This window comes from Zingiber officinale, chromosome 2A, assembly GCF_018446385.1.
Source record: "Zingiber officinale cultivar Zhangliang chromosome 2A, Zo_v1.1, whole genome shotgun sequence".
NCBI lineage: Eukaryota > Viridiplantae > Streptophyta > Magnoliopsida > Zingiberales > Zingiberaceae > Zingiber > Zingiber officinale.
Genome location: NC_055988.1, coordinates 82,736,561 through 82,808,649, shown reverse-complemented (window position 1 = coordinate 82,808,649; position 72,089 = coordinate 82,736,561). Strand labels below are relative to the sequence as shown.

The 72,089-nt window shown below is 36.9% G+C and overlaps 1 protein-coding gene, 1 long non-coding RNA gene and 1 pseudogene across 3 annotated transcripts; all 3 read right to left on the bottom strand.

Annotated features, from left to right (window-relative positions):
• Positions 1 to 17,671: 17,671 nt before the first annotated feature.
• LOC122039743 lies at positions 17,672 to 20,154 on the bottom strand. Of its 2 annotated transcripts, XR_006128360.1 has the most exons (5): positions 19,748 to 20,154; positions 19,537 to 19,664; positions 19,377 to 19,464; positions 19,038 to 19,103; positions 17,672 to 18,589 (listed from the first exon to the last, which is right to left on the bottom strand). It is a non-coding gene; the product is annotated as an uncharacterized LOC122039743 (long non-coding RNA). The 2 variants fall into 2 exon arrangements; XR_006128359.1 differs by having other exon boundaries at positions 17,672 to 19,103.
• A 7,531-nt stretch (positions 20,155 to 27,685) lies between these two features.
• On the bottom strand, positions 27,686 to 28,735 carry LOC122043742 (inositol-tetrakisphosphate 1-kinase 1-like). The gene has a single exon (XM_042604331.1). The coding sequence runs from the start codon at positions 28,733 to 28,735 to the stop codon at positions 27,686 to 27,688; it is 1,050 nt and encodes a 349-aa protein (XP_042460265.1).
• Positions 28,736 to 30,399: 1,664 nt separating this feature from the next.
• Positions 30,400 to 65,239, bottom strand: LOC122041359 (annotated as a pseudogene).
• Positions 65,240 to 72,089: the final 6,850 nt, after the last annotated feature.

Below are 72,089 nucleotides of genomic sequence, written 5' to 3'. Positions count from 1 at the left end.
TGCCCCTTAAACATTGCTTTAAAAATTACTTATTTTGAAAAGTGTTTTGAAAATTACTTTACAAACTCTTTTAAAAATTACTTTGAAAATTGCCTTAAAAATATTTTTAAAATTACTTTAAAATTTATTTTGTTTGAAAAATATGGTAAGAAATGCTTGAAAATTTATTTTTTAAAAAATGTTTTGAAATTTGTGTTACAAAATATTTTAAAAAATCTTATCTTCATTAGAGTTGAAAATTTATATTTATTGAGAAACTTTATTTTGAAAGCAATTAAAAATTATTTTGTAAATATTTTTGAAAATATTGAATAATGTATTGAAAATATTTTTCCCTAAAAGCATTTTGTAAAGTTAAAACATTGAAAATTCATTTTAAAAAAAATATTTACAAGATTTATATGCCAGATTTTTAATACGTATTTGTAAATTTTTAATATATTTGTGAAACTATATATTATACTGAGCCCTCTTATTGATTTTCTAAATGTAACACTTAAATTTTACTTTATTTTTTTTTAAAATATGACCGGGGGATTAAATTACATATTTCTTAGACTTAGCGCATAGGGTCTAGAACTTAATGCATATTTTTAGACTTAATGTATAGTATTTTAACTTAGTCAAAACAGGCTTTATTTTTTTAACTTTAACCTAAGTTGTTATTACATCAAAAAAAGGGAGATTATTAGTGCAGATTACGCTAATGATCAAACTCATATTTTAATATATGATAAAGGTTAAAGTTAGATTATGTTATGATCTAATCCTTTTACCAATTATGCAGGATATGAACTTGATGGGTCTAGAGAACTAGACACCAGACTAAAGTTCAGTCGGGTCAGGAGGACCAGATGATTAGCAGGAAGTCCAGCTGAGTCAGAGAGAACTAGATAGTTGGCAGGAAGTCCAATCAGGTCAGGGAGGACCAGACGATTGGCTGAAGTCCAGATTGGTTGAGATCTGAAAGAAAGTCCTGGTGGGTCAAGGGACTTAATATCAAGGAAGTTTGCAATTGGTAAGTAGAGGTAAGCAACTGGAGGAGAGATCCAGTGAGGACACGTTTCTGGTTGAGGGAACAATATATGTCGGTTCGACTTAGAGTTTCAATAAAACTCAAAGTTATGACCAGACAATCCGGAGACTGTCAAAAATTATATTATTGTTCCTTGTGCTAACCTGGTATTGCAGAAAGTCAATTCCTGGAAAAGGGATATCCAGGTGCCCGGAGCTTGTCCAATCGCTCAGAGTTGCTCTAGGTGCCCAGGTAAGTGACTAAGTTGGAGGCGTCGACTAGCCAACACACGTCACCAGTCCGGGGGCCCAGACCGATTTGGGCGCTCGTAGGTGGATAAAGTCTACGGGATAGACTTTCTGTTGGAGCAATCTTGCTCAAGACATTACTCATTGTTGATGTTTGATTAAATTAATTTAAGTTGGACATTAATTGTGATCTAACATAAGTATTGAGTGAGCAGATATGAAGAGAAGACCAAGTATAAAGACTTGACAAGGAAAGTTCCGGAAGTGCGATCTATTGGCAAGATAGAGACTTAGCATGGCAAAGCCAAAGATAGCCTTGAAGGCAAGCGCAAGGATGAGGAGTCATGGAGACGGAAGCATCCTAAGGGCGCAAGGCTGAGGGAAGGTGCTTGGAGGCATGAAGTCTAAGCTAAGGAAGTATTCCAAATTTGTAAAATAATGTATGTCTTAAACTGGACGTTTGCTGTAAATTTCAAAGATATAAGGTACTAGTCGACTGATACCAAGATACAGAATGGACAGAAGGTCGGCAGACAGATTGGAGTCGAGCACCAATCGACTGATGCTAGTATCAGTCGACTGGTAGACGACCGTTATGAAGTGGCGGCTCAAAATCTCATCAAATCTTTAGTGTCGTTGAAGCCCATCAGTCGACTGATATGTATATCAGTCGACTGATGTCGGGAAAACTATAAAAGCTACTGTCAAAGCTTAAATAAAGACAACTGTTCAAAAACTGGAAAAAGTGCTCATCAAGTGATCTTCAAGTCTACAGATATTCACTCTCTTCCTTCTGATTCTAATCTTCATTTTTGTAAAGAGGAAGAGGAAATTGTGCAAGGGTTTCTCCACCTTCGATTGTGATTCGAGAAGGAGAAGTTTATAGTGGAGCTTGATTGTATGGGTGTGTGCCTTGGATTAGTCACCTCAAGGAGGTGGAGACCAAGTAAACCAAGGAGTTAGCATTGTTCTCTTGTTTTCTTGTATTTTTCTTTATTTCTATTTGCTTCCGCTAACAAGATTGTAGGCAAAATCGAAGAAAGGCTATTCACCCCCCCCCCCCCTCTAGCCAATAGTAAAGGTCCTATCAATTGGTATCAGAGCTCGGTTCGCATCGGAAGACCTCACCGTCAACCGAAGCATCAAAATGGCATTTCAAGAGGGATATAGCACCGCAAGGCCACCCTTCTTCGATGGGAACGACTTTGCATATTGGAAAGGTAGGATGGAGTATTATTTAATGAATGACATTGAAAATTAGTTTAGTGTTGTAGATGGATTCGAGATGCCAAAGGATGGGTCGGGAGCTCCTCTTTCAACTAAGGATTGGACAAAAGAGATAGCAAAGAAGGCTCAAGCAAATGCAAAGGCTACAACAACCCTACAATGTGGACTCTCAAAGGAGCAACTAAGCAAAGTAGGACCATTCAACTCCGCCAAAGAGCTTTGGAAAAAAACTCATTGAGTTAAATGAAGGATCAAGCGAATCAAGGAGAGCCAAGAGAGATCTCTTGTTGGGGCAACTTCAAACTTTCACTATGAAGTCCAATGAGACCGTGAGTCAAATGCACGGTAGATTCAAGGAGATAGTGAATGGACTTCATGGAATAGGTGAGAAAATTGACAATCGAGACTTAGTAAGGTATGTTCTCCAATCCTTTCCTAGAACCACCTTATAGGCATCAATGGTTGATGCATATAAGGTTTCTAGAGATCTTTCTTTAGTTAAGATTGATGAATTGTTTTGTGAGTTTGAACTACATGAACAAGCTAATGTGGTTTCAAAAGAGAAAGGTATGGCTCTTGTTGTAGAAAAGAAGGAAAAGAAAAAGAAGAAAGAAAAGAAGGTGGAATCCTCATCATCCGAATCCAAGCAAGAATCATCGGATAGTGATGATGAAATGTCAGCAAGTGAAGTGGCACATTATGTTAAAAAGATTATGGGAAGATCAAGGAAATTCACAAGGAAGGATGTGAAGAGAATGTTCCAACCCTCAAAAGGTAAAAGTAATCAAAGTTCAAATTTTAACCCTAATGTCATTTGTTATGGATGTAATAAGAAAGGACATATCAAGCCAAATTGCCCGGAATTAAAGAAGAAAGAAGAAAAGGAGAAGAAGAAGGAGAAAAAGAAGAAGGAAGCCATGGTGGCCCAAGCTACATGGGATACACCAAGCATTGACTCATCGGATGAAGATGAGATATGCCATGTTACTCGACATATGGCATTTATAGCTTTTGAAGATGACAAAGAAGAGTCAAGTCAAGAAGAAGTGTCAAGTGAAGAGGATTCATCAAATGAAGAGTCATCAAGTGAGGAATCATCGTCAAGTGATGATGATCAGGTAAAAGAATCTCCCAAAGCAGAATTTCTCTATAAAACTATTGCTCACCTCAAAAATGCTTATGTCAAATCACAATCTAAGGTAAAAACCTTGAAGGGAAAACTTAGGACCATTAAAGTTGATACATGCATGTCTAGTGAGTCAAATGTGCTCAAGGAAGAAAATGAGAAATTGAAGAATGATGTGATTGAATTAAGAGCATGTTTAGAAAAATTCACAAATGGATCCAAGTATCTAGATATGATCATTAGAAATCAAAGAGTCGTTTACAACAAAGCCGGAATAGGGTATAGACCTAAGGAAAAGGAAGTTGCATATATGTCTCTCATCAATGGTACTAGAAATGATGCACTTAGAAACAAAGTTACGAAAAATCTTAAAGGGAAGGTAAAACAAGCTTGGGTGCCTAAGAAATATTTGAATGATATTTTCGAATCTAGTGCATGGGTACCAAAGAGTTGTGTGTTTTATGTTTCTTAGGTAGAGGAGAAGAAGGATGCAAGTATGTGGATTGTGGATAGCGGTTGCTCAAGACATATGACCGATGATGTGAGCAAGTTCTCTACAATAAATTATATAAAGAAGGGAATGGTATCATTTGAGAATAGTGGAAAGCTCAAGATTATAGGTAAAGGTACAATTGAGGTATCATCTAAAATTACCATTCATAAAGTCCTATTGGTTAAAAGTATGGGGTTTAATTTGCTTAGTGTTAGTCAATTATGTGATGCCGGATATAATGTGGAGTTTCATCCCGATAAATGTTTAGTTAAGCACAAAAATCTTGAGAATGTTGTACTAAAAGGATTTAGAAAAGTAAATCTTTATTATATTATTGATCTTTCATATGCTTCTAATCCTCCTATTAAGTGTTTGATATCAAAAGAAGAGGAAGGATGGTTATGGCATAGAAGACTTGGACATATCAACATGAGAAACATAGCCAACATAGCCAAGATAGATCTAGTAAAGGGACTACCAAAGATCAAGTACATCAAGGACAAATTGTGCGATGCATGCCAAGAGGGTAAGCAATCAAGGTCATCACACAAAGGTAAAACCTTAACTAGCACTTCATTACCATTAGAATTATTGCATTTGGATCTTTTTTATTGTCATAGAACACCTTCTTTGGTAGGTAACAAATATTATTTGGTGATAGTAGATGATTACTCTAGATATTCTTGGGTTTATTTCTTGAAACATAAGGGAGAAACTTTAGAAACAATTATGGGATTTGCCAAGAGGGTAGAAAACGAAAAGAACCTCAAAATTGGTAGAATTAGGAGTGATCATGGTGGAGAGTTTGAGAATTTGAATTTTTCTAAGTTTTGTCTAGAAAATGGCTACAAGCATGAATTCTCTTATCCAAGAACACCTCAACAAAATGGTGTAGTGGAGAGAAAAAATCGAGCTTTACAAGAGGCGGTTAGAACCATGCTCAATGCATACTCCTTACCAAGCTATTTGTGGGTCGAAGCGGTTAATACCACTTGTTACATTCAAAACCGTGTCTTGATTCACAAGTTTTTAGGGAAAACACCTTTTGAATTATGGAATGGCAAAATCCCTACAATTCACTATTTAAAGTCTTTGGTTGCAAGGTTTATATTCTCAATACCAAAGATGACTTACGAAAGTTTGAGGCCAAGTCCAATGAGGGAATTCTAGTTGGATACTCATCTACTAGTAGAGGATATAGAGTATACAACAAAAGAACTCAAACCGTTGAGGAATCATCCAATGTTGAGTTTGATGAGTCCACTAAGACTTACCCTAGGAAATTCTCTATTGACAAGGATATAATTAAACATAACCAAACCATTACTCAAGAAATGAAAAATCTACAGTTAGGGGGTATTGATCAAGGGGGAGGAAGAGATGGTTCGGATGATGAAAGAAACAATGTAAACAATGACCTTTCCAAAGATGATGATTCGATTATCTCAAGGACCTTAAGGCACCATCAAGATCATCCTATTAATCAAGTAGTTGGAGATGTGGCATAAGGGGTAAGGACTAGATCCTACTTTAGGGATCATACTAGTCAAATTGCTCTAATATCACAACTTGAACCAAAAACAATTGATGATGCTTTACTTGATACGGATTGGATTTTAGCAATGCAAGAAGAGTTGAACCAATTTAAAAGGAGTGATGTGTGGGAGTTGGTTCCAAGACCTAATGATAGTACAATCGTCACAACGAAATGGGTTTTTAGAAACAAGTTGGATGATCAAGGGAGAGTCACTAGAAATAAGGCTAGGTTGGTAGCTAGGGGTTTCAATCAAGTAGAAGGATTTGATTATGATGAAACATATGCTCCGGTAGCCCGATTAGAGTCCATCCGAATGTTATTAGGATATGCCGCTTATATGGGTTTTAAACTTCATCAAATGAATGTGAAATCGGCTTTCTTAAATGGGTTCATTGAGAAAGAAGTTTATGTAGAGCAACCACCCGGATTTGAAAGTATAGATTGTCCAAACCATGTTTATAAGCTTAAGAAAGCATTATATGGGTTAAAACAAGCACCCCGGGCTTGGTATGAAAGATTTTCATTCTTTCTAATTTCCAAGGACTTTAGAAGAGCAACAATTGATCCAACATTGTTTTTAAAGTCTAAAGATGGAAACATTTTCGTTGCCCAAGTCTATGTTGATGATATCATTTTTGGCTCAACAAATAATGACCTTCTTCATGATTTTATTAAACACATGGAAAGTGAGTTTAAAATGAGTTTAGTGGAGAATTGAGTTTCTTTTTGGGATTACAAGTAAAACAAACTAATGAGGGAACCTATGTTTACCAATCCAAATTCGCTAAAGAACTCATCAAGAAATTTGGGTTGGAAAATGCTAAAGGAGCAACTACCCCTATGGGGACAAACACCAAGATAGATAGTGATCAAGAGGGAAAATTAGTGGACCCGAAGCAATATAGGAGCATGATTGGTAGTTTGCTATATCTAACCGCTAGTAGACCGGATATATTATTCATGGTAGGAATGTGTGCAAGATACCAATCATGTGCTAAAGAGTCACATTTAGTAGCGGTAAAAAGAATTTTGAGATATATCAAGAGCACTCTTGATGTGGGGCTTTGGTACCCTAGAACTAGAAATTTTGACTTAATTGGGTATACCGATTCCGATTATGCGGGTTGCAAATTGGGCAGAAAGAGTACTAGCGGTGGATGTCAATTTCTTGGACCTTCTCTTGTAAGTTGGAGTAGTCAAAAACAACCTTGTGTGGCATTGTCCACAACCGAGGCCGAGTATGTGGCAATGGGTAGCTGTGTAGCCCAATTGCTTTGGATGATGCATACTTTGGAGGATTATGAGCTACATTATTCCAAGGTCAAGGTCTTATGTGATAATGTGAGCACCATTAATTTAACCAAAAATCTCGTACATCACTCTAGGACAAAGCACATTCAGGTAAAACACCACTTCATTAGAGATCATGTGGCAAGAGGCGACATTGAACTACTTTATGTTGAATCCAAATCTAATCTTACCGATATTTTTACCAAACCTTTACCCGAAGCAGAGTTTATCTCTATCGGAAGAGAGCTTGGTCTGTGCCTTGTAGAATAATAACAGATTTAGCTTTTCATGATCCCATAAATTTAAAAGCTAAATACATACTTGAATGTATCTCACAAAGACCTAGGATGACTTGCTTGTATTTAGACATCATGTGAGATATTAGGAAGATGCATTTGGTTCATCATGTTAGTTATGATGCATGATGTTGAGCCAATATGACATCTAGTCACATTGATCCTTAATTGGACCAATCATTGGGAAGCCTTGTGCAAAATTAATATGTACATAGCCCCTTGAACATGATTGGATATTTCCTTAAAAGATACAAGTATCATACCCTATTGTATGCAATTCACGCTGACATGGCAAAATACCATATAACCACATGCAAGAAGGGAACCTTGCTCTAACATAGGTACAGCAGCTATAGGAAAGTCCTAATTGGAACTTTCACTCAAGGATATACTACATAATCTAACTAATTTTGAAGTTTGTGTCAATATTGGGATCTGTGATAGACATATTTTTATGTATATTTTTCCCAAGTAGACATGATTCAAATAGACCTCTCCATAAAATTTGAGTTTTTTCTGAAGTCTGTAGAATTATCAACGAGTTTCTGAAATTCGGGTCAGAATTGGGCAAATATTGGTATCAATCGACTGGTGTAGATACCAGTCGACTGGTAACAGTAAATTTTTCGAACAGAATGGTTCTGTATGTTTCTGTTTTAGGTACCAGTCGACTGATATGTACATCAGTCGACTGATCCTCGAATCTTTATAACTTTCCACGCGGCAGGCGGCCCGATGGAAACCCTAGTTCCTTCCGCCGCCTGCTGTCTCCTGCGTTCCAGAGCGGCTCGTCGACGTCTCCTGTCTTCTCCAACCTCCTAAACCTCATCTTCTTCCTCGATCTACCCTTATCTTCCCTCTTTGCCTGGTTTGTTTCTCCTGCTGTCTCTCAACGCCAGTCCTCTTCCCCCTTTGCTCACCACGACTGCTTCTCAGCTATGGAACGAAGGTAATCCCTCTTACACGCTTTCCTCAAGTTCAGTTGTGATCTAAACCCTAATATTTTGTTGTTCTATGTCTGTTCCTATTGTGTTCTTGTCTTCTTTTCATTTGGGGCTGCATTTGGATCATGTGCATTGCATTTCTACATTTAGGGTTAGGCAAAAATGAAGGGTTGGTGAGGGGACCTCCCGGCAGTCCGCTCTCATTCCCTTAGTGGATCGATTTCGCTCCGAAGTCGCACGGCAATGGTTTGCGAATACTGATTTTCTATGATGCCTTGTCGGTATCTGAATCAGACCTATTTTACTGAGATTGTGCCAGATATCATGGATACTATTCTATACTTTGGGTTGGATAAGTTAGTGCATTGCATGCATATGGTAAATCTGGATTTGTGTAAGGAATTCTACACAAATCTGCATCCTAGTGCTAGCGAAGGTCGTGCATGAGTGTCTCGTGTAGGTGGTGTCGACATTGAGTTCTCTCCCAGCATTCTCCGATCTTTCTTAGAGTGTCGGGCTTCTGATAGCTCCTTTACTTGTTTTCCTACGGTTGTTGAGCCCTTCACTGATTCATTCTCTCATTTGTCGGTTGAAGTGATACATCAGTATTACTTCAATGCCCCCCGAGCTCCTCTGCGGTGTATCTTCGATGCCACACTCATGTCTGCCCGCAGTTACATTCTTTATAAGATTGTTATTGCGTGTATCTTACCCATAGTCACTAGGGGGCAAGCCAAGATTCGGCTACCCCATCTGGTCATGATGTATGCTTTGGAGCACCAACTCAACATCGACATTTCCCTTCAGGTCTTTGAGTCCATCTTGCACTTCTCTAGTCCTATCCATGAGAAGTTGTACATGCCTTACTGCCATCTCCTGACTTCTTTCTTTGCATCACGGCATATAGATGTCACAACAGCATCAATTATCTAAGGACTATGATCAGGTCGGGGCCCGCCAGCTATCTCTTGCAGGGATTGAGAGACGCCAGGGGGTGATGGTATGGCGTGCTCAGGCGGCGGATGATTCTGACGATGAGGAGGAGGCGGACGTACCTGCTCCTGCACTGGCACCGGATCCAGCTCCTATGACTGTCGAGGCTCGATTGACTCGGCTAGAGGAGACAGTACGCCAGGGGTTTCAGGAGTTTCGTGGGTTCCGGCAGGATTTGACTGCTTTTCAGCAGCGTCAGACAGAGGTGTATGCGATGCTGCAGCGCTGGGATCTGACATACCAGGCTCCTCCCCCTCCTCCTTCCGGTGATGATCACTAGGATGCTGCTTCTGAGTGTTTAGTTAGTGTCGAGATATATTTTGGTTTTGATAGCGATATCTTTTGTTTATCTCGAACACTTGGTTTTCTGACTATGATGGGTGTATGCTATTATGACATTTTGTGACTAGCGCTTATTATTTGCTGATGCTTCTCTATTTCTCTATTGCTGTTTTGTGAGTTCCTCTATGTCCGGTTGTGTTTTCTTTTATTCTCTGTCATGTGTCCCCATCTATCTCTTGCTCTTAGAGGATATCTTGGATTTAGGGGGAGTTGTTAGCATATTTCTTTATCATGTTTTTGTTGTGTGTCAAAAAGGGGGAGACCTGGATGGTTTAAGTTAGATATTTTGTATGCTTATGTTTCATTCATGCCTTACGTTATATGTAGATACCTTGTATGCTTATGCTTCATTCATGCTTCATGTTATATGTTTCGTGGATATTATCATGCCTTATAGTTATGGTATAATTGAAGGCCTAACTTAAACAAATTTTTGCCAAACATCAAAAAGGGGGAGATTGTTGGAGCAATCTTGCTCAAGACATTACTCATTGTTGATGTTTGATTAAATTAGTTTAAGTTGGGCATTAATTGTGATCTAACATAAGTATTGAGTGAGCAGATATGAAGAGAAGACCATGTATGAAGACTTGGCAAGGAAAGTTCCGGAAGTGCGATCTATTGGCAAGATAGAGACTTAGCATGACAAAGTCAAAGGTAGCCCTTGAAGGCAAGCGCAAGGATGAGGAGTCATGGAGACGGAAGCATCCTAAGGGCGCAAGGCTGAGGAAAGGTGCTTGGAGGCATGAAGTCTAAGCTAAGGAAGTATTCCAAATGTGTAAAATAATGTATGTCTTAAACTGGACGTTTGCTGTAAATTTCAAAGATATAAGGTACCAATCGACTGGTACCCACACCAGTCGACTGATACCAAGATACAGAATGGATAGAAGGTCGGCAGACAGATTGGAGTCAAGCACCAGTCGACTGATGCTAGTATCAATCGAATGGTAGACGACCGTTATGAAGTGGCGGCTCAAAATCTCATCAAATCTTTAATGTCTTTGAAGCCCATCAGTCGACTGGTATACATATCAATCGACTGATGTCGAGAAAACTATAAAAGCTACTGTCTGAGCTTGAAGAAAGACAACTGTTCAAAAACTGGAAAAAGTGCTCATCAAGTGATCTTCAAGTCTACAGATATTCACTCTCTTCCTTCTAATTCTAATCTTCATTTTTGTAAAGAGGAAGAGGAAATTGTGCAAGGGTTTCTCCACCTTCGATTGAGATTCGAGAAGGAGAAGTTTATAGTGGAGCTTGATTGTGTGGGTGTGTGCCTTGGATTAGTCACCTCAAGGAGGTGGAGACCAAGTAAACCAAGGAGTTAGCATTGTTCTCTTATTTTCTTGAAGAAAGGTTATTCACCCCCCCCCCCCCTTCTAGCCAATAGTAAAGGTCCTATCACTTTCGACGAGGTGCAACCATTTCAGCACACTCTAAGTGTCCGAGGGTGGATCTAGGCGCCTGGATAGGGCTGTAAAAGGAGGGTTCGACCAGAAGCTTAAAAAGATCATCTGCTACTACTTTTGTTCTTGCGCGCTGCTCCGAGAAGACTCCTATGACACCGAAAGGCTACTCCGATAACTGATACTCAAGATTTTACTCTACTTGTTGTCGGTAACATTTTTGTTTATAACATTGTACTTAAATTCCTGTAATCCTTTCGATATTATAATGATTGTCCAACAAAAGCACTCAACGAGTGTGAAATTTGGAGTAAGAGTTATCGAAGGCTTCAAACCAATTAAAAAATTACTTGTGTTAGCGCTTGTTTGATCATTTTCTTTCTCTTTTCCGCTGTATTTATTTTAAATTGTAATTTTAGAATAAGTGATGAATACTATTCACCCCCCTATAGCGTCTTTTCGGTCCTATAGTTGAGAGAGTCATTGACCTCACTTGGTCGCTCGGGGTACTTAAATTCCTGTAATCCTTTCGATATTATAATGATTGTCCAACAAAAGCACTCAACGAGTGTGAAATTTGGAGTAAGAGTTATCGAAGGCTTCAAACCAATTAAAAAATTACTTGTGTTAGCGCTTGTTTGATCATTTTCTTTCTCTTTTCCGCTGTATTTATTTTAAATTGTAATTTTAGAATAAGTGATGAATACTATTCACCCCCCTCTAGCGTCTTTTCGGTCCAATAGTTGAGAGAGTCATCGACCTCACTCGGTCGCTCGGGGCAGTGTGCTTGGAGTGAGTGTAGCTTATCCTATTGTGCCCAACTCGCTTCACTCAGGGGTAGTGGTTGCTAGAGTTGCTAGCAGCAGAGATTCCATTTCTATGTAGCTAGATAGATACTATGCAAACTGTCCACTCGCACCACTCAAGAGTAGTGGTTGTTGGCAGTGTGTACAATTGTCATTGTCCCGACCTCTCGACCATACAAGAACCGTGGTGCTGAGGGGTGGGCGGGAGTGATCATGTCGTGCATATGTATATGATATTGTGTTTGCATATGCTTGTGATTAACTATATCCATATGTCTGTGATATCTGTGATATGTTTACATATGGTTGAGATATGTATGTTGCTGTATGTACTTGGCATTAGCCTATTTATTATTAGCTGGATAGGCCATATATGATGTTTTAGTAGATACGAGTAGTTCTGTTGTGGTATTACTATTATGCTTGTTGATTATTCCCTATGAGACTGTATACATTTAAATCTCTAGATATTTATTGTATTCATCCACTATTGTCTTATACCCATTGAGTTATTTGGACTCACCACCCATTTGTACTTTTCTTTTCCCCAAGTAATAGGTAGATGGTACAAGGCCACTTGGAGTATCCTGACTACCAGTCCCACGTCACATCCGAGGATGGTTCTTTTGTCGTGTTTCTTGCTTTACTTGTATTTTGAATTTGTGGATTTGACATTGTAATAATTCGGCTTGATTTTGGAGTTTAGCTTTGTGGTTTCTTGTATTTGCTTTGTTATCATTGTGTAAGCTGAGCTGACTCGCAGGTCAGTAGTTTTGTGCTTTACGCTGTGTTATCTCATTGACTTCCACTGTATTTCTGTCTGTGTAGGCTACATATACAACTGCATGGTTATGATTATTTCTAGTCATATGGGCTATTGATATTATTCTTGTACTACCTTGTGACATTGTATCCAGGTTCCATATGTTATCATAAGAGGGGAGATATTGTCCATTTATTGGGAAGAGACTCTCTCGGGGTGATAATTTATTGGTATCAGAGCCATAGGTTTATGAGGCCTATTTTCTGTGATTCGAATTTCATGATTTGTTTCCTTGATGTGCCTTTTCGAATTTTGGGATCAAGTAGCGGCAAGACATCTCCGAACTATAGAAAGTGAGGTATATTTCTAGTGTTGTTATACTTTTTGGATTCACTACCTTGTTTAGTTTACTATTAGGCTAGTTGAATGTCTAGTGGGTACGCACTGACTTGGTATTAGCATGATGACACTTAGAGAGTCAACCTTATTTGCAGTCGTGGTCGAGGATGTCCATGGGCATGACAAGTTGACAATACATGACCCAAACCTAACACAGAGAATATAATTTTTTTTTCTGTGGCACCAACTGATACTGAGTTGAAAATCAGGGGTCGAGTCCGTCAAATATTTATTAGAGGTCAAAGGGATACAGTCTCATACTTTATATATTCATATGTTGTAATTGTACACTTAGAGAGTCAACTTTGGCAAAGCATTTGTTTTTAAGACAAAGCCTACTTGGTTTATATGCTAAGTGGTTTACTTAGCATTTGAGTAGTATCAGGATGGACGAGGAAATTACGGTTGATTCCACTTAGCTAAGTAAACCAAGTAGGATACGTTTTACCCTACTTGACTTCCAAGACCAAGTTTCCCTAACATACTATCATCTCACTCCATCCTGATACTAGGTTGGAGAAAAGTCAAACTATCTTTTTAAATCTAATTCTAAATACCCGATTGGATAGGTTATGCTTTTGAGGTGTCAACTAATTTGGTGCCTCCCTTAAATCATAGAATTTTTTTTTTCAATTCAAATTAATTTTAACTTAGATTTAATTAAGTATATTTAAGTATTTAAGTTTTAAATTTTGAATTAATTAAGTTGGTTAAATTGTCTTTATTTAAATAATTGTACTTTTCTTTTAATTTTGAATTTATTAAATTATCATATTTTCTTTATTTTTTAAATTTATATTATTAATTGAATTTATTAAATTAGTTTTATCTACATTATTATCCTTAAGATTTAAATTTTAATTATCTTTGTTTTCAATAGAAATTTTAAGATTGACATTATCAAAATTAATAAATATTTTATTAAAATATTTATTAATTTTATCTAGATTGTTATCATTTTTAAATTTAAATTTATCTTAATATTTGAATTATTAATTATTTCTAAATGTTTATGATTTTTATCAACTAATTTATTTAAATTTAAATTTGTTAAATTAATTAAAACTGAATTTTTTAGAATTAATTATATTTTTAGAATTAATAATTTTGTTTTCTAAATTATTAATTGATTTATCTAATTCTGGATTTGTTGAATTAATTACATTTAAATTTTTAATAATTAATTTATTTAGTTTTGAATTTTTTTAATTCAAAGAAATTTTTATTAATTAGATTTTCAGATTTATTTAAAATATTTATATTTAAACTTTTAATTAAGTTTGATTTATTCGAATATATTAAATCATCCAAATCTAAATTATTATAAGGAGGAATTATTCTATCAGGGTGGCAAAAAGGTAATTCGCTCGCCCCGCGCCCTCGCCAACTGGTCCCAGGATCAACACGGAGGAGGTAAAACATGGGAGCTACTAGTCCGAACAGTAACTAGTGCATAGGGGAGGGCAGGAACCTGGCTACTAGCCAGGATTTAACCCCCAGACCTCACAGTGGCAACACCCCATGCACTAGCCACTAGTCCATCCCGAGGAGACGAGACTTATTCTATCATGCACCATATTAGGATTATTTTTGTTGGTGCGGTTAGCACTAACGGTCTAACCCAAGTTTTGATGAATGACAAAGTAGGTTAAGTTAGGTTTGTTGTGATCTAACACTTTGATTGAGTGTGTAGGAGAAATCCAGCTAGGTCGACGGACAGACCGGATAGCTGGTGTGAAGTCCAGATAGGTTGACGGGCTGACCGAATATCTAGGACGAAACCCAACTAGGTCGATGGGTCAACCGAATAGCTAGCACGAAGCCCAGCTAGGTCGACCGGCTGACCGGATAGCTGACACAAAGTCCATCTAGGTCAACGGGTTGACCGAATAGCTGGCATGAAGTCCAGGCAAGTTGACGGGCTGACCAGATGTCTGGCAAGAGGTAAGTAAAGGTAAGCCACTGGAGAAGAGTGACTGTGAGGGTGCGTCCTAGTTAAGGGATAGTAGGCGTCGGTCCAGCTTAGGTCCATTTTGGATCCTTAAATTGAGACCCTGACTAGGTTTTGGTCTCGGGAAGATAGGATCTAACTCATAAATCTATATAAACTATTTATGTATATATTTTTCTAACTCTATGTTGTAGATACAAATGTAGAGCTTTGAATTCTGCACGCATAGCAACTGACAGAGCTTGATTCCAAGTTCGGAGTCAAAAGTTATGGCTTTCGGAAGATTGTTGTGTCAAACAAGTAGTTGGAGGTGCCACGGATCAGCCAGATTCGAACTCTCCTCATCTGATCCGAATTTTTGGAATCTGATAAGCTCTGGAGACCCTCCAAAGGTCTATAAAATTAAAGGAGGAGTTGAGCAAGCTTCAAGAATAGAACATTCATACGTGCTTCTACGCATCCAAACGACTTTCCGACTATTCTGGGCTCCTGCTACGAAGCTGCTGCGCTCGACAATTGCTCTGAGGAGTTCTGATCGAGCCCGGCAGACAGGCATCAACACGAAGTGCTTAATCTTTTGATCCTTAAAAGTATTGATAAAATTTCTTTTATTGTACTTAATTATTATAAAAGGCAAGTGCAGTGTGTTGCACTTGGCTTCATTTTTATTGTACTCGATTCTCTCTTCCGGGGGTACCGGAAGAGATTTTTAATGGATTGTCCATCGATAGGTCTGCGGGACCTGAGCCTTGGATTAGGAGTCGTCGAAGGCTCCGAACTAAGTAAAAATCACCTGTGTTTTTTCTGGTGTTGCTTTTCGTATTGTCTTTCCGCTGCGTATACTCGTGTTTTAAAAACCAAAAAGGTTACTTCACTTAAAGGTTACACTTTCAAATGGCTTTTGTGCTCATCCAATGAACACAAACTTTTTATCTCTTGATCTTCCTTTTGATTAATGATGTATTAATCTCTGTTAATATTCATTAATCCTAATGGTTAGATTTAGTATATTGAATTAACCATTAACCCAATAAGTCATTAACCTAATAAACTAATGAGTCTAACTCATTACTCAATGAGTCTAATCTGAATTCTTTCAAGGTTAACTCAATGTGTCTATTCGGATTAGATTTAGCCATATAATCCATCTCCAAATCAACATATTCCTTGTGTGTGACCCAATAGAATCTCGTAACATTAGTAATGTATCTAAAATCATTTTAGATACATAAGCAATGAGTGACATCGAGCAATGCATCATTGCTACCCAAGTGACGAGAATGTCAAAATCCGACCTAACCTTTCTATGTCTATTATCTTGTATGACTTGGTCCTTCTATCTTTGATATTTAGATTGATCAATGAGGCATAGACTGTGTCATCCTCTTATAAATCTTTGTGTTTTTTGATCTCTAAGTAGACACACTTAATCAAATATGCTCGATATCTCATATTGACTCATTTGAGCATGACCATGCATTCTTGTGTCCTACTTAATCAGAGGGCTCATAGATATCACTTCCGTCATATGGAAGGAATAGATCTCATCTACATCACTCATATCCATCCGCATAACTTATTGTATACCCAGTGATCGACTTTATAGTCCACCTTATTATAGGTGGTGTTTACCGATACCAAAGTACACAACTCCTTATGTAGGGACCATAGTGACTTTAGGTCTAAGGACTATTCATACCAATAGTTACTATAAGAATATTTATGACACTCATATGATGATCCATGAAACATTCTCATGGCGGGTCAATTCAATACATATTCTCTAATATATATATCCATGTGTCAATGTGATATCTCATATCCATGACTTATGGGATTAAGTCATCAATTGACCTACATGCTAGTCTCAATACATTAATATTGTTCTTACATATTAATGCTTGACTAGGAATAGTTAAGAGTAGTATCTATACATATCTTCAGTCTCTCACTATCAATTCAACCAATTAATATGTTGTAAACTAGAACCTACAACCTTAGGGCATTATTATACTTATTCATCTGGCATACATTTGAAGCAAATATAATAACCAAAACTTTATCTTTTATTAATGAAATATGATACAAAATATCTTAAGTCAATCAACTCTTGATTAGCTCTTAGGGCTTACACTAACAGTATGCATTCTTGTGCTTTTTTAGTCTGCATTTAACATTGTTAAGTAAAATATTGCAAATTAACTTACTCACCTCTTTGTTCAATTCTAAGTGCCCATAAGATTTTTTTAATATCAGTAAATTGTCAAAATTTAGACTTCCTAAGAACCATTCCATTACTTACCTCCAGTAGTTGAAATCTTCTTGATCGCATGGTGGTGGTTCGTTGACATTTCGGCCGAGCATTTCTTTATTCACCATTTTTCAATACTAAAAAAAACTCATAAAAATTCTAAGACTATGTCTTGGGATAAATAGCGTGGGAGATAAAGAAATAAGGCTCGAATGGTGTTGTAACAATTTTGAAGAAAAATAAAAAAATAATGATAAATTTGTCAGAAGAGATAATTGTACCAATTCTGACTAATGGTGAAAAAATAAAAATTGGAAAAACAGTATATATATTTTTTTCAAAAAATATTCCCCCTACTCTATTGGTGGTTGCACCAATTCAAAGTGACCTCGCTTTGATACCACTTGTAGAATCGAAAAGATGTTAGAGGGGGTGAATAGCGTTCGTCACTTTTTCTAAAATTACAAGTTAAAATAAGCACAGCGGAAAAGAGAAAAAATGAAACAAGCACTAACACAAGTAATTTTTTACTTGGTTCGGAGCATTTGACGACTCCTACTCCAAGGCTCACACTCATTGAGTGCTTTCGTTGGATAATCACTATAATATCAAAAGAATTACAGGAATTTAAGTACAATGTTATAAACAAAAATGTTACCGACAACAAGTAGCGTAAAAGCTTGAGTATCGGTTGTCAGAGTAGCCTTTCAGTATCGTAAGAGCCTTCTCAGAGCAGTGCACAAGAAAAAAAGTTGTAGTGGATGTTCTTTTTAAACTTCCAGTTGAACCCTCCTTTTATAGCCCCATCCGGGCGCCTATATCCACCACCAGGCGCTTGGAGTGTACTGACATGGTTGCACCTCGTCAAAGTCTATCCCGCAAACTTTATCTACCTCCAAGCGCTCGAACTGGTGACATGGGTTGGCCAATCGACGCGCTCCAACCCAACCACTGACCTGGGTGTCTATCCAGTTGTCCAAGCACCAGGAGCAACTCCGAGCCCCCGAACCTTCGAGGGCCCGAACCTCTAGGCGCCTGACAAGCTCCGGGCACCTGGACATCCCTTTTCCAGCAATTGACTTTCTGCAACACCAGGTTAGCACAAGAAACAATAATATATAAAGTATAATAATTTTTGATAGTCTCTAGACTGTCCGATCCTAAATTTGAGTTTCACTGAAACTCTAAGTCGGATTGACGCTTACTGTTCCCTCAACTAAAAACGCATCCTCACTGGATCTCTCCTCCAATTGCTTACCTCCACTTACCAATTACAGGCTTCCTTGATGTCAAATCCCTTGACCCACCAGGACTTCCTGCCAAATCTCAACCAATCTGGACTTCAGTCAATCGTCTGGTCCTCCTCGACCCGACTGGACTTCCTGCCAACTGTCTAGTCCTCTCTAACTCAATTGGACTTTCTGCGAATAATCTGATCCTCTTGACCTGACTAGACTTCAGCCTGATGTTTGGTCCTCTAGACCCATCAAGTTCATATCCTGCACACTTGGTAAAAGGATTAGATAACAACATAATCTAACTTTAACCTTTTTTATACATCAAAATATGAATTTGATCATTAATACAACCTGCACCAACATCAACCACAAGGGAGACATAGTCACCGGCATGCATACAATGATATGATTAGTAAGATACAAATAATCATCACTACAGATATAGCAAACAACTATGCCACAATAAGTCCAGTATGTCCAACAGAGTACATGTATATATAGCAATCAATGTAAATAAATAAGATATCCAGTATCTACTAAATATCATAGATAACAATAAGAGACTATATAAATATCGAATCAATCATGTCAAAGATTAAGCAGGGAAAGTATCAAACTCAGGTAAAATATTAGTAGAGTCAAGATAAATACAACTACTATCCGAATATAGCTCATGCACTAAGGCCAAAGTAAACAAGTCAAGAAGTACCTGCCTATAATGTGTGTAATCCTGTTAGATAACTCCCACGTCATGATGCTCATCTCAATCAGTGTCCTACATCAGCATATGAAATTTAGCTACCTTTATATGAATTAAATAACTGAATCAAATTCCCTAAACTAATTAGGGTAGCCTAATCGACAAAATGATCTTCGCCTATGCTCTGAATAAATGTTTAGGTCTCTCTAATCTCATTCTTCTCATTAGATTAGGTTTAATCCTTAATTAACCTTAATTACTTCTCAATTAAATTGGATTAGCTAAGACATAAACATTCCACACCCAATTTGGATTTAAGTTATTACATGAATCAACCTAAAAACTCACCTAAATCTGATTGCACCTTTATAGACTCATAGTCGGAGAAGGTTGATGCTGGAAATTGGTGGTCGAAACTAACTGAGGCTGCTGACCACTAAATCAGATACTCTAAATCAGTAATCTAGCAATCAAACACTCAAATCTACAGCTAGGGTTAACCTGTTACCTCAACGACACGTAACTTGGCTCTGGCAGTTGTGAATCTAATCCCAGCAGCACACAATGCCTCAAGGATCACCGACCTACTATGGTGGTCGGGATTCTATCAGGAAGATGATCGCTGCAGCCCTAGATCTGCAACCAGCATGTCGATCAGATCAACACAGTGGCCTGTGATCAAGTAGGGAAATGAACAAAGATAAAGTGGCACAGTATACCTTCTCGTGGCCAGAAGAGTGGCGATCGTCGGGTATTGCCGGTGCCTACGATGAACGATGTCAGTGATAGGAGTTGTGGCATCCCGTGGCAAAGAGAGGGAAAAAGAAGTGGTGTCTAGCTGAATCATGTTAGTGCACAGGCTGGCCACTGCTAAGCCAACCAAGGGAAGAAGAGGTGACACCAGTAGTGGCTCACGGCAAATCAGGAGAGGAGGAGGAGTTAAGGCGCGGCTCGGTGGGACTTGCGAGCTACCGTTGCGTGGGTCAACTCCTGGTTGGGGCCACCGCCCAGGGAGGAGAGGCTAGTCCAGGGGATCAGTAAGGCTCGGCATCGAGTGGTCGGCGTCGAGCAGTCGACGTCGCGAGAGAGGAAGCGGTGTTAGGTGAGCAGCGGAATGAAGACTACAAGGAGGTGGAAACGACGTTTTTAAGCTTAGGGTACTATAGCATAGGTTATATACTTAGGATTTGATGATTATAAAACTAGTTTTTCCTTATTTATACGATTAATTTTAGGAAATTAAACATTTCCTCATTTAAATCCCTTTTAATCTCGTTTATCTCATAACCATGTCGTACATACTCAATTCAAATTCCAAAATTTTTTTAAAATTCCCAGTAAATTATTTAGTGTTATTTCTCATATAACACTTATTATTTAATTGGTGTATCTTACAAATAGACTAAGGGATGTGATTATGAGGCATGTGGGAGTCAAGTCCTAGAGGAACTTCCCGGCCTTGACTACCACCACTATTTGTTGACCTGACCGACTTTAGTGTCGGCCGAGAGTATATTGAGAATCGTGCTTAGAGGTGGGGGAAGCCAAGTCTTAGAGGAACTTCTCAGCCTTGACTGTCACCTCCTCTTAACTCTTGATCGTCACGTCATCGTGGCCATTGACCTTCCACTATTTCTAGGTTCCTCCTTTATGCACCATATCAAACTGCTTTTTGTTTTTATCTTTCTCTTCTTCTTCCAGTTGACGATCGCAATGTTGGGTCTAGTAAACTGGCCTTTGTTTCATCCGTGAGAGTGTTGGAGAAATGGTGTTGGTGTAGGTTGCACTAATGATCAAACTGAGATTCTTGATATATAACAAAGGTTAAAGTTAAATTATGTTGTGATCTAATCCTTTTACTAAGTGTGTAGGATACGAACTTGATAGGTCTAGAGAACTGAAACACCAGGTTGAAGTCCAGCTAGGTTGATAGCTAGTACGAAATCTAGATAGGTTGAGATTTAGCAGGAGGAAGTCCACAAATGGTAAGTAAAGATAAGTAACTAGAGGAGAGATCCAGTGAAGACGCATCCCCGATTGAGGGAACAGTAGGCATCGGTCCGATCTAGGGTTTCAGAGAAACTCAAAGTCAGGATCGGACAGTCTGGAGACTGTCAAAAATATTATTACTATTATTTTCTATATTATTACTTGTTGTACCAACCTTATGATGTAGGAAAGCAAAAGCTGAAAAAGGGTTCCAGGTGCCCGGAGGTGGTCCAGACGCCAAGGCAAGGAGGTGAAGCAGCGGGTGACTGGCTGAGGTGGTGCACATTGGTTAGCCGGCACACGTCAGGTCTAGGTGCTCGGACCAATCGGGGCACCCAGAGAATGATAAACTTCAGAGATAGAGTTTCGTCGAGGAGTTGCCACATTAGCAACCCAGGCGCCCGGGGGTGGTCCGGACGCCCAGAGGAGGATAAGTCAGCGACAGGTTAGGCCCTCTTGGAGGTGCCCGGGGGTGGTCCGAGCGCTCGAAAATGACCTATAAAAAGGCCTTCGACCAGAGCCTTCAAAAAATCAATTGCTACGAGTTTGGTTCTCAAACGATGCTCTAAGAAGCTCTTCACGACACCAAAAAGCTACTCCGACAACCGATACTCAAGCGTTTACTCTTCTTGTTGTTGGTAACATTTTTTGTTTATTACATTATACTTAAATTCTTGTAATATTTTCGAGCTTATAGTGATTGCCCAACGAAAGTACTCAATGAGTGCAAGCCTTGGAGTAGAAGCCGTCAAAGGCTCCGAATCAAGTAAATTGAACTTGTGTTAACGCTTGTTTCTTCTCTATCTTGTTTCTTTTTTCTTAGTTATATTTCTACTGCAAACATATTTTCAAAACAAAAAGAAACATTTTTTAAAATCACGTAATTCACCCTCATCTCACGTGCTCACAATCCAACAAATGGTATCAAAGCATAGTCGCTCTGAATTGGTGCAACTACTAATCGAGCTGGGGGTTACTTTTTTTTAAAAAAATTATATATACTATTTTTGAGTAAAAAATATTCTTACACCTTTTTTCTGATTTTGTATTTCCATTTTTTCACCATTAGTCAAAATTGGTGCAATCACTTCTTCGACTAAATTTGTCATTATTTTTATTATTTTATTATTATTTTCTCAAAATTAATGCAACACCACTCAAGCCTTATTTCTATATCTCCCACACTACTTACCCTAAGACAAAATATTAGAATCTTCGTGAGTTTTTTTAGTATTGAAAAATAGGGAACAAAGAAATACTCAAGCGAAATGTCAATGAACCACCATCATACGATCAAGAAGATTTCAACTACCAGAGGAGAGCAATGGAATGGGTCAAAATTGCTGATATTGAAAAATCCTTCTCGGGACTCAGAATTGAACAAAAAGGTAAGTAAATTAATTTGTAATATTTTACCTAACAATATTATATGCAGACTAGAAAAATATAAGAATGCATACGAGCTTTGAACTCAGTTAATTAAACTTCCTTGAGAATGCATACGAGCTTTGAACTCAGTTAATTAAACTTCACAAGGAGTCATTGGAGTTAAAGGATCAAATCAAAATTGAATCAAGACTCGAGTCTAACCCAACGGAGAAGCCTACTAAATTAGGGGTTGTATCTAAGGTTAGTACAATTTACCAAAAAAAAAACCTTATCAATAGAGAATTAAATAATGTGCATGATAATTTAGATAATTATGAAATTACGCCAAGTATGGTACATGATAATCTAGATTTGCATAAATCGAATTTAATTGATAATTCAAAAAATAAAATTATTAATTCTAAAAATTTAATTAATTCCAAAATTTTAATTAATTTAGAAAATTCTAAAAATTTAGATTTAACTAATTCAACAATTAAATTCAAATTTAAATAAATTAGTTGATAAAATATTAAAAATTCAGAAATAAGTAATAATTTAAATATAAAGATAAATTCAAATTTAAAACTTAAAAATGATCAAATATATCTAGATAAAATTAATAAATACCTTAATAAAATATTTGATAATTTAGATAATATCAATCTAAAATTTCTATCCAAAATAAAGATAATTTAATTAATAAAAAGTAATTAAATTATTAACGCCCTGGAAGGGTCTAAGAGCCTGAAGATCCAGGCACCCCGAGTGGGTCTAAGCATCTAGAGGTTCGAGCACCCCGAGTGGGTCCAAGCTCCTATATGTGGTTGAACCTAGCCACGTGTGCAGTTGAATTGGTGCACTCTGATTGGCCAATAAACGTCAGAATCCAGGCGCCAGAATTGGTCCAGGCACCTAGATCAGGATAAACTTTGGTAGATAGAGTTTCACCGAGATCATGCCACATCAATTTGATAGGGGCACCTGGGACTAGTCCGGGCGCTTGGATAAGGGTGGAAAAGAAGTTTTGACCTACAACTTCAACATATCATTCCAAGCAACTTTCATACTTGTGCACTATTCCGTAAAGCTCTCCACGACGTCGATACGTTGCTCTAACGTCACCGCCTAAGCTTCTTCTTCTAAATCATCAGTATAATTGTTGCTTTTAATTGTACATTCAATTATTATTTTTAATCATTCGAGCGATTTTTGAATTGCCCAATGAAAGCACTCAACGAGTGCAAGCCTTGAGTAGAAGTCGTCAAAGGCTTCGAACTAAATAAAAACAAAAAGTGTTAGTGATTGTTTTTCTTTATTGTATTTTCTGCTACATTTTCTAGATTGTTTTACAAAAAAAATAAAAAAGTGACTCGCAATATTCACCCCCCGCCCCTTCTAGTGTATTTTACAATCGTACAATGCGTCCTTCGACTAGACTCAAAGGTGAGATTTATGGTGTGATGATTTTCTTTGACCCCCCCCCCCCCCCCCCGTATCCTGTGGGTCAGGAGTCATGTTGAGTTGTCTGTCAAAGTCAAGATAAGGTGGAAATGCATGGGGATCTAAACTCATCCAAGGAGGGGCTCAGACCTAACCAGTGGCATAGCCAATTGTAGCAAAAAGTGGAATCCACCACCCCAGCGGCTCCCACATGGTTGGCCCCATGACCATCTGTGAGGAGGTAAATCAAGAAGTTATAGTTGGCCACTGCAGGAGAGGGTTGTTCGTTCGACTTTGCCAAGAATCAACCCCTGCCCATTGTAGCAAGTTTTGCCCCGGAGTAGCCAACTCAACCTTGCCTCGGGGGCAACCAGTGGCACAGCCAAGATTTTAGGCTAGTAAGGGCTATTTTAAAAAAAAATTTAAATATTTGTGTAGATCAATTTTCACCATCCAAAAGCATAAATTTCAAATTTAAGGAGCTAAAAATTAATTTAAATTAGCAAATTTTGATTTTAGCCCTTGGTTCTAGTTGAAAAATAATCCATCAATCTCCAGAGCTTATCTATTATTCAAAGTCTAAGAATCATTTGTCATTTTATTTTCTCATAATATTTAGCATATTTACATATGAGACTTTCATTCCGATCTAAATAATTATCTTAACTAGTAACCTAATAAAATAAAATTTATAACAATCTCCCTTTCATTTACATTATGCTCGAGGATATTCCTTCTTAGTCCCGGATCACTAGGATATTCATTCGAGTCAACATCAAGAAGTGATGAAGGAGACAAAGGAGGAGGAAATAATGGAGGGTAGATGCCTTGTTTGAAATAGATTCATGTCGCATATTCTTAAAATACCTTAATATTATTATTTTATCTAATTAATCATTAGCATAATATTTTAAAAATATAATCACTTAATTTAATGAGTATCTTTTTCTAACAATTTAAAAATAATTAATAAATAAAATTGATAGCAAACAAATAACATAACTAACAAATAAAAATATAAATATATGAAAAATTAAAATTATATATTTTTCAACACTCAAATACATAAACGAAAGAAGTAAAAAAAATCAATAAAAAGTGTTTGTCGTGGAGTGAGCGTAAGCAAAGCGACGACAGTGGCGTTGGCAGCAAACTACGTTGACGGTGGCACTGGTAGCAATAGCATGCGGTGATAATGATGTGAGTCATAGTGACGTGTGTGGAGGAGGATTTTGAGGATAAAAATAGAGTTGAAGAAAAAATAAGGAGGGGATTAAAAGAAAAAAATATTCTAAGGAACAAAAGGGAAGATTGAGGAAAAATGAGCGAGAGAGGGGGAAAAGAAAAACGCAAGAGAGGAAAAAAAAACACGGTGGAAGAGAAAAATAAAACACGGAGAGAGGGGGAAAATGAGAGGGGGAGAGGGGAAAAAGGTGAGACGGGAGAGAAAAAAAAATAGAGGGTTTTAATGGGTTTTTGTGAAAATTCTAGAAAGTTTACATTTTATAATTAGATTTTTTTTTTTTTGTTGTGTATGGATTTTTAACCTCACATAGCTATTCCCCTGGACCTAACTCACCTGGCCTCATGTGCTCATCCCCAAAAAATTCAAGCTTGATTGAATATCGTTTATGAATATCATTTTAATAAACTGAGTCCCAGATTTCCGCATCCTTGCTCGGCCTCATATCCAGACATCCTCCATGATTCTATATCAACCCCAGATCTCGACATCCTAGCTTGGCATCAGTTGCCGATATCCTCCATGATTTATCTCAATTTTAAATCCCAACATCTTGGCTCGGCCTTAGCTGTCGACATCTTCCATAATTCTATCTTGTCCTAAATCCCAACATTCTAACTCAACCTGAGGTCCCAACTTCATCTACTTTTAAAGTCACTTTGAAATAGCTTCATCTCCTCATCTCCACATCCTCAAATCCAATCTACACCTGGCATGATTTGGTTATATCATGTGAAGAGTAGTGCAACCGTCTCATTGTTAGGATTATTTCTCCGTGAATATTTCAAGGTACATGGTGCCGGTTGAATGGAAATGTAATTACTATGTTGTCAAAATTGGTCTCCTAGATGCTCTCTTATGATTGCGTATCACTTCATTAAAGGAAAGACAACTAACACCTCCTTTTGACTAGGTTCTTTCTTTTCCATCTTCTTTTCGTATATCACCTCAAATAAATCCTAACTTGAGTGTTTAGTGGCCCTGGGATCTATCTTTCAGCTAGTCTAACTCTCTCTCCGAGTGTCTCTCATATTCGTTCTTTCTCTTTATCAAAGGCGCCTGAGGAGAAGCATGTGTCAACTAGTTCATTGACTGATGGTTTGGCCATTCACGGAATTTGGCCGAAACACCGACAATGGATCCAAATGCAATGCAAGCTCAGCCCTCGGATCCAGAGAAGCAAGGTCAACAGGGTCAGCAGGGTCAAGCTATCCCCGTAGGAACTCAATCGGTGCAGCACAACTCAAGGGAGATGGTGGAAGTTGGAGGTGGGTTGATTTGTTCTCTGCAAATCGGCTGTTCTCACAAGACCATGCCTTGGAATTTATCTTGTTAGACTCTGACCATGTTGCATAATTAGAAGCGGACAATGTGGATTTGATAGTGGATGCCATGAGTAATTGCTTGGTCGGACGATTATATTCGTTGGGCGGTTCCTTGGATGGCCAGCAATCAAAGCAACAGCCAACAAGGTTATGAAAGGAGGAATTTCCAGTAGATCAGCACTGCAACGCCGAGGAGATTGGGCATCAATTTGTTCGTGCTTTTGATCTAAATCTTGAGATCTCCTTCTTCTTGGCGTGTTCCAAAAGTTCTTCAACTCGTTATCGTCCTCCGCATATCTCCAGTGCGCCTTCTTCTTCATCTTCTCGTCGATGGATTCCTTGGAAGAACAAATCGCGGAGAAACAATTTCAGAATGCAGAATCCAGTGGAGTTTGATTGAGATTTACCTTTATTGCAAAGGGAGAGAAATTGGATTGATCTTGAGATTGTTTGACAATCATGGTTCTCTTTCTTCGTTTGATAGAATTGATAGCAGAGCAGAGACACGAAATGGCGCCTGATTAAAAAATAAAATAAAATAAAAATGAATTAATTCTTTTTGGACAATAAATGAAATGGGGCCTATTGTAAAATTAAAAGGGCGTCAAAATTAATAATTTTAAATTTAAAAATAATTGATTTTAGGCCGGAGATCCCTCCCGCCTATTACAAAATTAATAATTCTTTTTGAACGGGAAAAGGGGCGGCGGATCCCCGTTCAGTCCAGCGTTAGCCCCCGCCGCCGTCTCCTTCCTCCCGATCACCGCCTGCCCTCCGCCTCCACCTCCCTTGCCACCGCCGCCGCTGCCGTCCTGCATTCCTCCCGCCTGCCTGCCTGCCTGCGCTTCTCGAGAGATCTCTCGAATGACCGGCGCAAGCGAAACGCAGTTATTGCATACAAAGAGGACAGCGGGATCTCCTCCAACATATCTTTTAATATTGGACGTGAATGCTCGACTCAGATTCACATAAACGCCAGGTGGCGGTACATCAGTAAGCATTGTAGTTGCGTAAGATGTTACTGATTAACGTCTGAGGATCGCTCTTTTATGTTAGCTACTTTTACTAACATTTTTAAATAACAAACATATGAATATTGAAGAAGAAAATTAAAAAACTCAACGGAAAAGGGCGGTAAAAGGAATGGAATTCTGACTGAAAAATTCAAGTCCAACAATCTGAAACGAAGAATTAGCTAAAAGAAAAAATGTGCATTCTGAAACCAAGAACATTATTAGAGTTTACAAGAAAAGAAGATTGGAGAAAGAAACCACCGTGGATCCATCCCATCAGTCCGTGGCGGAGAAAGAAGAACCGGCAACATCAGATTCCCCTTTCTGATGAACCATGTCCCATAAGAAGTTGGTTACAAATTCTTCATAACCAGGCATCTTGGAGTAGCCGGGGAAGTAATTGATGTCGATGATGAAGTAATGGTCGCGGGCATCCGCATCCCTTATCATGTCGAAGTTGAAGAGGCGCAAGCCCGTAGCCTGCCGCAAGCCCCTTGCTATCTTCTCCAGAAAGCTCAGTGGAGGCAGCTCTGCTGCTTCTACATCTTCGTCATCGACGTCTTCAGGGTTCTGACAGCTCGATGAAGGAAGCTCTGCCGCTTCAAGATTTTCAGCATATTCGACGTCTTCAGGGTTCTGATAGGGTCCAGGGGGTACACGAGAGTAAGTAAAGGGAAAGAGATCATCGCCGCGTATGTCCTTGAGGGACTTTCTTTTCACGCACTGCACGTAATTTCCTGCGACGTAGACTTTGAAAACGACCCCGCCGTGATTGACGAACTGCTGTAGAACCATGGGAAATTGGAGCCATGGCATGGAAAGGACAGTACCAAGGCGAGAGGTCATCCTGTGTGACTTATTGCTGCTGTTGCAGCGCACGGGCTTGACGATGATGGGGAACCCGAGGCTGGACTCGATCGTCTCATAGTAATTGTACAAGACATTGTTCTGGTTGTAGATCACCATCTGCTTTGGGACCCCGAAGGTCTCTGTTCCAGGAGGTATATTGATATGGGAGACGAACTCCCGCATGGTAATACGGTTGAGGAGGAAATCGATATTGTGGAGGGTTTGGTCGACGATGGGGACGCTGGGGTTCTTGGCTCTGAAATCGATGAGCTGGAGCCTCCATTCTTGGTGTACGAGCTTGTGGATCACGCAGTCGAAGGGGCCCTGCTCGATGAGGGGCCGCAAGGAGTCGATGCGGACGAGATCAATGCCGCGGTCACGAGCCGTGGCCACGAGAGAGGGCCGGATGAAGCTCTCCTCCTTCTTGGGCGAGAGCGCGTAGCCCACCACGAACCGACGATCGGAAGGCTCCGCCATGGCCAGATAGAGATCCAAACAAACAGGGCCGTAAACCCCCACCTCGATCCCCGATCGCAAGCGAAGCAATTAAGCTGCATTATCGAAGAATCAACCAACGATATGTTGCTCGACGGAAATCACAGATAAACTCTTGAAAGCAAGAAAAGATTCGGGGGTTCATATCTTTTTCGATCGCTATGCAAAAACAGAAAAGAGGACTGGACTGAGACAATCGACGGAGGGAAAGTTTGAGAACGGAGATCCGAGAGAAACACAGATCAAAATTCTTGAAAGCAAGAAAAGATTAGGGTTCATACCTTTTCCGATCGCTATGAGAAGAGGACCGAGACAATCGACGGAGGGAGAGTTTGAGAACGGCGACCCGAGAGAAGCAATTTATAGCAGAAGGGAGTCGGGTGTGAGATTACCCTCGCTCACTTGACGCGGCTGTAACCACGGCGACCGGTGAAATGAAACAACATGGAGCGGTGACCGGAAACGGAGTCGGTCGTGTCCGTTGGATCGGGATTTGACGGAGATGAGTGTTTCCGCGAGGAGGCAAAACAAAAGCAAAATAAGAAAATATTATTTTCTCTTATTTATTTGAAAGAGGAGTTTGTGATTTTAATGGAATACGCTTATATGTTTTGCAATTTTCTTAAACAATAAATAAAAAAGAAAAAAAATAATTTTGGACCACAAATAAATTACAAAAAGAATACAAATTAAACGTTTTAAACGACCATTTTCACTTTTGTAATTAGTAAAAGGAAATAAGGGTGGAATAATTTAACTAAATAGACCATTAAACTATATTTACATGGAAAAAATAATGTTTATAACCCATTTGATTAGTAAGAAAAAAACAATGAAAGAAAAGTAATTGATTATAACCCATTTGATTATAATCCATTTATGGCACTCTATTTCTCTATTTAAGAAAAGTAGTTGAAGTACTTTGTGACAATCGACCGTTATCCGTATGAATTCTTATAGTTTAAAAAGGGTGAATGAAAGTAAATAATTATTATTATTTTTCGGAAAGTAAATTTTAAAAATTAATTCTAATGAAGTCCCCCAATTTTACCATTTTAATCAATTTTAAAAAAAAATAGAATTATTTTTTTTCTTTAGTCAGTAAAATATATAAGTAAAATGAGTACGAATAAAATTAGTTTAGTTCTAGATTATAAACTAGATTAGAAATTGGTCCAAAATCATAATCGAAACAAAGTATATCGGATTCTTCGAAACTAAATATATTAGTTTAGCTATCTAGCTATAGCAACATCAGCCGACAATTTCTTAGGCTCTCAAACTCTCATATGCGTGAGAGTTATTCAAAGGAATTTTCTTTAAATAAGTATGTGCCGTCACGAATAGAAACGGTTGATGATCGTGCGACTCCAGACTTACTAGTTCTCCACAACTGAAGCGCTCTTCTTCTCTCTATTAGTTCTCCACAACGGTAAATGTAACCTCCAAGCTGACATGCTTTACCACTCAAATATGTCCACTCTCGAGTAGAAATGGTCATCCCTCTCCATTGGTCCTCCACTAAGGTAAACAAATTAGAATAAAACTACACCACTACCCCATTGATTCTCAGATACATTTTATGGCAAATTCCTTGGCACTCTGAAAGGGTGTCGGCTCTACAGAGTACACAAGTTCATGCTACATCACACTCAATATCATGATGTACTTTCAAAAAGTTTTAGCTGTCTAGCTATAGCAACATCAATCAACAATTTCTTAGGCACTCAAATTAACTCTCATATACGTGAGAAGAATTCAAAGAAATTTTCTTCAAATAATTATGTTTCGTTATGAATAGAAACCATTGATGATCGCGCAGCTCCAGACTCATTAGTTGCTCAGTTACTAGCACATCTGATGGAATCTTTTCTGATTCTTAATTTTTCACCTTCAGCACAAGAAGTTTCCGTGCGAACAACAATGAGGATCATTCTTTTCTGTAAACTACAGTCGGATAGGCAGGATCCCACATGTTCTTCTTTGCGTATGCCATGGTTTCTTCCTAGAGTTAAAATAGCAATAATCAATGGAGATAAGTTCGTGAGTAAGATATAACAAATGACAAAATTGAAGATTGATTCACACCGGTGTGAGCTTTTGAAGTTCCCGAGGGTCCATTTCGCGGTACCCTTCAGCCAGATCTTCTGCTACAGCTTCCCTGACTACAGCAGCTGCTACTTCCTTGGTTATGTCCCTGATGCTGCAACCATCATACACGAGCGAAGAGATGAATGCTTGGAGAGAAGAATGGAGAAGAAAGAAAAACTAAAAAAGAAAGTGGGGGAGAAAGATTTATAAATTGTTGTGCGCGGAAAGAAAGTGGCAGAGGATAGGACGTTCGGAAAATGGAAATGCTTCTTTTCAGAATTGGAAAGAAACTTTCTTCCTCGAAATTATCTACCATTTCTCCTCCTTCAATTACCACTTCCTCTAAGAGTTCATCCTGCCTTCCCTTCCATGAGCACAGTCAACACAAGCTCATGATGCCAGAGTAGCACTCGAAGGAAATGCTTGCACCAAAGCAGCTTGCAAAGGAGCTGCTCACAGCTCTGCCAGAGTAGCCTGATGTCGAGGGCAACAGGGAGGACTGGGAGCTAGTAGGGTTAAAATATTCTTTCACCAATCTCCCTCTCTCATCCCAAGTAAACAACTTTTTATCTATCCTTCTTCCCTATCTACTTTCAATCTGCCCTAGTAAACAAGCCAAAGAGTTCGAAATACTAGTCAATATTTGGTACAAACCTGGATATGGAAGGATATATCATTCCGTTCAGAACTTCATCGTCTTTCATGTATCCAGCCAAACTGATCCATGTGTCAGGTAATGGTAAAAGAAACATAATCGATAGAAAGACTGAAATCTCGGGTTATGAAGACTACCGTTCAGCTGCAGCCTGAAGCATGCCATTTGAAATAACCCTCGCTCCAGACAAAAGAGTGCCAAGGCCAATCCTGTAAGATAATGTGTTGTGTTAGAAACACAAAACTAATATAAGATGTTATTTTTTTTAAGTAAAAAGGTCAAAACTCAACTGACCCAGGAAAAAGATACATATTGTTTCCCTGGTTACAGTGACCAATACCATTTCCTGCAGAAATAAACAAGTCAAATCTTATGATCATGAGAAGGTATACCAATTAAACAAAATTATAATCTTGTTGAAGAATCTGTTGGTCCCTAGCTACTTAAGCTATTAAACTATGATGAATAAGGGGCATATTTAAGTATAATATGAACATTACAATCAATGAATGAAAACTTTATGAAATTATGACAATGGCATGATGATCCTTGTTGAAAACCCTAAGAATGAACTGATCATGCTTATCAGAGAAGGTACACCAATTGGCCCTTTATTGGTGATATGAGATCTAGGAAACATGAGTCGTCCATGACTGAAACCATAAATTCATCTCCTATCCTGCTCATAAACTAGTGAATCATAAATTACCTGTCACCAGAAACGGCAGTTCCGGGACAAAATCAAGCCTATTTATACTTGTCCCTTTGTCTTTTGATTTCATTTACTTCTCAAGCTATTCACAAAATCAAGCCTATCTTATAAACAGTGAAGGGATTAGAAATATCAACAAGAGTGTGTAAATGCCTATTGGCATATTATCTACTATGCTGTAGCTGACTATTGTGTTGTCTATACAGTCAGCAACTCGATCATTTGCACATAATGCTTGAAAGAAAACACTAAATGAAAGTTCAAAGCAGTTAAAAGAGAAAAATTATAGTCAACTGGTCAAAATTTTCTTCATTTGTCTCAACGCAAGATTCCTTGAACACTTGAATAACAAAATATACAAAATCAGATTGCCTTGGTGCTTTTAGATCTGGAGACTGAAAACAGCAGTGTTAAATGTGAGACTTTCTGAGGAAAACTGGACAACGATCAACCACCCTAGAAAACGATGACTTTAGAGCATGTCCAATTCCCAGTCAGCTGTATCAATTATTTCTCAAAGCAAGGTACAGAACTTAGTTCAGCTATAACTCTAGAAGTGTGAAGCCCCATTTTGCATCTAAATGCACAACCTCAGCTCGAGCTGGATCTAATCCACACTCATGTTTGATTAGAATCAAATTGTTTAAAGCTTGCGCACTGAATTCATAACTTAAACATCAGCCAACATAAAGCACTTAATTCATAACTGATGTGCCTAGGCAGAACATATACGCACCAGGATCAATTGTCCAGTCAACTTAACAGATTGGTTGTTTAGATTGGCTATATATATATATATATGATAGTCTTTAGTTTAGAAAGTAAATCAAATTGCAATCAAACCCAAATGAAATTTTTGGATTTGATATTGGTTTATAGCACAAATTGGCCATCAGTGAGAAATGATTTTCCTCTAAATATAACCAAAAAAAGAAACCAATATCTTCCAACAAATTCAATCTGAAAGACATTCCAGGTCTAGAAATTTAGGTTCAAGTGTGCACCAGAACAGTCTATAGCATACATATTAAAAGAATGAGAAAGAAGTTGTTCCTATTTACTTTTTGTAGGCATGAGTAAAATAGAATGCATATCCACTATTCAAACTTTTTAGCTGTTGAGGTAATAAGCTTGTATCAATTGTATCCATATGCATATCTTTTCTTTTATAAAAAATAAAATAAGTACATATCTAATGAAGGTCACAGGAAGAACTTGAAAACAAGGCATACCAAGATTGACGTTCCACTAGCAAAAACAATATGATCACCGACTATTGAAAAGGCTTCTTCCGGAGTGCATTCAGCTATTGAATTAAACACAATGAAGTCAGATATAAAGTGCTTGCACAAAGAATATACAATATGAACTAATCAACCATTTTTTGTTGGTTGAGGCCTAGTGGAGGATGACTCCTTGAAGGATTCTAAAACCTGCGTACAATGTATTATATTAAAATGGGCTTGATAATCTTATACAGATTAGTACTAGTAGAATACTGAAAAATGCATCTGAGCAGAGAACACAAATTTATGCCAAATTATGCTTTGCTATAACAGAACAGAAAAGGCAACATAGATAAGCGCATAGATTTTCCTCCATTCCTCAGGCATCTTCTGAATCATCAAAACGTTGCTAATTACTTAATTAATTTAACCCTTGATCTCCTAAACTTACATAAATAGGAAATACTAATCAAATCTCCATTTCTACAAATATTCATTCTTTAAAACTTTTTTAATTTTCTAAAAAAAAAATCCACCTTTCATTAACAGCTTTATCATCAAAAAGAATCTTTTTGTCTACACTTTTATGCTACTCAATATAGGATTTTTTTTCTAGTAACATGTATTAGTTTAAAGAATGGACAATGCTAAATGTATCAATATCTTATTTAAGTTGTATAACATTACTGTCAAATATATAATATGTGTTGTGCCATATATGATTTGCATCTTCAACTAGTTAATAGAGCAATGCGAATTAGGGAATCAGAAAATGTTGGGGCATATTACTGGTTGCTATATAATGACAACTTTATTCTTTTACCAAATCTTGTTGTGTTTATTGTAGTGCCATAAACTCATGGGGTTTTATCCATATTGGAGACCGGAGAATTATATATATATATATAGCCAAGGATCTTTGCTTTCAGACTGTGTTCTAAATGGCGGTTGAGGCGGCCGCCTAGGCAGGAGGCGGGCATCAACCGCACCGCTTCAGGCTGTGGCGATGCTTTAGGCGGTAACTCACCTTCTTCCGTCACCGCCGCGCCTGAAGTCGCCGTTGCTGCCGTTTCGCCAATGCAACATGTTCGGATACATGGCTTGGGTACGACAAAGAGTTCGGATGTGTCATGCGAGCCCGGATGCATCGTCCGGGCCCTACGACGCATCCGGAAGAGTCACCCGAGCTCGACGACATGTCCAGAGGCGTCGCCTGGACCCGGCGATAGGCCTTGACACGTTGCTCAGGCCCAGTGACGCGTCCAAACTCGTCGCAGCGTCCGAACTCGTCACACGGTCCCGGCGATGTGTCAAACTCGTTGTTCAACTGAAACGAGGTATGCGGGTAAGTTATAAGTTAGGATTTAATTAAATTACTTTATGTTAATAATTTTAATAAACTCCTAACTATGATTGGGATAATTTAAATAGACTTAATTAAAACATAATAAAATTATCCTATATATATATATATATATATATATATATATATATATATATATATATAATTTTTAATTAATATATTTGATTAAAAGTAAATATTATAAAGAATAATGATTATTTATAATATTACGTATAAAAAAATAAAAAATATTCAACCGCCTAGACACTACCTAGGCACCGCCTAGGCGGCCGAGGCGGTAGGCGATCACTGACCGCCCCGCCACCGCCTACTGCCATTTACAACACTGCTTTCAGAAGAAGAAAAAAATCTTTGCTTTCAGAAGAAAAAAAGCATCTTTAGTCTTATTGACAAATAATAAAGCTCTTTATTTGCTAAAAAAGGTTAAACAGATTTCTTATAGAAAGAAGTCACTTAAAATTGAGTTTACAAGAAGCCAGGCAGGGGTTTCTTCATTGAGTTTTAGACAACACTGGTGCAACTCACAGGAGCAGCATATGTAACATGATAAAGGAAAAGAGGGTACATCTGGTTAAAAGCAATGGAAGAAGGTGAGTATCTTCTACTTCCATTGATGCCATCTTGTTTTCTACTTTGTCATCTGTCACTTTCATCTATCATCTCCTTTCATTAATTACTAGAATGCCAATAGCGTTGGAGTTCATCTGGCTTTTTTATGATCAAAACAAAAGCCAGATGAGGGTGACACATGATTGGTGTTGGGTGGAATGAATGAAACAAGCATTTTTCATCTGTGGTAGCCTGTATCTGTTTGGTGCTAGCTTGGGAGAGCAGGTAATGTCCATATCTCGCAGTGGTTGCCGAGAATTTAATCCTTGAGTCTAATGTGCAATGAGAATCATTTCCAAAAAAAAAATAATAAACTAAAAGTGCATAGAGCAGCTTACAAACATCTGCCTAACAAGAAAGAAGTTCATGGAAGTTAATAGTCAAGATTAACAAAATTTGTCATAGATGTAATCAAAGTAACAGCTAGTGAAAAGACAAGCTCAGTTCCTATTTCTACAAAAAAAAATTGTTGAGACTATGAGTGTTCATATTCTATGAAGAACAAGTGATATATGTGGTTATTCAACTGAGCAGAAAGGAAACATTGGTACCACACCATAATACTTCACGTTGTTACTAAAGAATATTGCATAGTTATTGCTACTTTTCCTCATCATCAGGGTTGGAAAGAGATTTAGTACTTCTTTTGTTAACCCATAAATTAAAAGATCAATTGAGTTGAACATTTATCTCTATTCATGTTCTTAACAAATAAGATCAAGCATTCCCTACTTTGCTAGAAAAAACATGAATTGTATTCCACAATTCATTAGTTACCAAGGTCCAAAAGCCATGCATTCCAATACATTTTGGATGAGTATTCATCATCATGAGAGATGAGAGAATAAGGATAACAAGTTACTCCAACATTCTAATCATTCAACTGTAAAATGTTCATGCAATTACCTAGTTAAGTGCATTCTAATTGCACATAGTTTTCACATACTTTCTGAGGAGAAAAGTTAGGAACTTCTATAAATTATCACTGCAAATCCAATAAATCTCTACCTCTTTGGAGAAAAGACCACCAACTGCAGATAGTCCAAGTAGAACATCAGGCTTCACTTTCTTAACCTATTTTATGATAACTGGAATTAGCTGAGATGTTGCAAATTTCAAAAATTCTTAAAATACAAAACATGCTGATTTTATTATGTAAACTCAGGTGTCATGAGCTCGAGATGATAAGGAGTTTAATCTACAATTTCTTGTGCTTTTATGCATAAAAGCATAATTTGTCTATAAATCAAAATGGTTGCTTTTTTATAGTTTTCAGACAAAATTGTACCATAAACAAAATGCACTTTTCTGCAAATGAGTCAAATCACATTTGGGAACAAGCTCACATAGATAGCTTTACTTGCCACTGAATCCCACATGTATATCAATTAATGATAACTTGGGGTTTGATGCATGGACTGCTAACTGTGTGCCTTTTGACACACTCATTCTACCACACTTTTGCCTACATGAAAATTCATTGGACTTTTAAGTATTAAATAACACATCTTCTTAATTATGTTTATTTATGTAGGCCATATAGCTTTATCTGTAAAAGGTTATATAACATGTGGAACATGAAATTTTTCAATGTTGTAATATTGTAAATGTATTTTTTCTAAATTTTGAGAAGACCTACTAAACATGAAAAATTCTTTTTTCCCCATATCCTTTTGCTCAACGGATGTTTGATATCCTTCCATTGACAAAGCTAGTTTAATAGACAGCCTGCTCAAAGTGCTAGCTTATTGACTAAAATAAGTTACCTTAATGGATGAACTAGTGGCTCCCTCTCTATGTGTCTTTCTTAAAGGGCAATCAAACTTAAGACTGTTTTGTGATCAATAGTGAAATATCCACTACTGCTGCAGAAGAGGCATCAAAAGTGCCATGATTAAATCCGATCTTGAAATGGCTCTTGATAGTGTAAATTAATCTTTTCTTGTTTGACTCCTTCAAAGTGAGAGGTTTCCCTCAGTCTTCAAGTGAGAGGTTTCCCTTAGTGATTATTATATTGGACTAATTCCAACTATATGATGACATTATTAAAATCCTGAAGTAGTTTTCTCCTTGTGTTGAAGCCCCTGCAGAAAATTTTATTCAACAAAGCGAAGACATGTTCAATCTTCTTAACAGAAAATTAGTTATCAATCAGGTATGAAGTTACTGTGTGAAAAGTCACGTCAAACGAAAGGCAGATGCAATCACAAAGATTGTATAGAGTCAGGTTTCATGTTTCATAGTTCCTATCATGTCCATGGATGGAAGAATGGGTTCAATTTTTAATAAGCAGCTTCATAATGCATCAGAAAAGGTGATACTTACCACTTCAGCCAAGTTAGAGCCTTCATGAAGGCCTTGACGCTCTAGTTCTTTTAGTTTTCTAGCAAATGGTAAAGCTTCAGGATCAATATTTGCACGGCTTTCTGTTACTAGACCCTAAGATCCCATGTAAATAAGATAAGCATTTCCTCATGTTCAACAGTTAAGAAACATGTATATAATAAACAAAACTAACATTACAACATAGAATTAGGCATGCACAAAGTCCATTCGTGACTTAACAAAGAGATAGCTACATCATTAACATATATTTTTTTCCTAGAATAAAGCTCAAGCTTCAGTGCAACAAATTAACATGCAAATTTATAGTTTATAATCCCAGTGAACAAACCATTCAAAGTAGAAGTCAGCAGGACAGAATTGCAGCAGGTCAAATTCCTTGAATTTTTAGAAGGTAGCATGTTTCATTTTTTGCAATCAAATGAGAAGCCAACATCATGAGATGTCTCCTAAATCCATAGTAACAATAACTGATCTCGGATGCAACCCAGGGGAACATTAACTCAGCACATACAATACCAGAAGTGATATTTAGTTCCATATTTGATGATATTCTGCATCGAAACCAACGCAATAGCAAGGACTCGATGACTGATATCTTGAACTATTCAATAAATGCCTTGAACAATAATTTCCATATCTTACTAGATCACATCTTCAACTTAACACCATTAAATAATATTGGCATATGTAGACTTATATGAGTTGAATATTGATGTTGCTGCATGATTGACAATGTAGGAAATAAGATTAACAAACATTTAGTCATTTATTCCAATAACGTCAATAATCTATCCAAGGATCACTTTGCATAATGCAGTGAATTTCAGCAAACAAATTATCATAAAAACTCTTCAAATAATAATAAATATCTGGCTTATTCTCTGTCTACAGGAGCAAAACACAACATCATAGTGTTTTCCCCTCTTGTATATGCAGTCGTTAGCCTGCAGTAAAATCTACGAATAGGCAATAGAAAATTTTCTATTTGTTTTCAAAATTCAAATAAAGCAGGCATGCCCTTCAGCATTATCAAGAGAAGCAATAACCTCATACATACCATGGCATCAACAACCCAAAATTAGCTCCTAGCACTTTCAAGAGCAGATTCAGTATTTCCCAACAGCCTTGCCATAGTTTTCCTAGCAGCATTGAGAACTCCAATTCCAGCGCTATAGAATAAGGGAACAAGATTAAATTTAATAAAATATACTTGACACAATCATTCTCTTGATAACAAACAGTAAGAATGCAACTAATATGTGTCAACTAATTGAAGAGGCAACTAGATAAACTCTAGGTTATATGATGATCTTACCAAAGAGATGATCAATTTAAAGTTTAATCAAGGAGTCAACCTTTCACCATCTGTCACTGATCAAATTGAGATTGATCTTGCTTGAACTACCCAACCATTGAGATTGATCTTGTTATCTTGCTTATCCATTATGTTTTATTTGTCAGCTTGAATCTTCGATATCTATGCTTACATTAACTAATGTGGCAAAAGGCGATTCGCTTGCCCCAGTGCCCCCGCCAACCCGTCCCTAGGCCAACACGGAGGAGGTAAATCATGGGTGGCTACTAGCCATTAGTGCAGTGGCCAAAGCATGAGGGAAGGCATGCTCGAGCGCGTCGAGTCTATGCTTACATTAACTAGCTGCAAAGAGAGAGAGAGAGAGCTGCTCAAAAGTATCCTATGAAGATTCAGACATATCTATATTGCCTGGAGGAAGAAATAGAAGCCAACTTGAAAACTCGAAACTTGTAAAATCCCAAAAAGGCAATTCAATTTACTTAGCCTTACTACCAGCTGACTAGAACAACCTTTATGTTTGATGACTGGATTATTTGTAGAAATGCATTAATTCAGCTTTGGGCATCAGTTTATCACCCACGTAAAGTGTCTGCTTGCAGTTCAGTTTATATTGATTCCCAAACATTTTGTCTCATTTTGCTTCACAATCTATAAAATGTTCGATTCAGTTTGATTCATGTGTTTTTTCCGTTTTTAAAATAGTGTTGCATATCACTGGTTGGTTTCTAGAATTTGTTCTAGTAGAGATAGAAGAAAAAAATGTCTGATAAGCCTTGTCATTGGGGGCAGATAAAAAATTGGGGGTGAATGGAGGGGAGTGTGGGAAGAAACCTTGCAAAAGTTGTTCCTCGGGATGGACAAGTGACAGGATAGAAACCTTGAAACTAGTAAAAGTTATCCTCTTATTAAGTTCTCCCTTGATTGTCTCAATTGTGCCATGAACCACAAGTGTTTCGCGCAAGTGTCTGATGCCACTAAGTACCTGAACAGCAGCGCTACTCGCCAACCGTTCATGCTGCAGAGAGTTCTGCTAGCCTACAAGGCTACTTAACTTGTCATGCCTGCCATAGACAGTGAGTGGAAGCGGTCAGAATAGAGAACAGAGAAGAAAGAGATTGAGCAAGCAATCATTTTTAGATTCATCAATATCTCTTTTTTTTTATATGATGACTGCTGTAGGAAGAAAATGATGTTTTTGATCTTTCCATCTTTTCTCTCTCCAAATCAACATCATTTCTGAACATAAAGAGAGAGCCATTGATGATCTCTCCATATATTTTGATCTTCCATTGTATTCTCTAATTTTCTTATCTCTCTTCTTTTCTCTCAAGTAAATAGGACAAACGAAAGAAGGAGAAGATGTGAGGAATAAGAATGTAACCAAGCATCTATTTGATGAAGTACTACAATCAATAAATCATAGATGGATAAGAAAGAAAAATTTATGATGAAATTAGGGCACAGTGGTGTGTAAGTTTCCATCAAAGAGAAGAGAGGAACATATATATCCTTCAGTCTTCTACTTTCTACTGGACCTGCACTTTCTTTTTCTTGTATTGGTCAATTAAAAATAATCTTCCTTGTTTTAAGAAAAATACTGTCTGCATGGTCATGAGCCTGGGCGCTGCATTGTGCTAGGGAATTTTGATTTGGCCTCCTGTATCAAAGTTAGGCTATTAACAAGAGAAGAGATAGAGTTAGTAAAGGTGAACTGGAGACACATGACGGTTCTTGCTTAGGCATATGCAATGAAGTAGGCAAGCACTTGGTTGCCACTAGCAGTAGCAGCCCAATACAGGGAAAGAAGTGATAGATAGCAGCAGCACTTAGCTGCCAGACTTGGATGTAGGATCAAAGGTGCAGATGTTGATTTTATTGCTTACTAAGGAGATTGTGTGTGTAGATGATGGCATGGGCCAGGCTGCTTAGTTAAAGTGCAATGCTCTTGAAGATTAGCGAATCTTAGCAGCTAATGGTGGTTGCATGCATGATAGAAGCATAGTTCATCTTACTGGATAGAAGCATAGTTCATCTAACTGGAAATAATACGTAGGATAGACACAAGCACAAAAGCATCACCCTTGGTTGGATGAGGTACGGGCTCACACTCTCAGACTGTTAATAGAGAAGCCTAATTATTAATTCTTCTTTTGAAAATGCTTATTATTAGAAAAATTGAAGTATAACTTGAGGGATGATGGATGGAGAAGGGGAGGAAGGTCATGCCCAGTAATGCACGATGTACCCATTGAATAGGGAATTGAAGTGAAAACCCTAGAAACAACTGAATCTTAGGATTCGGTCCTCTTAGATACCAAGTTAAAAGTAAAACATATTATCATTAAATAGAAACAGGATATGAAACCAATCTATAATACACAAATATAGTAAATAATGGCTACATTATGTGGGGTCAGTTATATGCTTTAACAAAAGCATTGCAAATCATTAGAGACTAGGTATAATAAGATACAATGATAAACAAAGAAAGAAAGGCAATCTATATCAACAAAGGTGATCACTATGCTAGATTAACATCAAACAAGAAATAACCAGTTACAAAAAAGAAACTCATAGCATGAAATGACAAAGATGATAAGAGACCTTCCAGCACCAGCAACAACGATCTTTTGCTTGGGGAAGTCTATCATTGGCCTTCCTTGAGCTCTGACAGCTCCTAAGAGACCAGCTATTGCAACCCCAGCAGTTCCCTATGTCATATGTAGGTCAAACAGGATTGCAAGTTCCCCAAATTCAACATGAAATAAATATCGATGTACAATAAAAAGCATTGGCATCCGAGCAATGGAATGTCTAGCCTTTCATGTATTCCTTTTAGAAATTTCAAAGTACAAAGGATCCCATGCTAACAGATCAAAACTTAAAGGCACAAGTATGGTAAATCTACTATTATGTGATGTTAATGCTAAAGTTATAAGAACTGAGTAATAATGTAATTAGTGTGATATAAGGAAACGCATTTGTGAGCTTAAAGAATGCATCTATACCACAAAATCACTTTTCTGGAACAATATAAATGCACATCAAGATCTGAACAAAAGGAGGTCAAAACACACAAAAAAAAAATAGTGATCTGCCTTTGAGGATAAGCTGTCAGTCTAAACAAAAATGAGGTCATTTCTATCCGAATGAATGGAGTATGGTAGTAATTTCCCTGGACGAAATGATGTCAACTCATGGTGAGTCAAATTAATACACATTATGGAGGTGGTATTGAGACTGCTCCCTCAATTTAGTCTACTATCAAGGCAAAGAAACAGTCGGTAGCTGAAGCCCTAATTCTCTTGGGCCTTAACTTCGCTCAGGTAGGCTCACTCATGGCTACAACATCAGATCCATAACTTGTATAGGACTATGCCAAATCAAGCCTATGGATTAGTAGATCTAAGTTGAACAGTCATCTAATCGCAAAGCAACAATCTCTCGTAAGGTGCCTCATAGTTCTACCTGAATTAGAAATACTTATTTCCATTTACTTATATCAATAATTTAAGTGGGCTAATAATTTCCTAGGACGACTTGTATTTAGAGAGTTGTTTGAAAGAAACTCGCAGGATGGTAGCTACATGAATGTACAAGGACAAACTTTGACAAGGAAAAGAAAGTGGTAGAATTACTAACAAAAAGAAATTACACGGGACATCTGTTCAATCGAATAGAACACCTCAGAAACAACACAGACCTAACACTCTATTAGGCCAAAATCATTATTTGATCACTTGATAGGATTGGACAACATGCTTTGCTCACACGCAGAAGGTTAGTGCAGGTTCTCATTTGCATTTAATAAAAGGCAAAGACGATGAGAACTTCAAGACATTTGATCTAGATTTTCTGCAATAAGGAGTGTGATATAACTACAGAAGGTAGGGTGACTAGCTGTGAAGGCAACTGAAATCATGATATATGAAAAAGACGGTGATGAACAGTTATTAATATTTAAAAACATATATAATATCCATTAACTTAGGATCAAGATTTGACATGTCGAGCCAAGATGACGTTTAGGTCCATGGCCTGCTCAAGACAGAGGTGTGTCAAACACAAGAAGAGGTAGAAATGGGGGAAGGAGAGGAGGAAGAAGAGAAATACTTGCTCCATTTCAGGAATTGATGACGAAGCTGAGAGATACACATACAAAGAATGGGGGAGGAGTGAGACATCATGAAAGTCATCAGAGCTTTCACGAACTCACTACCCCACTAAGACTACCTCACTAAGAAGCCCTCACCACAAAGTTGTGAAGTCACAAAACACTTGACTTGAAGTTGTGAAGCCACGATGCTCTCACCATGAAGTTGCATAGATACAAAGTCCTCGTGAAGCCACAAAGCCCTCACCATTGGATCATGCTCAATCAGGACCTTGACATTATTGGACTTGTGTGGAAGACCTCGCCACCTCATGAAAATTTTGTAGATCTTACTGGGAGTCATCATTGACCTCACACCGTGTTGCTAGAAAAATTGTGTGCCTTAGTGGAAGTCCCTGGTGTGTTGTTGTCATCGCGGAAGGATAGCAAAAGTGTTACAGGTGTTTTCCGTTTTCCATATGCTGGTCGGCCAACAAAACAAAATGTTTGGCCCATGTCTCCTCATTTTCTTCCTTTTATGGTTAACTGTGTTCTTCTTTCATGCTAACCACTATTAATCCATAGCAAATGTGGTATGCAGGTAACTACTGGTGCACCACAGTTGAAGCACCAACTAATTGAAAGCATCAAAAGGCAATTAACTTTTTATACTACCTAAATGTTAGAGAAGCAATCTTCAGCAGATTTCAAAAACAAGAATGCTTGAAGTGGTGTACTTGTTTTATATTTACCTAAACATCATCATTGAACATTCTATAATTGTTCCTATAACGCTGCAATAATTTGAATGCCCACTTGCTTTGGAAGTCTTCAAACTAAAAATAAGAGGAAATAGGAATGTTAAAGACATTTGACCAGAATAGATATTGTCACAATAGTAGTTACTCCAATATTACCATTTACCTGCACAATTACATGTGGCCACCGGGTGAAGACAGCTTCCATAAATTCATCAATGACTGAAATGTAATCCTCACCATCAAGACGATGCTCTTGAAGTCCTAAATCTATATGATGATCCATTATGCACATAGAACAGCAATTAAACTATGAAACCGTTATTAAATATTCAAACAATGTCAACAATGAAAAATCAAATCATCTCAAATATTTAAGGAGAAAAAAGTCCAACTGTAAAGTACATGATTTGATTTTTATTAGATACAATAATCAAAGACCATTCTAATTATCTAAAAATATAGACTGTTGTAAATATCCACCATTTGATTCATTTGTAGGTAATGGAGGTTGGATAGGGTAAGATGTTTCCCCTATTTATACAAAAATCCATTAAAAAATTAAATATTTTTCAATGGACCTTCTGAGTGAAATTTTGTTAAATTGTTTTCATTCTTGACTATAAATTTAAAGCTTAGATGATTCTCCTCAAGAAGTAAAATAACATCAATATTACTAAAATATTGAATAAATATTCAAAGAATGTGAAGGGGTTATACAAAATAATGCATATATTATCTTATTATTATGAAATTTAGATTTATGCAGCCAGCATTAAATAGTTGGTATAAGCACAACTTTATAATGATGATCATGAATGTTATAATATTACATTATTTTTGCAATATAAATAACAAATATTTAGGATTAAAATATATTGCAGTAAATTATTTAATATATCAATGTTTGGTTAAATATAATACATTTCAGTGTTTCTCGTCCTTGGTGCACTTATATTCAACTATCTCTTTTATCAAATGCCTTGACTGTAAAAATTATTTTTTATCATGGGTTTGGTAAAATCATTATAGAACTTATTGCACCATTTAGCTCAATGGAAGGCAATATCATTAGAAATACTAATATTTGCTCCACTAGCAATACTAATATCATTATAAAACTTAATATACAGAATTTTCTTTAGTCTTCCTTCACACCTAACATGATAACACCTTTCGCTGGGAGAAAAAAAGTTGAAAGATTACACGACTTCAGGTGTTACTTTCAGATACCAGGTAGACTTCAATCGATGGCATGGATATGCCAGAATGATTTAGAAGTTGATATATCTGTTCCCACTAATAATTTTTATTTCTATAACAATGGATTATAGATCTTTACACGGCTCATAGTTCACCTACATATAGGTCTCCTCTAACAAGTTTTTTTTTTAATGTAGAGTATGATAGAAGATTCTTACAAAGTGGGTCATGAAGGAGCTTCTCATTATTAGTTCCAACATCAATCATCACAGGAAGAACCTAAAAACGCTGAATGGAGAAAAGAGGCTGCTGCTGACAGATTTGTTGAAATCATATTTTAAATGAGGCAATTAGCAAAAGAAAGAAAACTATCATAAGGAACTATGCAAATATGTTGGAATAGGGAGTGAAATCATTCAAATAAGGAAATGTGAGAGATGCCACCCTCTGATCAAAGTTTTGACTAAAACATATCCCATATTTTCTGCCTATATTGCAGACAAGAAACCGATGCTAAGACTGACCATCTTAACCAAATGCTACATGTCAGATGCAAAAGCTTTAGAAATCAAACTATGCCAATAAGCACTTAAAAACTGTAAACCACAGTTCTTCCCACATAAGAATATTTGGGACTGAAGTATTACAGATAAAGAATGTAGCAACTTGACATGAAAGCACATTGCTGATATTTTGTCCAAAATAAGGCAGTTAGATCATACAAGGGCTTATGCTGTTAAAATTTGAACTACAGTGTTTAGTGCATAAGGTGATTTAGGTTGTATTGGCTACCATAGCACCCATATAATATGCTATGTGAGTTTGTAGTGTGCCTATATATGAATAAATGGTTTCATGTGAATTCAATATTTTCCATTTCTATGGATGCAAGGATGAAATTCTACCTTCATTAGATCAGATAAGACTAGGCTTCTACAAGAAAAGTTTTAGCTTTTAACCAGGCAACCTTACACCAATTACAATGATATGATTTTTCAACTTTACTGCTAAAGAAAACCTGATGAACAGAGACAATGGATCATCCTTCACATTCACCAAAATCTTACATAAAGCTTAGCATACTAGTCGTATCCAATGATTTTAATACTCAATTAAGTTTCCACATTAAATTCAGTGGACATAGTTTTCCTCTTTGCATCGCCAAACTAGAATCTACCTCATACAAGCTAAGATAGTTATGTGAGATAAGGTGAAAGAATTAGTGGTGTAATGATAAAGCAATCATTTAATCAGGGGTTTCTTTCTTATTTCTGAATCATAGTTTGTTCAAGGGATAATAGACTAGCAATTTTTCAACACTACTTGAGCCTGTTGATGAATAGACAATCTACCATTGTCTTTATTATATCTTTCGTTATGAAAAATAAAACCCAGTTTTAAATTGTTAAGAAAATTATATAGAATTTAGCATGGGCACTATGCCTTATGCGGTAAAGAATTAAATATATTAAAATATTTTAAGTTGTTAAGGAAACTATGTAGAAAATTTCCACGGGCACTATGCTTTATATGGTACATAATAGAATGTGAATTAGAATATTCAGAACCACCACCACCATTAATCCATATTAAAATATTTGGACCACCACCATCATTATCATCAAACTGCATTAGAATATTTGGACCATTGTTGCACACTATATTCATGATCACCTTTTTGGAGCCCAAGCCATACTTAGGAATTAGCAAAATCAAAACTCATAAAGACATTTGTCACAGCATAAGTAAAAAAGGGAAATGAAAGAATTGTGAAGTAAACTGAAGCAATGACAAATTTACCCGCTGAGGATTTATTCCAGCAGCCGCAACATACAAATCCAACTTCCCAATTGTGATGCCAATACCCTGAACTCCAAGATCACCAAGGCCCAAAAGTCTACTGCCATCAGTTACCACGATCATATCAACCTAGAATATACGAGTTAAAATATCAACAGAAATCCATTGGACATGCCACTGCATATTATTGGAACCAGAAACAAGCTCTCAATAATTAAGTGATGAGATAGAAATGTCACTGAGAAGTGAGCTCAGAAATATATGATTAGATAGCAAATAGATAATTAATTATGAATCAAGAATAAACTCCCTTTTCTATAGCAACCAGAAGCACCTTGGGTAACACTTCTATTGCAGAGATAATACAATCAACTTCTCCAGTCCACGTGTTTGAAAAAAAAAGAGTCTAAAATAAGAAGAAAATATGCATGATAATTACCTAATCCTGACACACAAAATAAAGGTTGAAGGTTTTCAAAACCTATAATAATGTACTAAAACACTGGTACAATATAAGAACAATTTATTTTTTGATAATTATTGTTTCCCTTTGATTTATGCCTCTTTCATATGTATGCAGAGAGAAATTAATCATGGTAAAAAGAAATCAGCAACTAAAAGATAAGGGCAGATGCAAGAAACACCAGTTGCGTCTAATTTTTTGCAGCAAAGCAGTGTTGTTACAAGGTGCAACAACCACCAAATTGTGAAGTCCAACTACTGACCAAGGTACCTAAGCACTTGCCCAGCTACACAAGATGCTTAAAAAAGGGTAGCAGTGCATGAAAAACTTACCAATGTGAGGTTCCAGGTGAACGCAAGGTGCTTAAATCTTACAAAAATATTTAGAGCAAATATAATCACTTAATTAGGAAAATTTCAACTGCATAAATAACTACAAATTCATGTGGGATTGTCTATTATTCAATTAAAATAAACATAAATGCAAACATGGGAACAGCTAAACAGCCAAAACTTGAAGTAGCAAAACCTCATAGATAAGATGCTCTAATTGAGGGCACCCAAATACTTGTTCAGAAAGTTAATAGACCAAGAATCAAGTTGCAATTGTAAGTTGATTCATGCATTTTTCTTATGCATGTTTGTATATTGGTCACTCCACTGTAATAGCCAAATATCAGGATTTTCATAAAATTGGAGTTTATAGCTGTTAAAATATGTCATATATTTATGTTAGAATATGTCATATATTTATAAGGGTATTTCTGTAATTATGTAACATACATCTTTTCTATAAAAAGTCTAACCCGTGGTATCCATATTGACACGAGGTTTTTATTTTAACATGGTATCAGAGCAAAGTTAAAAAAAAAAAAAAAAAAAACCTAATTTTTCCTCACTCCGAAATCCTTCTTTTTCTCTTCCTCACCGCGCCATCCCCATGCCCTAATTCTCCTCGCGTCACCGCCAAACAGCTCGCAACAACTCCCACCGACGACACAGTGCTGGCATCGACCTCTTCCTCGATCGTGCGGCTAGGGCTCGCGACAACTCCCACCGCCGGCTTTCTTCTTCTTCCTCACCACTGGCCAGCAGCTTTCTTCGCTGCCTCGATCGGTGTCAGCGCACGCTTTCTCAGAGATTCGAGGTGAGCCGCTTCCGCCCAACTCCGTCCGTCCAGGCGTGTGGCTAGCATTGGCGATTCTTCCCGTCGCCCCCTCACCTGTTCCAGCGCCGCACGCAGCCTCTCTTCCCAAACTCTGATCCCGTGAGCTCTTTCCTGTCGTCTCAGCAGCCTGCGCCTCTAGTCGGGTGTCGCTGACAAGCAGCAACTCCCGGCCCTTTCCTGATTTGGAGGCAGAGGCTGCAAGGAGAAACCAGCAGCGTTACTTCCGGCGGTTGTGAGTTACCTTCTTCCCTTGATTCCTTGTTGCTCTCGCCAGAGGGAATTGCAAAAGATAGGGTTTCAAGGAACGGACCTAGCAGCGAGCTCCGTTTATCACATCTCTTGTCCTCGACCGATTGCAGTTCTTTCCAATCTGCTTAATGGCTACATCCAGCATTCCAAAGCCGGATACCTCAATCTTTACCAACCACATCACTGCACCTCTCTCTCTTCCGAACAGTTGGATGGTACGAATTATGTTTCTTGGGCATCTCACATTGAGCTTTGGCTTGTTGGACAGGGATATGAGATACATCTCACTCAAACTGAAGAAGATGTTCAAGCTGTCGATCGTCCTCTATGGAAGAAAGTTGACGCTCAGTTGTGTTGTATTATCCGAGCTACCATTCATCCATCTCTTAGGAATGTCTTCCGTACTCACAAAACCTGCAAAACCGTTTGGACACAGGCTCAACAACTTTTCACAAACACCTCTCGGCGACTCTATCAGGTTTGTGAAGATCTCATGACCATCCTCAGTGCCCATCAGATTAAGGATTCAATGTCAACTTATCTGGGTTCGGTCTCTAGCCTTCTTTGTGACTTTACTGAATTGCTACCGCCTGCGGCCACTCCTGTTGAAGAGCTTGAAAATCAGAAGAAATATTTTTTGTCTCTGCCTTTATATGGCTTGGCCGCAGATTATTCTCATGTTCGTGATCAGATCTTGGGTAGCCCCACAGAAGCTACCATGGACAATACCTGGGCGACTCTCCTCCGTGTCCCGACCAAGGTCTTGACGATGCCTCCTTCAGTGCCCATTGACTCGTCGGCCTTGGTCTCTCGACATAACAACAGACCTCCACCTCGCAAGGGTGGCAAAGGGCGTCCTTGGTGTGATCATTGCCACCGACCGGGACACACTATTGATAAGTGCTGGAGTTTACATGGTCGACCTCCTCGCACTGCTCAAATTATTCAGAGTTCTGTTGCTTCCGCAGCTTCTACTTCACAATTAACACCAGAGTCGACCCCACTACCTTCCTATAATGACTTTCTAAAATGGTTTGAGGATCGTCAGGTCGCTGATTCCACTGCTACCGTTGCACACGCTGGTAATTCCTTTGCTGGCATATCTCACTCTTCAGATTCTTGGGTTCTTGATTCAGGGGCCACCGATCATATCACTGGTAATGATTCCCTATTTTCTTTTCTTACTACTTCTAGTTACTTACCAATGGTTCCCAAACTCAGTCCCAGGATATTGGTATTGGTCATCCTTCTTCGTCTCTTTCCATTCATAATGATCTCTATGTTCCCGGAGCTCCATTTAATTTGTTATCAATAAGTCAACTTACTCGGTCTCTTGATTGTGTCATTTCTTTTACTAAAACATCTGTTTCCTTACAGAACCGGAGTACGGGGAGGATGATTGGCTTCGGATGTGAGTCTAATGGCCTTTATCGGCTTCAACAACCCTCTCTTGTTGGTTCGGCGGCGGCATCTCCACTTCTTATTCATGCTTAGTTAGGGTATCCAGGTCTTGATAAATTGAAACAATTACATCCTAGTCTTTCTCACCTAGAGTCTTTGTCTTGTGAGTCGTGTCAGTTAGGTAAGCATGTTCGTAGTTCTTTTTCTCCTCGCACTGTGAGTCGGGCTAAGTCCCCATTTGCCTTGGTTCATTCTGATGTTTGGGGTCCGAGTCGTGTTTCTTCTACATTGGGATCACGATATTTTATTATTTTTATAGACGATTTTTCCCGTTGTACATGGTTATATCTAATGAAGGAACGTTCAGAATTGTTTTCTATTTTTCAATCTTTTTTTCATGAAATAAAAACTCAGTTTGGTATTTCTCTTCGTACCTTACAAAGTGATAATGCACGTGAGTATCTTTCTACTCAGTTTCGTTCTTTCTTGGCATCCCATGGTGTATTGCATCGCACATCTTGCCCTCATACCCCTCAACAGAATGGGGTTGCAGAACGCAAGAATCGTCATCTCCTTGAGACCACTCGGACTCTTCTTCTTCATTCTCATGTCCCTCTTCAGTTTTGGGGTGACGCTGTACTTACTGCATGTTATCTCATCAATCGTTTGCTTTCATCCACTCTCCAGGGAGAAATACCTCATCATATCCTCTACCCTCATCATCCTCTTCGTCCTTTACCACCTCAGGTTTTTGGTTCTATATGCTTTGCTCATGATCTTGATCCTAGCATTGATAAACTCTCTCCCCGGTCTCATAAGTGTGTTTCCCTTGGGTATCCACGGTCTCAGAAAGGGTACAAGTGTTATTCCCCTACTCTTCGTCGGTACTTCATCTCTGCTGATGTAACATTCTTTGATTCGGTTTCGTTTTTTGGGCCTTCTGCTTCCCAGTCCGAGGTTTCTCCCTCTCCACCTGCACCAGTGACTATCTTTTGCCCCCAAGAGGCGTCTCTGTCATCCCCAGCTTCGTCTCCTTCTTTACAGGTTTATCAGCGTCATCCTCGTTCTACTTTGCCGTCGACCAACACTGACATTGCAGTAAACACATCTTTGGAGCCAAGTCTTTCGCCAGTTCCTCCGGCCCCATCTGCTGACTCTGATATTCCTATTGCACTTCGAAAGGGTATGCGTTCCACTCGTAATCCTTCTCCTCACTATGTTTCTTTGAGTTATCATCGTCTTTCTCCTTCCTATTATTCTTGTCTTTCTTCCTTGTCGTCTATTTCTCTTCCTAAGTCTGCAGGTGATGCCTCTGCCCATCCAGGATGGAAACAGGCTATGCTCGATGAAATATGTGCTTTACGGAGTAGTGGGACTTGGGACCTAGTTCCTTTACCACCTGGGAAGTCAGTTGTTGGTTGTTGATGGGTGTATACGGTGAAGGTTGGTCCAAACGGTATGGTTGATAGACTTAAGGCGCGTCTCGTCGCTAAAGGCTATACTCAGATTTTCGGGTTGGATTATTGGGATACTTGCCAAGATGTCTTCTGTCCGTCTGTTCCTGTCAATTGCTGCGATTCGCCATTGGCCACTTTATCAGTTAGACATCAAAAATGCTTTCTTACATGGTGACCTACTCGAGGAAGTCTACATGGAGCAACCTCCGTGTTTTGTTGCTCAGGAGGAGTCTTCTGGTCTTGTATGTCGCTTACGAAGATCTTTATATGGCCTCAAGCAGTCACCCAGAGCATGGTTCAGTAGATTTAGTACTGTAATTCAACAGTTTGGCATGACTCGGAGTGAGGCTGATCATTCCGTCTTTTATCGCCACTCATCGACTGGTTGCATATACGTAGTGGTTTATGTTGATGATATTGTCATCACACGTAGTGATTATCATGGGATTTCATAAGTAAAACAACTTCTTTTCAAAAATTTTCAGACAAAGGATCTCGGTAAACTCAAATATTTCCTAAGGATAGAAATAGCACAGTCTAAAGATGGCATCATCATATCTCAAAGAAAGTATGCAATGGATATTCTGGAAGAAACAGGAATGTTAAACTCAAAGACAGTTGACAATCCTATTGATCCTAATGTCAAGCTCTTGCCAAATCAAGGAAGCCTCTTTCAGATCCCGAACGGTAGAGGCGATTAGTAGGGAAGCTAAGTTATCTTACTATCACTCGTCCGGATATCTCATTTGCAGTAAGTGTAGTAAGTCAATTTCTAAACTCTCCGTGCAAAGAACATTGGGATGCTGTGACTCGCATTATTCGATATATCAAGAGTGCACCAGGAAAGGGTCTTTTATATGAAGACAAAGGACATACTCAAGTTGTGGGGTATTCTGATGCAGATTGGGCAGGATCTCCCTTTGATAGAAGATCTACTTCTGGGTTCTGTATTTTTGTAGGAAGTAACCTTGTTTCTTGGAAAATCAAAAAGCATAATATTGTAGCAAGGTCTAGTGCAGAGGCAGAATATCGAGCTATGGCCATAGCCAGTCAAGAACTTATATGGCTAAAACAGTTGCTTCAGGAACTAAGGTTTGGAGAGGTTACACAAATGTCACTCATATGTGACAACCAGGCTGCCATGCATATTGTCTCAAATCCAGTCTTCCATGAGAGGACAAAGCATATTGAAGTTGACTGTCACTTTATTAGAGAGAAAGTCATATCTGGAGAAATATCTACTAGTTTTGTCAATTCACATGATCAACTAGCAGATATATTCACTAAGTCACTGAGAGGTCCCCGAATTGACTACATATGTAACAAGCTTGGTGCATATAGTCTATATTCTTTAGCTTGAGGGGGAGTGTTAGAATATGTCATATATTTATGTTAGAATATGTCATATATTTATAAGGGTATTTCTGTAATTATGTAACATACATCTTATCTATAAAAAGCTTAACCCATGGTATCCATATTGACACGCGGTTTTTATTTTAACAATAGCCAAAGATTAGGGATCTGCGAGCTAGGAGCTGAAATGTAGAGTTCAAACATTGTGGCTGAGAGTGTAACTCCTGTTCTCCCACACCCTGCCTGCACTTGTACAAGTAGATGTCTTTCTAGGGAACTCAAACTGTGATCCTTACCACAAGGACAACAACAACCAAGCCTTATTTCACTAGGTGGGGTCGGCTATATAAATCCTTTTATGTCATTGAGTTCTATCTCATAAAATATCATCATCTATACTTAAATAAATTTTATCTTATTTTATTGTTGCTAACCAAGTCTTTTTTGGTCTTCCTCTTTCTCGTTTGATATGCGTGTTTGTCATAGTTGCACATCGCCTAACTGGAGCATTTATTGGTCATTTAAGTATATGCCCGTCAAGGTTTAGAATACCATTTTGTGCCGGGCGGCACGGACGATTTTTACCGTTCCGTCGCCCGGCCGAAACCGGCACCCGACACGCAGAAATTTCGGCGCGTGATACGCGCAAGCGTGGCGCTGTGCTTTCGGCGCGTGATACGCTCGTTGATGCGCGCCAGCACGCGCGACACTCGCGATCGAAAAAATCGCGCGACAGAAGGAATCGATTCGATTCCTTCTATCGCTCGCAAAAATCCTATAAAAACGTACTAGCGATCGATTAACAGCAGTGAGCAGCGGCGAGGCGAGGCCAGCAGAGGCCAGGCGAGGGGAGCAGCGGCGAGCAACGGCGAGGCGAGCAGCGACAGAGGTACGATTTCGCCATCTCGTATGCATCGCAAGCGGCGCCGAAGGAGTCACCGGACGCCTCCGGCGCCGCCGGACGCGCCAGAGGCATCCGGCGACACCTTCGGCGCCGCTGGACCCTGCGATCCGCCGCTGCCAAGCGGCGTGATCGTCAATGCTGCCGGCGCCCGTGCCCGCATGCCCTAGGGGGTGAAGGAAATTAAATATAATTTAAATTTATAACAATTCCTAAGGTAGGTATGGTATTCCAAACAGGCTTTTCTAAATCCTAATTAAATTTTCTCAATAAAAATTAAAATATATAAAAAAATATATTTAAAAATTAAAATTTTAATTAATATTCTGAAAAATTAATTTTCAATGTTTTAAATTGTATTTTAAAATTTTTTAAAAATTATAAAAAATCTGTTTAAAATTTTTAAAAAATATATAAGAAATCTGATATATATTATAATATTTTTATTATTTAAAATTTTTTTAAAAATAATAATAATTCAGATTTATATTCTAATACTCTAAAAAAATAAAAAATCTAAAAAAAACTAATAAATTAAATTTATATTTTGATATTTTTATTATTTTATATTTTTACAAATAATAATTAATTAATTAATTTGTATAATTATTATATATAAAGTAACATCTTTATGCTAATTTATATATTTATTATAGATAATTTTTTTTATCTTAGAATTAATTTAAAATTTGAATCATGAATATTAATTTTTTACTTTTGTAATATGTTTAGAAATATTACAAATCTTTTATTTTAAAAATTTGGATAAAGGTATGCTGTCATGTTTATGATTCCTAATAAAACACTTATAATCTTATGCAATTCTGATCATTCTAAATTGAGAAAGGTGAATTAATATTTTTAGGAGATTGTTTCAAATTTTATAAAGTTACTCTTTATAATTTATATATTTAATTTATAAATTTACAATGATAAATATATTCTTAACGTTATAAAATGATGATCATTACCTGGAAATGTGTATTATTCTTAATTTTTTTTATAATGCATAGACAATGGCACCCAAACAACAATCTCATGATCCAGCTTGGAGACACGCACGTCGATTAGAAAATCGATTCCATTGGCAATGTTTGCATTGCGATATGATTGGACGCGGCAGTGGAGTCACACACCTAAAACAACATCTTGCTGGTAGATATCCAGATATTTCTAATTGTCCAAAAGTTTCTCAAGAAGTTCGTCGTGCAATGAAAGACGAACTTGATGATAAAAAAACATTAAAGTATAAACAACAACAACAACGTGAACTTGTTGATAGCCGAAGCTCTAAAGAATCAATCTATGATGAATTTGAAGGTCATGGTGAAGTTCCAAATGATGAAGACTCTTTAGCAGCTCTCAGAGCCTCTCGAACTCAATATGACTATGCGCAAAATATGCGATTTAGAAGTGGCTCTAGTGCCAGTGGAAGCTTGATCTTCAATGATCATTGAGGAGTGCAAGTGTGTCTTCTTCCTCAACACAAGGCAGATTGTTGGCTCTGATGGAGAAGAAGGATCATCATCGATCCATCTTGACCATTCTCGATCAAACTAGCAAACAGACTAGGATTGATGATGCATATTCAAAAGAGAAGAAGAAATCAATCGGTAAAAGTATTGCTAAATTTTTTCATTTTAATCATATTCCCCCTAATGCAGCAAACAACACATACTACCGTAGCATGGTGTCCAACATCCAAAAATCTGGTCCTAATATTCAACCTCCGACTGCATATGAAATTGTCGGTCCATATTTAGATGAACAAGTGGAGGAGATCAAGACTTGGATCCTATCATGCAAGAAGCAATGGAGCTTATATAGGGTTACGTTGATGTGTGATGGCTGGACAGGACGTACACGGATGAGCATTATCAACTTTCTACTATACTGCAATAGAAAGGTGATATTTCATAAATCTATTGATGCAACTACAGACTATCATGATGCACTCTACATATATCGTTTGATGGATAGTATAGTTCAAGAGATAGGTGCAGAACATATAGTGCAGGTGATTACAGATAATGGTGCCAACTTTAAGAGGGATGGAGAGTTATTGGAGCAACAGTATCAAACATTATTTTGGACACTATGCACAGCACACTGTATCACTTTGATGATGGCAGATATCGGTAAGATTGATATAGTGAAGAAGGTAGTAAAAAAAGGTCAATCTTTAACAAAATTCCTCTATAATCAGCATTGGGTTCATGGATTAATCAGGAAATTTATTGATGGGGAAATTCTGCGACCAGGAGCGACTAGGTTTGCTACTCACTTACTCCTGTTAAAGTCGTTGAATCAGAAAAAAGTCGGATTAAAGGTCATGTTCTCTTCTGAGGATTGGGAGGCCTCTCGATATTCTAACACGGCCGAAGGTAAGGAGGTGCAAAAAATTATTATATCTGTCAGATTTTGGGACTATATCGCAGAAATTCTTATAGCAGTAGAACCATTGTACGTTGTTCTACGTAAAGTTGATATAGACAAAAGCCACAAATGGACAACGTTTACCGCCTAATTCATGAAACAAAAGAGGAAATTAAGAGGCGTCTACAATCACCAACCAAGTATCAACATTACATTGATATAATCACTACAAGATGGGACAATCAAATGGGAAATATATATTCATTTGGCCGATACGTATTTTTTAATGATAAAGAATCTTTAATATTATTATTAATAATTATATATGTTTAATTATCGTAGGTTATTATCTCAATCCGACATATCAATACTGTTATAATCTTGGCATAAATAATGATTTATTAGTGACCTTCAGACATGTAATATCAAAGACTATATACAAATAGAGAATCAACTACTGAGACTATTAATGAAAGTCAATTATTTCGGGAAGCATATGGTTCTTTTAGCAATCCTATTGCAGTGCCATGCAGATATAAAATGGATTCAGGTAAGTATAGTAAAAATTATTACTAATTATTGTCAACAAATATAAATACTATTTTAATTTTATTCTTATTTATCTTACAGCTGAATGGTGGTTACAATATGGAGGATCAGCTCCAAATTTGAAAAAGATTGCAGTACGAATTCTCTCACAAACAACGTCTTCAAGTGGTTGTGAAAGAAATTGGTCAACTTTCTCCCTCATTCATACAAAAGTATGAAATCGTCTTTCTTATCGTCGCTTGGAGAAGATGGTCTACGTTCATTATAATATGCGTCTTCAACTAAAAGCAATAACAGAAGAGAATGAAGAACAAGAGTATGGTGATGTAGACCCATTTGATATTAGATTTGTCCAAACTGAAAATGATCCAATGATGGATTGGTGGAGTGCTGTTGAGGTTGAGAATCCATTACTTGATGAAGCAGGAGACCCACCACGACCATCTCAAATTTTTACTCAAGAAATTGAAAACATACAAGCTAGAGGAGATATCTGTGAGGAAGAAGATAATAATGAAGCATTTGATCAAAAATTTCGATTTTCTGGATCTCGGTCAAGACATTCTCAAACATCTCAACCCCAAATCCAACCAAAGTCCATAGATAAAGGCAAAAGCAAAGTCAAAGTTCCTGCAATTTTTACTAAAGGGAAAGAAAAAGGTAAACCTCCTGCTTTTACGGGAAGGGGTCAATTGAGCATTAGAGAAAATCCACTCGATGCAATTGATGAGCAAGAACATGATGACAGTGATGAAACTTCATCACCTTCAGACACTGTGGTCCGACAAGAAGTTCAAAATGAAGATAGTGATGTTGATAGCAGTGCAAGTACTCATGGAAGTGACGACAGTGGTGATGCATCTAGTGGTCAAAATTATGTTCCCCCTACTCTAGCACCGGAGACATGGACATGTGAGATAGATTACACACATGCAACTCAAGATTATGATCATGGACTAGAAGTAACGCTATCCAATATCAGTGTCGATATAAGGGTGACAAACAAAAGAAAACTCATAATTATCAAGATATGCGGGAGAGTTTAGCTGAGATTGATTCTGGTCGAAGTTCATCATACTCGCAACCTTCTTATTATAACTCTGATGCATCATATGGTGAACCATCATACCAGAGCTCAGGGACGTATGTTTATCCTTATCCTTATCCTGTGTCTGTTCCTGTACCCGTTCCGATTTCAGTGGTGCCAGTTCAAATCCAATATCCAGTGATGAATCGAGACACGCTGATGGACATATGGAGAAATCAATATCAATATTGCATGTCATGGGATGATTATTTAATCTGGGCGTTGGAAATTATGAAGTTGACCTAAGTAGAATGTTACAAGAACCAATGATTCACGTCATTCCTTTTGGTATTAGTAAGGTAACATATTATAATGTATCAATTTAATTCAAGTTATTGATAGATCAATTTTTTAAAATAAAATTATATTTAATTATTTTTTCTAACAATACTAAGTTGTTCAATAATTGAGAATTTATATAAAATCAAGATATAACTTATTTTTAAACTATACACAATAAACATATTTATCTAATAATTATTATATATAGATAAAAAAATACCGAAACAGTATCGGCACAGTACGATACGATACCGAAACCGTATCGTTCCGGTCTGGGACCGAAACCTCGGCACGGTTTAAGATTTTAAACCTTGATGCTCGTACCATCTTAAACGTGTCTCTCGGAGTTTTCCCTCAATAGATGCAACTCCGACTTTCTCTCTAATGGTCTCATTTCTTATTTTGTCTATCCTCACACATTCACCTTAACATCCTCATCTCTACAACTGTCATCTTCTGCTCATGTGCTCGAGTCATAGCCCAACATTTAACTTCATATAACATAAGACGCCAATCATGGCTCAGAACTTTCATTGTTTGTACTTTTACATATAAAACACCGACGCCTCCTCCATTTCATTCATTCGCCAGATATATAAGACATCTCTCATCTTCCATCGCTTTTCAAAATCAATATTTAAACTCTGTTCCCAATCTGTCATCTCCTATCTTAACAATCGTCTCATTACATCTAATATCGCTAAACTTACTTCATATATTCCGCCTTTATTATACCAAACCCAAAATCTTTCCCGTCAAGATCAGAGTTTAAGATTTACTTCACGCGTTTCATCTATCAGCAACATCATCCGAACAACATACACCACCTGATCGCCTCGAATATGATAATGAGTTCGTCTGATAGTGTAACATAGATTTAGCCGATCCGACGCAACCCCATCTCTATCGAATGTTTGTTATCAAGTCTTTACCCATATTTCGCACATCCTTCAGTCCAACATACATGAACATTTCTTCTTCCATATTCACGACATCATAAGTTTCTGTCAACGATCACACGTAGATCTTATTTCTCCCGATATTTTAATCATCGTCAAGAAGCACGCCCAGCTTCATCGTCGACCTCCAGATCGACCAAACCAACTCCAAACACCATAATCTTCTTTTCAATCTTTTCATTATTTTTCCCAAACATCAGACGACTCATTAGTCATACAGCACATACCAGATGCCTCATATGGAACCAGAGCATTATCCTCCATCGATCATATTTTTTTCATCGTCACGAACAATTTTAAGTCATTCAACACATCGACTTACAAAATTATTTAACACGACATCGAAAACGAAAAAATACCGATCAACGGAGAATAAGTACTCTAGTCCCTTATATAAGAACGGAGACGATAAAATTACGCAAACCGTAGGGTATTAAACTAATAAGTCATACTACGAAACTGGGAAAAAATAAAAAAGATTAAGGAGACCACACCGACGGAAAATCAATTTGGGTTCACGCCTGCCAGGTCGATAATAAAAGCTATACATCTTCTTAAACAATTAATCGAAAAATATCAGGAGCAAAAACAAGATCTACATACGGTATTCATCGACTTAAAAGCTTATAACAGAGTCCCAAGAGAAATTATACGGAGAATTCTAGAAAAGAGAGGTGGAATATATATCAACTAATTAAGGATATATATAAGAACGTAACGACTAGAGTAAAGACTTCAAGCGAAGTAACTGATTCCTAATAAGATAGGTTATATCAAGGATCACCTCTAAGTCCCTATCTTTTACACTAATTACGGACGAACTCATCACAAGACATTCAAGACGCAATACCACGTGTACGTTATTCAGAGATTATATTATTTCGTAGATTAAACACATGAAGGAGTAAATGCTAAACTAATCTTGAGGAAACACTAGAAGGGAAAGGTTTAAGCTTAGAGATTAAAGATGTAATATACGGAATTTAAATTTAGCAATATTGTAAGTAACGAAACAATCATAAGATAGAGAGAGTTGCTTGGAACCGAGAAATTTAAATATTTAGGATCATTTTGCAAAACGACTGAGGGATTAAGAGAGACGCCTTACATGTAATAAGCAGGACGGGTGAAATGGAGGGGAGCGCCGAGTGTTTTGTGACCGTAAAGTACCTCTTAAATTTAAAGGTAAGTTCTATAAACCCAGCTAGCCCGCATGTTATATGGTCGAAAGCTGACACGCGAGCAAAAGATTTAGAGTCAGAGACGAGGATGTTAAGACGGATGGTCACACGAGGACGGACAAAATAAGAAACGAGTAGAGAGAAAGCCTGAGTCAGATCTATCGAGAAAACTCCGTGACGCTTAAGACGGTGACACGACTTGTATTTAATCAATAAATGTTCCAGTTAGACGATATGAAACTATGATAAACATGCATATCAAACGAGGATGAGGAAAACCAAAAAAGACTTGGTTAGCAACAATAAAACAAGATAAAATTTATTTAACTATAGATGATGATATAATAGGAGATAGAGCTCAATGGCGTAAAAGGATTCATACAGCCGACCTCACCTAGTGGAAAAAGGCTTGATTGTTGTTATTGTTGTTGTTGTATTCAATACATTGTTTCCCTAGGCACTTCCATATCTCTATCGGAATGTCATTTGGTCCAACGACTTTTCCATTGTGCATCCAATTTAAAGTTTGTTCTACTTCTGAAGTTTGAATTCTACGAAATTTAAATTTCTATGCTCATTTGACCTACTAAAATGACCTAAGTTAAGTTGGTCACCTAAACCTTCATTAAAAAATTGATAAAAATATCTCTTTCACCGTTCTTTTATCTCTCCATTGTTTACTAGTACCCTATTACATTCATCTTTAATACATTTTATTTGGATAAGATCTCTTGTCTTCCTTTCTCTCACTTTAGCTATTATATAAATGTCTCTTTCCCCTTCTTTTGTATCCAATTTTTTATATAATCGTTCAAAATTTTCATTTTTTGCTTCATTCACTATTTTTTTAACTTTTTCTTGGCTATTATATATTTTTTAAAGTTTTCCTCGTTCTTACAAATATATAATTTTTTATAAGCTATTCATTTTTCCTTCACTTTCTCTTATACTTTCTCATTCCACCACCAAGATTCCTTAGTGTGCATGTCCTTTGACTCACGGAGTACACTCTTAGCTACTATTTTCAACTTTAATATCATCTTATCCCATGTCGTATTAGAGTCACCGTATATTTCACCTAATATTTGTACTCCTACCTTCTCCTTAAATATATTTTGCTCCCCATCCTTTAACTTCCACCACTTAATTCTAGGAGTCGTATATATTTTCTTTCTATTGATACTATGTTTGAGACATATATCCAACACTACTAATCTATATTGGGTAGTTAAGTTTTCTCCAAGGATGACTTTGCAATCTTTACAAATCTTTATATCCTTCTTCCTAATTATAAGAAAGTCAATTTGCGATTTATTATTCCCATTTTTGAATGTGACTAAGTGTTTTTCTCTTTTCTTAAAAAACGTATTAGCTAATATAAGGTCATATGCTATCGCAAAATCTAATATAGTTTTCCCTTCCTCATTTCTCGTTCCAAACCCATAGCTCTCATGTACCCTCTTATATTCCTCATTTCATTTGGCGGAATGTTTTATAATATTTCATCTAAGTCGTCCCAAAGAAGGGGAGCCTTGGCGCAACGGTAAAGTTGTTGCTTTGTGGCCAAAAGGTCACAGGTTCAAATCCTGGAAACAGCCTCTTGCAAAAAGCAGGGTAAGGCTGCGTACAATGGATCCTTCCCCGGGACCCCGCATAGCAGGAGCTTCATGCACCGGGCTGCCCTTTTTAAGCCGTCCCAAAACCTTGATTTGGTAGCTTTATCTAATCCTACTTGCGGTGCATATACACTAATTATGTTCATAGTTTCTTTCGCCACTATTATCTTAAGGGCTATAATTCTATCCCCTTTTCTAACTACTCCTACAACTTTATCCTTTAACGAACTATCTACAACAATACCCACTTTATTTCTTACTTTACTCTTTCCAGTGTATCATAACTTAAAACCCGAGTTCTCTATCATCTTTGCCTTCTCGCCTACCCATTTTATCTTTTGTACATAAAATACTAATTCTTCTCCTAATCATCGTATTTACTACCTCCATTGATTTACCAATGAGGGTTTCTATGTTAATGTTCCAAATCATAGATTATTAATTTTTCTATCATATTTGTTCTTATCCAACCTATCCAACCTATTGTGCGAGAACTTTTGTCTATTTAACACTACACCCAAATTCTCATGAAGATGTAGCGGTCCTTGCCGATATGTTACAGTCAGACCCTGCAACGCAAACTATTGCATATTTAGCACTACACCCGAGTTTTGGAGATGTAACGGTCCTTGCCAAGACATTATAGTCGGACCCTGCAACGCGTTACTTCCAGGGAACAACCTAGCATTAGCACAATAGTTTAATGGATTCATTCATTGAATATTTGTTATAGTTTTAACGCTAAGTGACAACCTAACGCAACCCTCCTCTTTTATCTGGGTTTGGGACCGGCCATGACCGGTCATCATCCATTTGGCCAACAAAAAGTTTAAAGCATATGATTTGGATTTTGGCATAAGAGATCACGGCAGAACCAAAAGAATCAACCAATTCAAAAAAAAAATGTCTAGATTTATTTTCCTAAATCAGATAAAAGAAGTAAATTTAGTATGTTTGTCAAAAGAGCAAGTTATTAGGAAACAAAAGCAAAAATAATTACTGCACTTTAAAAAAAGTTCAGGTTATGGCAACTATCACAGCAATGATACAGAAAAACAAAAATAAACACCTGATCAGCTGGCCAGTTATAAACCATTGACATCATCTCTCCACGATCAGCTGCATTGAAGTACATACCACGGGGTCTTCTAAAAAGACCACTATAGTTCTGACACACAAGACCCACCGTGGGTGTATAAACTATTGGTGCATACTCTTCGATATTTTCAACTAAAACCAGCACATATTAACAAGTGCACAAATCAAAACACCGCCCGGAGCAAAAGATTAAAATAAACGAAGATTTGGGCAATAGTAGAAAGTGCTTCCACATCAATGAACTGTACATTAAACAGAAATAAATTTAAGAAAAGTAATGGGATAAAGAAACAAGTGCCATATATGAACATGTTGACAGACCCTAAATTAGCACCGTAATGAAGGGTTACTTTGATAATTCTACAGAAATTTTGAAAATACATGATAGTGCATTTCTCTACATTGTGTAGAAATTGCTCTCGACAATGGAGTGTCTGGTCCAACTATAGTGAATATGAATGAAGCTAAAGAACATGAGTATGTAATATGTTAAGCTCATACCATCCAAGCTTACAATAAGCAAGTTGATTTTGATAATAGTTAAAAAGGGTAATAACAGAAGAAAAGAAAGGTGGAAGTCAATGCAGTAGAAAGCAAAAGGCAGTGGGGCTTAGACACTCATGGGGATATGGTGGAACTTCTGCAATAATCAAAAAATAATAATTAAAAAAAAAAAGGTAACCTGCAAATTCTAAAATCTAAATTTCTTCTAATTCTCACATGAATAGTTAGTTACGCAAAACAAATTTAAAAAAATATAAAAAATTGTAAAACAATCAACTTCTCCTGCGAGAAAGCAGATAATTCTTTCAAACAAAGAGTGCAAATGTAACTTATGATGCACTTGAAAACTCTTAACAACAATGTGTGAACTATCTAGAATAGAATGTCTTGTCAAATATCTAAAACTCACTTTGTAGTACATAGTTTCATTTCGGTCATGCAATCTATTAAGAATTCGCCATTTGGCCAAAGCATTGGTGTCTGATGGTCCATCCCTGGCATTTACTTGGAATCTTTTTAAGTCAACCACTGTCAAAAAGGAAACTATGACTTAGAGACTATGGAAATATAATAATGCAATACGATACAAATAGAAATATAAAAAATGTCATGAAAGTTTTTATAATAATGCATCCTTGTAGGCAGCTACTCATCCTTTCCCTCTTCCTCCCCCTCCATTTTGTCTCCCTTCCCTCCAAGTAGCAATTACCTTAACACTAAAATTGAATTGACTCAATGCTTTGACGATCAAATGCAAAGAAACAAACAACAAGTGCCATCAATTTGAGTAATTAGTCCAAAAATCAAAGCCTACATCAACAGAAAGAGAAGAACTCATCTTTTGTTTTCTTGCCAACTCTCCTAAGACTTCCAGAGCACACCGCTACCACTCACACCCAACCCACAAGCATAAACAAGGCCTTCTATTTGTATAAAAGAGAGGCAACATTTACTAGCACAATGTAACCAGTTCAAGAATGAGGGGAATGGCTAGCTGAGACAACACAACCAACTTAGTAGATATCTATAGAAGTTTAAACAGTACACCGGATGAACACTCGTGTTATCAAAGTTGTAGAATATGGAAATTATAGTAATCAGTAAACCAATCGCAACAGAACAAAAAGACCAAAAAAAATACAACTTTTTCGTGAATGATGCGTGAGTCTACTCCCAACGAACTAAAGAACTGACTTCCGACTAGAACACAAAACGTAGAAAAACGTGTCAAAAGGCATACTGAAGGGCTCAATTTTCTGCTGCGGTGTCATATGATTTGGAGGAAGAAGCCCGCGAAGATCCAGGCGATCCCTCTCAGTCATCGAGAAAGCCGTGCCCTGACGAGTATCAAATAAACCAACAACCAATTCAATCCAATCAAACCACAGGAAATTCAAACAACCACTTGAAGGGCCTGATGCGCGATTGAGTACCTTGTTGAACCAGGGATCGTGAAGGATGTCGAGGCTCCGCTTATGGATGATGGTGGGGCGAGATCCCTCACAGGTGGTGAAGGGTCTCGATGGATCACCCGCAGCTAGAAGCTTCATCCGCTGAAGGATCTGAGAGGAGGACGAGGGCTTCCGGAGGAGCCGCGGCAGAGAGGAGGAGAGGGCCATCACCGACGAGATCTCCCGAAGGACAGTGGACTATTGCACGGCGAAGAAGCGCTCTGATCATTCTTAAAAACAAAAAATTAAAGAGGAAATTATATTTTTATTTTATAAAGCGAAAAAATAATTATTTAATATTGCATCATTAAGAAAATTGGACAGATATATATTTTACTATTTTATTAAGCAATAAAAGAGGGCAAACTTAAAATTACGAAATTCTCAAAAATTACATTTAATTTTTAGATTTTCTAAAAAGCATATTTTTTATTTAATACTGTATTCAAAGAAAATACTACTGGTATATAAACATTTGATTTTGTAAAATAAACGCTACACTAATTTTGATTTTAGGATGTATACAATATTAAAGTGGTATTAATTTTTAAAGTATAATATTAATATGGTGTTGTTAGTGGGAGAAATAAAATGAAAAATAAATGCTCCTTCGAGCAATCTAAAAATTAGGTACATTATTTTTAGAATTCGACCACGGTCAATTGCCGTATTTTATTCCTTAACATTTTAAAATGACAAAAAAAAATAAGAATATTTATATGGTCTATTTCTATATATTACTCGATTTAAATATCATTTTAATATGTTAATTTTAATGTGTTTATTTATAATAATTATGCAATTTTTATTCCTTTATTTTTTTTAATTGAAATAAAATAATTATTTTTCCATTTAATATATTTGTATAATTGCACGAAGTATAAAGCCTATTAGGTAGGAAGTCAAAACTAAGTGTATAGAGGGGGTTCTTCATCATATTTTTAAGGTAGAAAAGAAAATGTTGCACTTTATTTTTAGCCTTTTCAAAATAGCATTTTATTTATAAAAAAATATATTAAAAGTATGTTTTTTATATTTGTTATTGAAATATTTTATGATCATGTATAATGTGTTGCATGGGTAATATAATATATGATCAAGTGTAGTAAATAAATATTATATTTGATTTTAACTAAAAAAAATTGAGAAAAATATATTTTCTAATGTAACTGACCCAAGATATTTATAAAATTTTCTCTTATGGTGTTGTTAATTCTAAGACGTAGAACTAAAGAAAACTATGACATACATATTTTTTATATAAAAATAATAAGAAAAAATTACTAATGAACCTTAAATTTATCTACCGTGTGAAAATAAAAAAAATGACATTAGCATAATTTAATTTTAAATTTCACCCCAACTAATTATTAATTCTTAATTAAATAGTAAATAATGTATTGCAATAGTCATAATTGTTATAATTATTATAACATGGGATAATTATAGTCATAGTGTAGCTATTATGATGGTAGTTACTTTCAAAATGCTATCATTCATATAAATATTAAATTTATTCATCATAATTTTTTACGAAAATACTCATTAGTTTAGAACTCACGTTCAATAAAAAAAAATACAAACTCACACATAATAAATAATAATATGAATAATTTTACTAAATTCATTTTTATCAATTAGCTATTTACAAAATATATAATTGTAAAAAAAATATCATATTTTTAATTTATTTATTATTAGAATATTTTTAAAATATATTATTAATAAGTGATCAATTTATATGTTAATTTAAATGGATAGAAATGATATTGGATGAAAAATAAAACAGCATCCTTAATTTTTGTTATCATTTAAAAGGTATTTTATTTTTTAAAAAAAAACTCTATTTTTTTATGGCAAAAATTAGAATGGCATCCTTTTTTTTTAATGAATCTTCAAAGGAAAACCTTATGTTAATTTATTATCATAAGGATACTCTTGTATTCCTGTAAAATGATATAATTGTCATCTACTATAAAATAGCAGCTTATTTTTATTTTTATATCTCTTATATTTTTTTCTCATCTAAATTGATGAATTGTAGTCGTTACAATTTAGTTGTCATATAGTTATAGTAGCTACAACATAGAAATTAATACTAAAATTGTTTGGAACCTTCGAAAATAATTTAAATAATGTTTCTTAAGCTTGAAACCTGGTTGTCACGGGTTCCACCCTTATAACAAGTTATTGATATTTGAACGAGCTGCGATTTAATATATTGTGTCTCTCATAGTTCAACAACTGAGTTAGAGAGCTCAAAATGACAAATCTGTGGATTCGTCGTCAAATTAAAAATAAAAATTAATGTGTCAAAAATGATAGATGGATCTAGAAAACTCAGAATGATATAAAACTCATTCTTATGTATTCATCTAGTTCTCTTTTTATTAATATCAAAATGACTCTAACATATTCAATCAAAACTCTTGTTATTATTTTTACTAAGTCATAAGTTGATTAAAGTCCATCTAATTGACTTAGCTATGAAAAAAATATTTTTTTTTGTCAAATTGGTATTTAAGGATAAGAATATAATTAGAAGAACTAGATGAATATATAGGAATTGATTTTTATGTTATTCTGAGTTTTCTAAGTTATCAATTGGGCACGAAGACATTTATTTTTTATTTTTTATTTTTTAACATTCTACGATGAATCAATTGATTCGTCGCAAATTTAGCGATGAATCCACATATTTGTTGTAGATTGTTACAAAAAAATTTTAAATAAAAAAAATGTATCTGAAATGGCAGATGGATCTATAAAGCTCAGAATGACAGGAAATCAATTTCTATGTATTCATCTAGTTCTCCTAATTATAAAAATGTCCTCAAATATCAATTTGATAAAATATATTGAGAGTAGTGATTTTTTGAACACAAATGTATCTGAAAAATCTAATTTATGTTTAAAAAATCACTGCTCTTAATATATTTGGTTAAATTGATATTTGAGACATTTATATAATTAAGAGAACTAGACGAATATATAGGAATTAGTTTCATGTTATTTCGAGTTTCTAGTTTCATCAACCGAACACGAAGACATTTATTTTTAATTCTTTTAACATCCTGCGTCGAATCCATTGATTCGTCGCAAATTTGGCGATAAATTCAATGATTCGCCACATATTTACCGACGAATCCATGGATTCACCGTCAATTCCTCAACAAATTCAGTGACCAAAAGTCCTAAAAAATCTCAACTCACCTAATTCCCCCTTCCCTATCCCTTCCCCACAAGGCGGTGATTCCTCTCCTATAATGACGATTTCAGGCTAGTAAGCTCCCTCTCTCTCCCCTTGCCCTTTTCTCTCCTCTCAGACTAGTAGCCAGGCTTGGCTGGCTACAGGTGACCACGGTTGGCTGGGAACAACCTCGGTTGGTTGTGACAATCACACTAAATTATATCTCACCGCAAGACTATTGAATGTTAAGACAGAGAATAATGTGTCGCGAGATTTAATGATTTTGTTTAAGTTATTGGAGAAACATTGCTGCGTGATCACATACTGCCCAATTTTTATAATATGAAAAAACTTGTGAAAGAATTAGGTCTTCAGGTGGAAAGAATTGATATTTACAGAAATGGTTGTATGTTATATTGGGGAGTTAATGAAGATACAGATGTTTGTAAATTCTATAATTAATCTAGGTACAAGAGCACCAAAAGGAGTCAACAATGATATAAATCACATAGTACTATTTTATTTGTCTTTAACTCCTAGGTTATAAAGGTTTTATGAATCAAAGACAACTGTTGAATACATAACTTGACATGCAATCATCAAACAGAAGAGATGTTAATGTGTCGTCCATTAGATGTAGAGGCGTGGAAAAATTTTGATAGAATATATCCAAAATTTATAAAGGAGATTCGAAACATTAGATTAAGTCTCTGCGCTAATGGATTTGCTCCATTTGGCGAATCAAGAAAAAATTATTCTGGTTGGCCAGTTATATTAACTTCATATAATCTTTCACCTGGAATGTGTATGAAAACACCCTATATATTTTTAACATTGGTTGTGTTTGGTCTACAAAATCTAAAGAAGTTAATAGATGCTTATATGCAATCACTAATTGTAAAACTGAAACAGCTATGGGATGAAGGTTTTCCTACATACGATGTTCATAATAATCAGATGTTTGTAATGAAGGTTGCTCTTCTTTGGGCCATAAATAACTTTCCGACTTATGGGATACTATCGGGTTGGAGTATTATTGGGATCTTAGGATGCCCCATATGTATGGAAAGATCAAAGTTAATTAGATTGAAACACAAGAAGAAGTTGAGTTATTTTGATTGTCATAGATAATTTTCACTACCAAATCATAATTTCAAAAAAAATAAAGATGAATTCACTAAGAATAGAATTGAAAGAACGCCTTCATCATTGAGATTAATAAGTGAACATATTTGGTTTAGTACATATAAATGGACTAAACAGAGTATATTTTGGGATTTACGATATTGGTTTAGTTATTTGATTCATCATAATCTAGATTTAATGCATATTAAGAAAATTATTTTTAATAATTTGATAAAACAGTGATGGATATTAATAGAAAAAACCAAAGCCAATTTGAATGCAAAAAAAGATATGAGACTCCTTTATAAAAAAACTCACTCTTGATGTCGATGAAAGTAGTAGGGGACCAATGTCAAAGGTAGTTTATGTAAGTACCCTGGATTAATTTTGATATGGTCAACTAAGTTGAATTAGGTCCTGTAGTTTTGATATCTTGTGTCTGAGTGTGCAAGAACTTAAGAATACAAGAAATCGAGCGGAAGACGCAGCTAGCAAGAAGGATAACCACCATGAGTAGCTTGAGTGAGCTCTACCATTGCATGTATATAAAAGGAGAGTCGCCGCCACTTACCTTGTGAGGTTTATTTTATTAGCATTCTCAGTTTATCTAGTTTGGATTAAAGTTATCATACTTGTTAATCAGTGTATGAATTGAATCCATGAATATTTGGGTCATTGGAATTTGACAATTCTAGATAACTTTCTTCCACGATCTTCTAAACATGATTGAGAATTGTTAGGGAAATGCATCTTCAATTGTTTTATTGTTTTATTGTTTAATTTACTTACACAAGACGAGCAAGAATAAGTGTGAGGGATTTGATAACTGACATTTGGACAGATTATTTTAGTGTTATTTCTTGATGTTTTTATCATCTTGTATCCAAAACTAGGTTTTTAGTGTGTTTCATGAGTTTGAATATTTTTAGTATTCATTTCAATTCATATTCATTTGATGGATATTATGACTATTATTTGATTATATTTTATTTTATAGGAATTGAGGGAGACAACAATTGAGGAGAAGAGTATCAATTTGGTCCAATGATGGTTTGGTTCAATTGTCAAATGGTTAGAAGAGAGAGAAGAAGAAGCCTCATTCCAAAGTCCAATTTTAAAAGCTAAAGAAGAAATTTGCAATTGAACAGAATCAAATTGGTTAGGTGGTTCAATTTAAATCAGGGTTGGTTCACTCCAAATTGCATTGATTTAGTTCGATTCAAAATCAGTCTGGTTCAATTGAGGCTTTTAAAGGGGCAACTGGTTCAATGAAAACTTGGCTTGGGTTCACTGTTCTTCCTCATCTCCCAACGCCCCCAAATCTCCCGACTTCGCGATCTGTTCCAAGCGGCGATGGCGGTGACATTCCTGCCGATGGCTGCAAGCGGTGACGGTGACCTCCGATTGTGCTCAACTCATCGGAGTGGTTCTCCGGTGAGTCCCCTTCTTCCGTTTCTCCCTAGAATCCCCTGCTAGAGCGGTTACAAAGGCTAGGGATTCAAAGCGTGTGGCGGCAGCGATGAGCTCCGATATTCTTCACCTCATTGGAGTGGTTCTCTGGTGTGTCCTTCACCTACTGACGTTCTTCCGACACCCTTGCCTTCCATAGTTCGGGCGGGCAGAGGAAGAAGAGCGACGATAGTCCACCTTCTTCTCCGGTGAAGCTCATCCCTAATTCCAGCACCAAGTGCTACAAAAGACTCCTTACGAACGTGGTTTGCGAAGGCAGGAGTTTTCCCCAGCGAACTCAGGTGGTCTGCCATTCTTCTACGGCAAAAAGCTCCAGTGTGTTGCCCTCTTAATGTGCATTAAATCAATTAATGCATTTACACTCCATTAAGGATCACAATTGAAACTCCTCATTTCAAATTCAATTTCAAAAATTGAATGAATGAATCATTAAATTTTGGAATTCAATGAATATCTCATTTATCCTCACTTGAGTCTAACTAAAGTCTAATTCACTTGAGTCTAACTCAAGTCTAATTTAATCAAGTCTTACTTAATTAATCTCATACAATTCAAATTCAATGAATCACTATTTCATTAATTCAAATTGACTCCTTGAGTCTAGTCTAAATTGGACTTAATCCAATAATTAGATCTAATTGAATCTAACTTAATAAGTCCAATTCGGATTAGACTTAATCCAATGATTCATCATATAAACTCATCTCCAAATCTACTTGTTCTTTATGTGTGACACAATAGGTTCTCATAACGTTGGCAATGTACCCAAATCAACATTTAGATACATAAGCAATGAGTGACATCTAGCAAGGCATCATTGCTACCCAAGTGATGAGAAAGTCGAGATCCGACCTAACCTGCCCATGGCTATTATCTTGTATGACTTGGTCCCTCTATCCTTGATATCTAGATTGATCAATGAGGCATAGACCGTGTCATCCTCTTATCAACCTTTGTGTTTCTTGATTTCTAAGTAGACACACTCAATCAAATAAGCTCAATATCTCATATTGACTCATTTATGCATGGTCATGCTTTCTTGTATCCTACTAATCAAGGGGCCCACAAATATCGCTTCCGTCATATGGAAGGGATAGATCCCATCTACATCACTCACATCCCTCCGCATAATTCATTGCATACTCAGTGATCGACTTTATTGTCCACCTTGTTACAGGTGATGTTTGTCGATACCAAAGTACACAACTCCTTATGTAGCGAAGCATAGTGACTTCAGGTCTAAGGACTATTCATACCAATAGTCACATGAGAATGTTTATGAC

Bases quoted from the DNA above. Each gene is read 5' to 3' on its own strand.
- LOC122043742 (XM_042604331.1), bottom strand. From the start codon at position 28,735: ATGGCGGAGCCTTCCGATCGTCGGTTCGTGGTGGGCTACGCGCTCTCG.